Consider the following 71,930-nt stretch of genomic DNA (forward strand, 5'->3'; position numbering starts at 1 on the left):
ACTGTGTGCTCACGATAGGAGAGATCTTCTTGGAGCTCAATGTCCTTGAAGTTGACGGTGCGGTCAGGAGTCTTGAAGCACTTTCGGAGCTGAGAGACATGGAACCCATCATGAACATTTGCAAAGTTTGAAGGAAGCTCGAGTTGATAGGCGAGATCGCCTCTCTTGCTGACAATCTTGAAAGGTCCCACGTATCTAGGGGCAAGCTTCCCTTTGATACCGAAGCGACGAGTATCTTTCATTGGAGAGACGCGGAGGTAAACATGATCTCCGATCTCGAAAGCCAAATCACGGTGCTTACTATCATAGTAGTTGTTCTGGCGGGATTGGGCTACTTTGAGGTTATCTCGAATGACTTTGCACATTTCCTCTGCCTCTGTGATTAAGTCATTACCCAGCAGCTGACGTTCACCGGTTTCGGACCAGTTGAGAGGGGTACGACACTTCCTGCCATACAGAATTTCAAATGGGGCTTTGCCCGAACTTGCTTGAAAACTGTTGTTGTAGGAGAATTCAGCATAAGAAAGACAATCCTCCCACTTCATGCCGAAGGAGATCACACAAGCCCTGAGCATATCTTCAAGAATCTGGTTGACACGCTCGACTTGACCGCTAGTTTGAGGATGGAAAGCTGTGCTGAAGCGGATGTTGGTGCCCATGGCCTTCTGAAAAGAATCCCAAAACTTGGAGGTAAAGATGTTGCCACGATCTGAAGAGATCACTTGTGGAATACCGTGCAGAGAGACAATTCGAGAGGTATAGAGTTCCGCCAATTGAGCTGCAGTGATTGACTCTTTGATAGGCAGAAAGTGAGCCACTTTGGTGAGTTTGTCGATGACAATGAATATAGCATCATTGCCACGCTTGGACTTAGGAAACCCAGTCACGAAGTCCATTTCAATGTGGTCAAACTTCCATTCTGGAATGGCAAGAGGTTGGAGGAGACCAGCTGGCCTTTGGTGTTCTGCCTTCACTCTTCTGCAGACATCACACTCATTTACGAATTGAGCAATCTCGCGCTTCATTCCAGTCCACCAATAAGCCTGCTTGAGGTCCTGATACATCTTCGTGCTCCCAGGGTGGATGGAGAGGAGAGAATTGTGAGCCTCGTTCATGATCACTTTACGAAGTTCACCTTTGGGCACAACAATACGATCCTCGAAGAAGAGAGTGTCCTTGTCATCAAGGCGGTAGCACTTGTACTTGGGTTGACTCTTGGCAATCCCAATCTTCACCTTTTTCACCATAGCATCGAGAAGTTGAGCTTGGCGAATTTGGTCTTCCAAGGTAGGAGAGACTTGAAGGTTGGCGAGGAAACCTTGAGGAACAACTTGCAGATTAAGTTTGCAGAAAGCTTCACAAAGCTCGGGTTGATAAGGCTTGAGAATCAGACTGTTGCAATAAGCCTTCCCGCTCAATGCGTCAGCAATCACATTGGCCTTGCTTGGAGTATACTCGATACTCGGATTATACTCTTGAATCATTTCGACCCATCGAGTTTGCCTGAGGTTGAGATTAGGCTGAGTGAAGATGTACTTGAGACTCTTATGATCAGTGAAAATGTCCACTTTTCTTCCCAATAAGAGATGTCTCCAAGTCAAAAGAGCATGCACAACTGCCGCCAACTTGAGATCATGAGTGGGGTAGTTCTTCTCATTAGGCTTCAACTGGCGAGAGGTATAAGCAACAACTTTCTTCTCTTGCATCAATACTGCGCCAAGACCTTGGAGAGAGGCATCACAAAAGACCTCATACGGTTTGGATTCATCAAGCGGAGTCAGAACTGGAGCAGTGATCAATTTCTCTTTCAAAGTGTTGAAAGCAATGTCACACTCCGGAGACCAAACGTACTTGACGTGCTTTTGGAGAAGATTTGAGAGAGGCTTCGCGATCTTGGAAAAGTTTTCAACGAATCTTCGGCAGTAGCTTGCGAGACCGAGGAAGCTACGGAGTTGCTTCACGTTCTGAGGAGGTTCCCAATTCACAATTGCAGACACCTTCTCAGGATTCACCGCAATGCCCTTGGCAGAGATGATATGACCAAGATAAAGAACCTCATCGAGCCAAAATTCGCACTTGGAGAACTTGGCGTAGAACTTGTGTTCCCTCAGCTTATCGAGTACCAAACGCAAGTGCTTGGCATGATCTTCCTTGTTCTTCGAGAAAACCAGAATGTCGTCGAGATAGACCAAAACAAAGTCATTGGTGTAGGCGTTGAAGATGAAGTTCATCATGCGAGACAACGTCGGAGGAGCGTTGACGAGGCCAAAAGACATGACAGTGTATTCATATGAACCATAGCTTGTCCTGAAAGCCGTCTTGGGAATATCTTGCTCACGGATTCGAATCTGATGATAACCCATACGGAGATCAAGCTTGGAGAATACTTGGGCACCTTTGAGTTGTTCGAACAGCTCATTGATGTTGGGAAGTGGGTATTTGTTCTTGATGGTCTTCTTGTTCAATGGACGGTAATCAACACAAAGTCGGTCCGTTCCATCCTTCTTCTTCACAAAAAGAACACCACAACCCCACAGAGAAGAACTAGGCCGGATGAGACCCATTCTTTCTTGAATATCGAGTTGCTTCTTCAGCTCCTTCAACTCTTCAGGTCCGAGCTTGTAAGGACGCTTGCACACGGGTTCCGTGCCAGGCTTAAGATCGATGACGAATTCAACTGGCCGGTGCGGAGGCATTCCTGGGAGCTCTTCTGGAAAGACGTCTTGATATTCGCAAATGACTGGAATTTGCGAGATAGCATCCAGTTCACCCTTCTCATTGAGAGAAAACAAACGGATAGTATTATCCTGAGCGGCAAAGACAATTACATCCTCAAACTAATGAGTCAATTGAATCTGCCTGGCAGCACAATCAAGATGCGCCTTGTGCTTAGAAAGCCAATCCATTCCAAGAATAAGATCAATATCCGAGTCACCAAGAACCGTTGGAGAAGCCAGAAACTTGTAGTCACCCAAGGTGATAGTAACATCCGGAGCAATGGAGTTAGCATGCATGCGCCTACCGGGAGAGACAACTGCTAATGGACTAGGCAAAATTTGCAAAGCCAAACCATGCTTAGATGAAAACGGTCTCGAAATGAAACAATGCGATGCACCCTTGTCAAAAAGAACTTTTGTAGGAACATCGTTAACAGGAAGGTTACCCATGATGACATCTGACGAATCCTCTGCCTGAGCTGCGTTCATCAAGTTGATCTTGGCGTGCTTGGGGGTTATTCTTGACCACAGCTGTACTTGCCGATCTCACGGGAGGAGGAGGAGGAAGACGCCTCTGATTGAGACACTTGTTGGCATAGTGACCCTTCTGTTGGCACTTGTTGCACGTGACCTCTGAAAGCGGACGGTGGTATGGAGCACTCGATCTTGGAGCTTGAGACGAAGTCTTGTTCTGAAAGCCAGGGTTGGATGGGTGGGAAGATCCACTGCCACCTTTGCTCTTCTGCTGATACGGCTGACGGAACGGAGGAGGAGGAAGCCAATACTTCTGCTGCTTGGCCACTTGAGTAGAGGAAGAAGGAGTAGCATCTCTGACTCGCTTCTTGGAAGCATCACACCTCAGTTGAGCGGCCTCTTGCTTCAGTGCCATGTTGTAGAACTCATCGTACCTCAAGGGCTCAAAGTGAACAAGAGCTAGCTGAATTTCTTCTCTGAGACCACCCATGAACTGGTATATCATGCTCTTCTCATCAGGAACGTCCTGCTTGGCAAAGCGGGTGAGCTTCTGAAACAACTTGTTGTAGTCATAGACAGACAAAGAGCCTTGCTTCAGGTTGCGGAATTCCTCACGCTTGCTTTCAACCACGCTCTGAGGGATATGGTGAGCTCTGAAATCTTGATGGGATTCATCCCAAGCGATCAAACGTCCACCTCTGGAATCTTTGTACTGCTGGAACCATTCTGCAGCTTGATCTTTGAGTTGGAAGGAAGCGAACTTGACAAAGTCCTCAGGCCTGACGTTACTACACTCGAAATGCTTGCACAGACCCACGAGCCAATCGTCAGCATCGGTTGCCTCAACACAATTGCTGAAAGTCTTTGGCCCGTTAGCAAGGAACTGGTTGAGTGTAGCAAAGTGATTCTGCTTGTTGCCTTGGTTCCCTTGGTTGCCTTGATTGCGCTCTTGGAGAATTTGCATGATCAACTGTGTGTTTGCATTGGTTGCGGCCATCACAGCTTGCCATGCCTCCGGAGGAGGTGGAGGTGGTGGCGGATCTTGATTTTGATTCTGATTGGTGCTCTTAGCGGGAGCCATCCTGAAGAGGTTGACCACCGTTAGCACATAGACAGATAAATGAAGTTGAATCCAACGGAATGAAAATTGCAACATAAAGTCTTTCACATCCGAACAAAATGAACGAATGCATTCCTCTTGAAATGGTCACATATCCATAAATTGAGAAGCCACTTAGAATTTAGGTAGAGAAATAAATCAACAAGGTACGGATCAAGAACGAATACTCGGTAAGAAATCCCAATCTCAAACCAAATATCCGTGGAAGAAGAACTAGAGCTACAAGAATTCCCACCTATGAAACTCCCGAACCTTTCCGCTTATGCAATCAGGTGTTGGGGATACATGGTAAGCATAATATCTCACCCCAATCTAGCAAATCCTACATCCAGCTGTATCCGTCCTTCAACACATAACCGAGAAAAACTTCGGAAACCATCTACCTCAACCTTCGAAAAGCATCCGTTATACAAGTTATGGCGATACTCCCGAACTCCCGCCCCAGTACTGGGTGGCGTTGAGGTTATCTCACCAACGAACTGCATAAAAGAGATTTTCGATGTCGGCGTACTAAACTCAGGTATTCCAGAACTGTAACGATAAAATTATGACGACAACACCTCAGAGCTCAACTCCCCGGGACACCTCCACACAACCCCTGACAGGAGGCACCAAGACAATGTTCTCGTCATAAAACCATCGGAATGATTCCAAGATACCTGCGTGATCCTAAAATTTTTTTTAGTGAAATTTGAGAAGAGAAGAGTCAAAACTCTACGTCAGGATGCCTTACCAGAGCGATGAGGAGACTGGGAAGTAAAAAGAATTCCTAACTCTCCGATATATAATTCCTAAATGACTCAAAACATTTTTCTAGACACAACTCGGCCGCTAAAAACGATCAAACAATGGGGCTCCTAAGGTCGGGGAAGGCTCTGATTACCAACTTGTAACACCCTCGATGCGACTATATCTCCCATGTGCCGAGGCACGACTTAGAGGCATAATCGCATTGAAGGCATATGTCACAAGTTAGGCAATCTTCACAACATCCCATGTAATATAAATAATAAAGGGAAGAAAACATAGTTGGCTTACACTCGCCACGTCAATCAAGGACATAAATAACATTACATCATTCAAACACTCATGGCCCGACTACGGCGCCAAAATAAAAGATAACCCAATATGCAACACGGTCCCGATCACCCCCAACTGGGCACCACTACTGATCATCAGGAAAAGAAACATAGTACCGTTGAGAGTCCTCGTCGAACTCCCACTTGAGCTCGAGCGCGTCACTTGGAGCGGAATCATCAGACCCTGCATCTGGTGTAATAGTAATCTGTGAGCCACCGGGACTCAGCAATCTCGCACCCTCGCAATCAAGACTATTTAAGCTTAATAGGTATGGCAAGGTAAATAAGGTGGAGCTGCAGCAAGCGACTAGCGTATATGGTGGCTATCCTGTTCACAAAAGGGGGCGAGAAGAGGAGGCAAAGCGCGAGCGAGAAACTAGAGAGCAACCTGTGCAAGCATTACTCCAACACCGTGTCCACTTCCCGGACTCCGCCGAGAAGAGGCCATCACGGTAACACACTCAGTTGATTCATTTTAATTAAGTTAAGGTTAAAGTTATCTACAACCGGACATTAACAAATTCCCATCTGCCCATAACCGCGGGCACGGCTTTCGAAAGTTCAAATCCCTGCAGGGGAGTCCCAACTTAGCCCATGACAAGCTCTCACGGTCAACAAAGGAATAGACCTTCTCCCGAGACGTTCCGATCAGACTCGGTACCTCGGTTCTTCAAGACACTTCGACAGGTTAAAACTAATCCAGCAACACCGCCCGAATGTGCCAACAAATCCCGATAGGAGCTGCACATATCTCTTTCTCAGGGCACACTCAGATTGTCTTAGGTACGGGTAGGCCAGCCCAGAGTTGCCCCTGATGGCCACCGGCAGCTGACAGGTGGACCAACACTCAGAGGAGCAATGGCCCGGGGGGGTTAAAATAAGATGACCCTCAGGCTCCGGAAACCCAAGGAAAAAAGAGGCTAGGTGGCAAATGGTAAAACCAAGGTTGGGCATTGCTGGAAAAACTTTAATCAAGGCGAACTATCAAGGGGTTCCCATTATAACCCAACCGCGTAAGGAACGCAAAATCCGGGAACATAACACCGATATGACGGAAACTAGGGCGGCAAGAGTGGAACAAAACACTAGGCGAGAGGCCGAGCCTTCCACCCTTTACCAAGTATATAGATGCATTAAGATAACATGGCAATATAATGATATCCCAACAAGTAAATAATGTTCCGACAAGGAACGGTCTCCAATCTTCACCTGCAACTAGAAACGCTATAAGAGGGGCTGAGCAAAGCGGTAACATAGCCAATCAACGGTTTGCTAGGACATGGTGGGTTAGAGGTTTGACATGGCAGTTTGGGAGGCTTGAAAGCAAGTGGTAGGCATCGTAGCATTGGCATAGCAAAAGAGCGAGCATCTAGCAAAGCAAAGATAGTAGTGATTTCGAGGGTATGATCATCTTGCCTGCAAAGTTGTCAGAGTTGACTGGATCCTCGAAAGCAAACTCAACGGGCTCCTCATTAGCGAACTCGTCTCCCGGCTCTACCCAAACAAGACAAACAAGCAACAAGGACACAATCAACCACGTGCAAGGATCAAACAATATGATGCAAACATGGTATGCTATGCGGGATGCGATGCGGGATGCATATGCAAGATTTGACAAGGAACGCATGAAAACCTGACCTCAACTTGGAAATCTAAGTGTGCCACTGGAAAGATGAGATGAAATCGCTTGAAAACGATATAAAGAATGCCGGAATCAGAGTTACGGTTTGGAAATGGCAAGCGATTCAAATATGACATTGGTTTGCGATTTACAGCAAGTAGCCATCTAAATGCAACAAGATGAACATGCTACAACACTCAAACATGGCATCAAAATACATGCCAGGGATGCATTCAAGATGCTTAACAAAAGTCTAGCACTGAGCTACGGCCAATTCATCCATTAACAGGTTCAAACAAGCATGGCAAAAATGCATATGACAAACAGATTTCAGACTTAGTGAAATTAACATTTGTCTGGAATTTCAGATCAGATAGCACTCTTCGGAGCAACAAAGTTACATGCTACAGGACCTGAACATGGTAAAGTAAAGGATGGCATGGAGCTACTCAAAGAGCTTAACAAAAGTCCCGTAATGACCTTGAGCCAAAAGGGATCAGAAAATACAATTGCAAGCATGTGAACATGGCAAAAACATAATCAGTTCTCAGACTTAGTGAAAACTGAAGCATGCTGAAAACAGATATCAAGTAGGCATGTTTACGAGCTCGATGCACTCACTACAGAGCAAGTCATGGCAAGCTAAGCATACACCCATCAAGAATACACAAAATGCAAGCTAGACATGGCAAGAACAATAGCATAGCATGCACGGATCAACTACAACATCCTCAGCAAAATCGCTAACAAATAGACAATTTGCCCAGATTCACGAAGTAGCAAAAATAGAGCTCGATTGACTCAAGTTAGGGTGCTCCATAATTGCAAACAAAGACATGGAGGGATAGAGCACTACAATATTAACAAAACATCCTTATTGATCATCCTCAAAATAGGCACGGATCACTAGGAAACAACATGAACATATGGCATCATGAGAAAAACAGATCAAGGACTTAGCGGAATTGCTAAGTCCCTGAAATCAGCATTACCAAGTATCTCACTTTGCAAGCTTGTGCTAGTCACCACACACATCACAAAAATATATGGGTTGCACCTCTGGAAAGATGGCAAAACCCTTAACAAAACATATGTAGAACTCAGGGGCATATCATGCACACAATAAACATGGCAAAAATGACAAATATCTAAATGAAGCAGCAGATCTGACAATTATCTCAAGTAGCACTCTTCTAACAGCATTTAGGGCATCAAGATGAACTCAAATGAAAATGATGCAATGGAATGAAATGATGTTCTCTCTGAGACGAACAATTTGATATGCTATATGCCCAAAACAGAGGTACGGATGCAAAGTTATAGCACAATGAACAGGGCAACATGAACTAGAGTTTCGGGAGAAAGTCAACCCGAGTTTGAATCTAGATCTGAGATCTGCACGGTTCCCGATGCGGCTCTCCGGAGTACTGTTCACCGGCGGGGAGGAAGCTCGCCGGAGCACGACGGGGAGGCGGGGGCCGGTGTGGGCGCGGCCGACGACGAGGCTGGGGAGGCGCGGCGGCGGCGGTGCGGCTTCGGTGGCGGAGCTCCGCGAGGGCGGCGGTGCGGCTCCGGTGGCGGAGCTCACCGGACGGGAGGCCGGCGCGGCGGCGCGGCGATCCGGCGTCGAAGAAGACTGCCGGCTCGGGCGGGGAAGGGCAGGCGCGGACGGGCTCGGGGGCCGGACGCGAGCTCTCTGGGCCGCGGCGGGTGGCGGCGGCGAGGCGACACGTGGTGCGCAGCTAGTGGACCGGGGCGGCGGCGCGAAGTGTCCGGCCGGATACGGACATGCCCGGCGCGGCGCGAGGCAATTTTTAGGGTTTCGGGGGAAGGAGAAGGAGATTTTCGGGGGTGTCTTTAAATAGGCATAGAGGGAGCTAGGAGAGTCCAAATGAGGTGCAGTTTTCGGTCACGCGATCGTGATCGAACGCTCTAGATGATGGAGAGGGTTTTGGTGGGTTTTGGGCCAAATTGGAGGGGTGTTGGGCTGCAACACACACGAGGCCTTTTCGGTCCCTCGGTTAACCGTTGGAGCATCAAACGAAGTCCAAATGGTACGAAACTTGACAGGCGGTCTACCGGTAGTAAACCAAGGCCGCTTGGCAAGTCTCGGTCCAATCCGGAAATGTTTAATCCCCACACACGAAAGAAAGGTAGAAATGACCACTGGAGGAGAACGAAGCGCCGGAATGCAAAACGGACAACAGGGAAAATGCTCGAATGCATGAGATGAACACGTATGCAAATGCAATGCACATGATGACATGATATGAGATGCATGACAATGATAACAACACATGGAGACAAAGAACCTAAACCCGAGAAAATAAAATAACTTAAGGACGGAAACGGCAAGAGTTGGAGTACATATTGGGAAAGTTACATCCGGGGTGTTACACAAGGAACTGGAGGAAGAACTCAAGGCTACACATGAAGATTATGAAGAAGAAATTGAAGTACTGGTGGATAAGAATGCTGACCTAACAAAGAAGATCGGGATATTTATGGGAGGCCCTACACCAGTAGATGAAGACGAAGAACCCAAGGAGATTCGCCCGGAAGACTACATCATCATCGACGACACCGATTCGGATCCAGACGATAGCGATGATGATTATGTTGATGAAGCTGGAGCAGATATCTTGGAGTCTGCAACCGAAGAATATTTCTAGTAGACCACCTCATCAGTAATAGTAGTCCACCATGTAAATATAGTAGTCCGAGCACTTTTGCGATAGTTAGATCAATTGTATGCCCTTGTTTGATTGAATGAAGTGAATTGTTTGCTTTTGCCTCATGTGCATATGGGTAGTGTTCTCTCTTTAGGCCCCCTCTATTCTTAACTCTCATCTTTTCTAAACCCTCAGATGCCTCCGAGACGTGACCCCAGATTTGCCTTCCCACAGGAACTCACCCAGTTATTCCAGCAGCAGAACACATTGATGCAGTTGCTAGTTCAGAATCAGAATCAGGAGAACAACAACAACAACCCACCACCACCACCACCACCTGTTGATCACTTAGCGCATTTTCTTAGACTGAATCCGCCGATGTTTTCCAGTAGCACCGAGCCGATAGTAGCAGATGATTGGCTCCGCAAGATAGCTAGAGAGTTGACCACAGCAGCATGCATGGATGCGGAGAAGGTGAAGTTTGCCGCACATCAGCTTGAAGGATCCGCAGCATCATGGTGGGAGAATTTCACAGCTACTTTCCCTGTCGACACTGTCACATGGGACCAGTTTCAGCAGGCTTTTCGTACTGCCCATGTTTCAGCAGGAGCTATGGCCATGAAGAAGCGTGAGTTTCGCAACTTGCGCCAAGGAGGACGGACATTTGGCCAGTATGTGGAGGACTTTAGTAAGTTAGCCCGTTATGCCCCAGATGATGTCGCTAGGATGCAGCGAAGCAGGAGAAGTTTCTAGAAGGACTGAATGATGAGTTGAGCATGCAGTTGATGGTAGCAACCTTCAACAACTATCAGGAGTTGGTAGATCGTGCTCTTATGATTGAAGGCAAACAACAGCAAATTGAGAACCGCAAGAGGAAGTATGGACAAAGGAAAACAATTCAGGAGCTCAGCAGAAGCCATGTTTTACCCCTAGACCGGGAGGACATTTTCAGCATACCCATGGAGGAGGTAGCTCGCACAATCACAATGGCACCAGGAATGGTAATGGGAATGGAGGAAGCAACGACCAGAATGGCACCAACCCATCAACCCCAGCCAAGAAAGACCTGAGCCAAGTCACTTGCTTTAAGTGTTCGAAGACCGGACATTATGCCAATGAATGTCCTGAATTACAAAATGGAAATGGCAATGGAAGCTCTGGGAAGAAGCCGAACCCTTTCAACAGGGGACAGGTGAACCACGTTAACGTAGAGGAGGTTGAAGCTCAGTCTGATGCAGTAATAGGTAAGTTTTTGGTTAAGTCATTTACTGCACTCGTTCTTTTTGATACTGGTGCATCGCATTCATACATCTCAAGGGGATTTGTGGATAAGTATAACATGTCAACCCAAGCCCTTAGGTCACCCATGTTAGTAACCTCGCCTGGAGCAGAGTATATGGCTAGTCGATGGTGTGATTGGTTACCATTAAGGATTGGTAACTATGTTTTTCCCTCAGACCTAATAGTATTGGAATCCCAAGGATTGGATGTGATATTAGGCATGGATTGGTTATCAAAGTATGAAGGGAATATTGAATGTGCTAGTAAGTCAATTTTGCTTACCACACCAGAAGGGAGAAGGATCAAGTATGTATCCCAACATGTGCCAAAAAGGACACAAGTAAATTGCTTAACAGGAGTTGTGCAGGAGGAAGTACCAGTGGTAAGGGATTTCCCTAAAGTATTTCCAGAAGAGTTGCCAGACATGCCACCGGATAGAGATATTGAGTTTTTGATTGAGCTATTGCCAGGCACAGGGTCAATATCAAAGAGACCATATAGGATGCCAGCAAAGGATTTGATAGAAATTAAGAAGCAGATTAAGGAGTTACTGGATAAAGGATATATTCGCCCAAGTTCTTCACCTTGGGGATCGCCAGTACTTCTGGTGGAGAAGAAGGATGGATCGTTAAGGATGGTTGTTGATTATTGAGGATTGAATGAAGTTGCGATCAAGAACAAGTACCCACTACCAATGATCAATGATCTGTTTGATCGATTGCAAGGAGCTAAGGTATTTTCCAAGATCGATTTGCGATCGGGATACCACCAGTTGAAGATTCGAGAACAGGATATTCCTAAGACAGCTTTTACCATCAGGTATGGGTTGTACGAGTATACCATTATGTCATTTGGTCTGACTAACGCACCTGCATATTTTATGAACATGATGAACAAAGTGTTTATGGAGTTCTTGGATAAGTTCGTCGTGGTGTTCATTGATGATATCCTGGTTTACTCGAAGAATGAAGAGGAGCATAAGGAGCATTTGCGTTTGGTACTTGGAAAGCTCAGAGAACATCAATTATATGCCAAGTTCAGCAAATGTGAGTTTTGGTTGAAGGAAGTAGGATTCCTCGGACACGTTATATCCGGAGAAGGAATAGCAGTAGATCCCGCTAAAGTTGATACCGTGACCAAATGGGAAGCACCGACCACGGTTGGAGAGATACGGAGTTTTCTTGGACTCGCATGATACTACCGGAGATTTATTGAGAATTTCTCAAAGATTGCGAAGCCTATGACTGAGTTGTTGAAAAAGGATACCAAGTTCAAGTGGACTGAAGAATGTGAGGCTAGTTTCCAGGAGTTGAAGAAACGTTTAGTTACCTCACCAGTGTTGACTTTGCCAGACCAAACCAAGGACTATGAGGTGTATTGCGATGCTTCACATCGAGGACTTGGAGCAGTGCTTATGCAGGAAGGGAGAGTTGTTTCATATGCCTCAAGACAACTGAAACCTCATGAGTTGAATTATGCTATGCATGATTTAGAGTTAGCAGCCGTAGTGCATGCATTGAAAACATGGAGACATTTCCTCATTGGAAATCATTGTGAGGTGTACATGGATCATAAGAGTTTGAAGTACATTTTCACGCAGAAGGAGTTAAACCTCAGACAGAGGAGATGGTTGGAGCTCATCAAGGATTATGATATGAGATTGCATTATCATCCCGGAAAGGCTAATGTAGTAGCCGACGCATTAAGCCGTAAGAGCCATGTCAATACAATAATGACGGGAGAAATACCAAGGGAGTTAGCAGAAAATCTTCGTGAACTATGTTTGGAAATAGTTCCTAGAGGCTATGTAGCAGCATTGGAGATTCAGTCAACCTTGATGAATAGAATCAGAGAAGCTCAGAAAACTGACAAGAAAATTGCCTCTATAAAGGAGAAACTAAGCAAAGGAAAGGCTAAAGGATTTCGTGAGGATGAGCACGACACCCTATGGTTTGAAGACCGTGTTTATGTGCCCAATGACCCGGAGATTAGGAAGTTGATTCTGCAAGAGGCACATGATTCACCATATTCGATTCACCCAGGCAATACCAAGATTTGAAGGATATTTTCTAGTGGACCGGAATGAAGAAGGATATTGCGGAGTATGTAGCAGTCTGTGATGTGTGTCAGAGAGTAAAGGCAGAGCATCAGAAGCCAACATGATTGTTACAACCATTGTCGATACCCGAATGGAAGTGGGATAAGTTAGGCATGGATTTTATCACGGGATTACCCAGGACTCGTTCAGGCTATGAATCGATTTGGGTTATAGTCGATCGGTTGACGAAGGTAGCTCATTTTATCCCGATAAAGACCACTTACACCAGTACTAAGTTGGCAAAGATATACATGACCAGGATCGTATGTTTGCATGGAGTTCCGAGGAGTATCGTATCAGATAGAGGAACCCAATTTACCTCAAAGTTCTGAAAGCAGTTGCATGAAACTTTGGGTACTAGGCTAGAATTCAGTACAACTTTTCATCCACAGACAGATGGACAGACCGAGAGAGTCAATCAGATTTTGGAGGATATGTTGAGAGCTTATGCGCTAGATTATGGATCTAGTTGGGACGACAATTTGCCATATGCAGAGTTCTCTTACAGCAACAGTTATCAAACCAGTTTAAAGATGGCCCCTTTCGAAGCTTTGTACGGAAGGAGATGCAGGACACCGTTGTCGTGGGACGAAGTTGGAGACCGCCAGTTGTTTGGACCTGACTTGATTAAAGAGTCTGATCAGAAGGTGAAGTTGATTCGCGATAGGCTCAAGATAGCCCAGTCCAGACAGAAGAGTTATGCAGATTCTAAACGGAAGGAGACAGTTTACGAAGTTGGAGATAGAGCTTATCTTCGAGTATCTCCACTTCGGGGAACAAAGCGTTTTGGAGTTAAGGGAAAATTAGCGCCACGATTTGTAGGACCATATCGAGTTTTGGAGCGTATGGGAGAAGTGGCCTATAGGTTGAAATTGCCTGAAGGATTGTCAGGAGTTCATGATGTGTTCCACGCTTCCCAGTTGAAGAAGTGTCACGCTGAGATGACTGACATACCCTTGAGAGACACAGTGCCATTGGAAACAATTCAGTTGGATAACGATTTGACCTACGAGAAGAAACCAATTAAGATCCTCGAGTTTGCCAGCCGAGTCACTCGCAGCAAGGTTATCAAGTTTTGCAAAGTTCAGTGGAGCAATCACATGGAAGATGAAGCCACCTGAGAGCGAGAGGAAGATTTGCTCAAGGATCACCCTGACCTATTTTCTAGCCAACCCGAATCTCGAGGGCGAGATTCATCTTAAGGGGGGTAGGTTTGTAACATCCCAAATTTTCAATTTGGAATGTTATACATTAGATCATCATTGCATATCATATTTTATTTGCGTTTGGTTTTGATCCTAAAAATTTTACGCAACTCAAGGACCCACGGAGAGAGTTGGGGATTTCGTTATTTTCATATTTGAGTTTTCTCAAATTTTGAGAATAGGATCATTTGATTTTAATTATTTTATCATCAATTATTTCTATCACAAAAAATATGAGAGAGGGAATAAAATGACTTTCCCAAAATAAAGAAATATTGAGGATTTAATAATAAAATCAAATAAGATTTTATTTCGGAGTTTTTCATTATTTTATTTGAATTTAGGAAAAATGTGCATTTTTCAAAATTGTATTTAGGCCCCAAATAAATGTTCACTTGGTGCGGCTTGATTTTAGAAGTCCGGGAAAATTTATTTCGGGATTTTTGGAGTCCGTTTAGTATTTCTTTTTATTTTTGTTCTACGCGTAATTATTTAAAAAACGAACCGACCTAGGGCCGTGTCCGACTAGGACTCCCGGCCCGTTAGGCTATATAAGTCGGGGTAGAGGACCAGCCGAACCCTAGCCCCGCCCAAAGCCGCCCCAGCCGCCCCAAGTCGTCGCCGCCGCCGGACGCCGCACGCCGCCCGTCGTCCGCCGTCGCCTCGTTTTCCGCGCCGATTTTTTTAATTTTTTTCGAAAAACCGTTCGGTTTTTCCGTCGATTTTTCGTTGGTTTTTTTTAGATTTGGTTTTTTCCCGGTTTATTTAAATAGCGAGCGTTCGTCCGTTCGTTCGTTCTAGCAAACGTTCGTCGTTTTTCTTTTTCTCGGTTTTAATCCGCGATTTTTCTGATCGCGATTCCTGATCCGATTTTCTTTTTAGCATAACTTTTCGCTCGTTTATCGGAATCAGGCGATTCAAGCGCCTAGAGTTTCGTCTCGAAACCCTTTGTCCGTTTAATCAACTTAAAGAAGTTTTTGCTACTGTAAAATTTGCCCTAGATCCAAATTAGTAGAACGAAGTTGTTTTCTTTCGCCGTTTGACTTCCGTTGCTTCGTTCGATTTGATTCTTTTTGCAAACCGGAGTTCTTAAGTTGAACCTTCTGGTTAGATCTCTTATTTGAGTTTTACCCGTGCATTAGATAAGTACTTATTGTATGCTTGTTTGTTGTTTGCGATAGAGTACCTGGAGTGCGTCGCTTGTTACTTTGAATCGCTAGGTTTCCCGGATCATCAGCAAGGCAAGTAACACTTTGATCATACCTTTCCTACTACCCGGTTTTATTGCATTAGATCAATCCTCACACATTGCATGATTAGGATCTAATAAAATTGTGGGATGGGAAGTAGTTGAGGTAGTACCTATTACCTGTTTGTTATCAAACCTTTGGGAGTTACTTCTACGTTTGCTTATTATGACATGCTATGCTAGTAGACGTGGATTGGGTAAGTGATATCCATGACAGATGTGAGTTTGTTAATTAATGGTTTATCTAAGGTGGCAACTTAAACACACATCTGGGTGGATTGAGGCACCTGGGTATTCCGGGACTTGCCTGTTTTCTTTTGGACCACCACCCAGGCTCAAAGGGATCATGAGACTATTCATACTAGAAACTTCCGTGTGCAGCCACAAGCTATTATGGGCTCTAGCATAGTTGACTAAGTCGTGCGAACTCTTACGGTGGTAGACTAGCAGATGTAGGGGATGTAGGTGGTACGGTCTACCCGATCGTAAGGTGCTAGCGCTTCTGAAAGACTATGTCTCGGTCATCCGTCTTCTCAAACACCATGTAGTGCGAGAAACCAAACGGAGGCGATCGAGTCTTGTGGGGAAAAGTGCGCAAACCTCTACAAAGTGTAATAAACTAATCATGGTTAGCCATGTCCCCGGTTATGGACATCTTGAGTATCTAGTACCTGGATTATCATGTGAATCTCAAGATGTTACCCTAAATTAATTTTGTTGGGCTTGTTTAATGATGATGTTTAATTGGGATTGAGAATGTTGTCAACCATTCTCAATGTTTAACAACCCCCATGATAGTAATTAAATTTATTCCTTTGTAGTAGGGAAAAATTGGCTTTACACAAAACTGTAACCATAGAGCTTTCCACCAGCCAAATATGCATATAGTATAGCTGTTTCATTCCATTATTCTCTATGTGTTATCTTGCCAGCATATTCCATGTGCTGACCCGTTTCGGGCTGCAACATTAATGTTGCAGACTTTTCAGATGACGATTAAGAAGTTTTTAGGTCATGGTTCTATACTCAGTGATGTTGTTGGAGTTGATGGACTCACTTATCTTCCAAGCCTTCCGCTGTTATCGTTATTAGATGGCCTTAAGCCATATTTATTGTAATAAGTTCTCTATGGAGACACTCGATGTAATAAGTGTGTGATTGCTACTCTATTATAAATCCTCCGAGTACTGTGTGGTGTCAGCATTACTGATCCAGGGATGATACCGGAGCACAGAGATTAGACTGTTTGAGGTCTGGTCGCTACACCTAGCCCATGCCGGCGACCGATCAAATTTTAGACGATAATTGGTTTGATGCCAACATTTGACATTGCCAATATTTGGCAAGCCAACATTTGACAATATCAAAAGTTGCCAAAAATTTGACAACTTCTTGTGAGGTTGACAAGTAAACATGGTAACCAACCAATCACTAGCCAATATTTGGCATTTGCCAAATGTTGGCATGCCAATTTTTGGCATCAAACCAATCATGCTCGAGTCCCGAAGGTTGCATGTGTGATTCAAAGTCCTCAAGGATCACTGCGTGTTTGCTGATGTGCCATGGGGATCCCTCCCAGATTCAATCCCGGTCTCTCTTAGATTCAAACTCCACTATGAACATGTTCTCCCCCAATGGACGAAAAACCAAGCCCCTAGGGTTACTCCATGCTGGATGTAGGGCGTTGGAAATAGTCTGGATGTGGAATAGATTTCTGTACAGGACCTTGCCCGCCAGTAGCCACTTGGGTGCTGCACCGTTGTCCGTGTCATCGATCACCAGAGGAGTCGCCTCCTCTTTAGAGATGTCGAGCTTGCCGAGCGCTGGTTCCATCTGCGCCCGATCCGAGCGCGGTGAGAGAGCGCCGCTTCCTTGCTTCCCCTTGCCCGCACCTGATGTCGCCATCGTCGCCGGAACATGTGCGCGCCCCGCCGATGAGATCTGCGAGCGCTGTCAGAGTCGCCTAGACCTAGTCGCCGCAAGGGTTTTAGGGTTTCGGGTGTGTACACGGTACTAGGACAATATAGCCGTCACACTAAGCTAATCAGTTAATTACTTCCTGAACTTAATTCAGTCTATATAATTATAATAACCAAGCCTATGTACAAAGCTTAAATTACATCAAATCAGACACCTTGAAAGAATGATATACATACATCTTGTGATATTCAGAAGACCATCTACCTCGTTCAGAACCACATAAAGTCCTCACTACGCATACACAACGTATCCCTGTTAATTTATACTCCGTGGATGCGTAGCTTGCTACCGCTAAGCTAAGTCATCAATATCTTCGAATGTAGCGGTCGTGTCGCCGCCGAGGTGCCGCTTGAGCCGGTCCAGCTCGTTGGCGGCGTCCAGCATAGACGGCCGCGTGGACGCGGTCTCCTGGGTGCAGAGAATGCCGAGCTCCAGCAGCTCGCCGATGGCCGCGTCCGACATCCTCCTCACCTCAGGCGTCTGGTCCAGAACCATCCTGGCCAGCGCCTGGTCGACCACCGCGTCGGCCCGGCCGTGGTAGTGGCTCTTCACCCACTTGTGCAGGCTCAGCCCACCCTCGAACATGTCGTCGGTCGGCTTCTTCCTCGTTACCATCTCCATCACCAGAACGCCGAAGCTGTACACATCACCCATCGTCGTTGGGTTCGAGCCGTAGCCATACTCTTCAGACCATCGACCAAAAACCACTCAGAAGTCAGAACTCAGAGCATGTGAACTCATCACGAGGATAGCTTGTGATTTAACTTTTGGCAGTGTGTGGTTTACCTGGAGGAATGTATCCGATGGAACCGCACAGCATGTTGGCGGTGGAGGCACCGACGTCGGCCGGGTTGGCCACACCACCAACGCTCATGACCAGCCGGGAAATGCCAAAGTCAGACACGAGCGCGGTCATGTCGTCGTTGATGAGGACGTTGCTTGGCTTAAGGTCACAGTGGATGACCTTGACTGGTGAGTGGTGGTGCAGGTAGGCCACCCCCTCGGCGATGTCGCTGCAGATGTTGACACGGTGCACCAGGCTGAGCTCGGCCGGAGGCCCAGCATAGAGGCACCGCTCGAGGCTACCCTTCGCCATGAAGGGCAGGACCAGCGCCTTGAAGTCCGCCAGGCTGCATACCGTGATGATCCGCATGAGGTTCCGGTGGCGGATGCGCTTCAGGACCTGGCACTCCTGGCTGAAGCTCTTGATCGAGTTCCCTGACTGGAGCTGCAGCACCTTCACGGCAACCATGGTGCCGTCCCGCAGCGTGCCGCGGTACACGCGGCTGTAGCTGCCTGCTCCGACCAGCCGGTCTGCACTAAACTCCTGTGTCGCCTCAACCAACTCTTGGTACGTGATCCGCGGGTACTTATACTTCATGACCAGCGACAAGCCTCCGCTGCGTCGGCCCCTGAACATGTCTTCCTGCACAGCAGCTAACCAATCCTGGATCTTCCAGGCACCAACCGCGCAGAGGATTGTCAGCACGGCGGCGCAGACGCACATCACGACCAAATACTTCCGGGACTGATACCATGGGCGGTGCCTTTGGCAGTTGCGCCTCACCACCGAGCCGCAGAGCCGTGGGTTGCCAATGTAGGACAGGAAGGTGAAGTCTGCAAAGACGCCGATGGTGGGCACATGGCCGACGAAGTCGTTGTACGACAGGTTGAAATGTTTCAGGCTGGTGCATTTTGTCAGGTTTGCAGGGATCTCTCCGTTCAGGGAGTTGTGGGATACGTCCAGGTTTTTCAGGTCGTTGAGGAGGTCGAAGGACGATGGTAGGACGCCGGTGAGCGAATTGTGCGACAGGTCGAGGACCTCCAGCTCGCGGCAGAGTCCAAGCTGTGGAGAGATCGTGCCTGTGAAGTTGTTCCAGGACAGGTCAATCGCTTGCACCTGTTGCATGTCACCGAGCCCCCGCGGCAGCTCACCTCTGATCTGGTTGTGTGACAGGTTGAGAAATATAATGTTGGTGCCAGAGACCATGTATGGTACCTCTCCGGTCAAGCTGTTGTTTGAGAGGTCAAGGTGGAGCAAGCGCATGCATTCGGCAAGGCGGTTTACCGGTATCTCCCCGGAAAGCTGGTTGTTCTGCAGGTAGAGGTTGACAAGCCCGGTCCCGATGCCGCTCAGGATGCTCCCCGACAGCGCATTGCCTGACAGATCCAGCTCGCCGAGGCTTGTCGCGTTGCCTATGCACGCCGGGATCATGCCCGTCAGGCCGTTGTTGGACAGGGAGAGGCGCTCGAGCTTCGGCAACGCGCAGATGGATGCCAGGACTGTCCCGTTCAGCTGGTTGCTTGAGAGGTTCATCAGCATGATGTTTATCATTTCGCCGATGTCTGCCGGGATCGGCCCCTGGATCTCGTTGAGCTCCAGGTTGAGGTGTGACATGTTTGGTGGGAGCAACGAGCCAAGCCAGCTTGGCAGCCGACCGCCCATCCCCACCGCGCCGGCCTCGATCTCCAGTATTTGGGAGCAGTTCGATACTGCGGCGAAGAAGGGCTCCAGGTTGGTGTTGCCGTCGTGGCTCGAGAACCGGTAGTTGTTGGACAAATGCAGGTACTTGAGCTGCTGCTTGCCCGCTATGATGCCGGAGGGGAGCTCGTCGGCGAGCGAGTTGTCCTCCACATCCAGCAAGTATAGATACGTGCAGTTAGCGAGCCACCATGGTAGTTTTCCGGTTAGCCTGTTGGAGTAGAGGTTGAGAAAAAAAATGTTCTCCGAGGCTTCCAGGGGAATCTCGCCGGATAGATCGTTGTTGCCGAAGTCGACCACACTTAGAATGGTGCAGTTCTTGAAGAGAACGGCCGGGATAGGGCCTGAGAGCTGATTATCCTTGAGGAAGAGGAAACCCAAGCTTACCAGCTCAGAGAGGGACAGCGGTATGCCGCCGCTGAGCTGGTTGTGGCCGAGGTCGAGGACTTCGAGGCCGCGGAGGTTGGAGAGCTCGGCCGGGATCTGCCCTGCGAGGAAATTGCGAGACATGTCAAGGCTTTTGAGGCGCGTGAGGTTACCCATGACCGGCGGCACGGGGCCAGAGATGTTCATGTCGCCTAGGGAGAGGCCGGTGACGTGCTGCCGCCTCCAGTCGCAGGCGACGCCGGTGAGGCCGCAGACATCGTCATTGGACTCGTTCCAGTCGGCCAGAGCCGACGGCGACGGCAAGGTGAGCGATCGTTTCAATGCCAGGAGCGTGGCCTTCTCCTGTAGCAGCACTTGCCACCGACGCTGCTGCCGGACGATCGTCCCAGCCCGCCGCTCACCCATCGCAACGGCCATGGCATGGAAGCGTGTGAGGTGGAGGAGGAGGAGAATGGCCGCGAGCTTGACGGCCATGGGAGCCCTCATGCTTTACTGGGAAGGCATGCAGCCAGTGATGGACTATGGGAGGTAGCTTGGACCTCGGAGCTAGCTAAGTGTTCTACATGGCGGTAGCATCTCCGGTGACTTCTCTATAGGCTCGACCTCGATGTACTAGAGATGGATCAGAAAGGATGCAGCAGCAGGTTGCAGAAAATATGGACTGGGGACGAGGATAGACGGATGGAGAATGAGGTGACAGCGACCGGCGAAAAACAAATGCTTGCAACGCAAAGGCTGTGCCACCTGCAATCGAAGAGGAAATCCATTAAAGGTCGAGCCGGCGAAATCAACTTGATCGCCCGTCCCTTCTGGCTGGCCGGCCAGCGCTTAAATATCGTATGTCATTGAATTAAGGATCGGTTGGTTAAATCAGAGACGACCGACTCACTGACTGACAGCGAATGCAGGGTCATTTTGTCGAATTTCCAAAAGGATTGCAAGACTTTTGTCTTAGTCCTGACGTAACCTTCGTATACACGACCGAGGTTGATTAGATTAGTATAGGATGGTGGGCTGGAAGAATCCGTTGATTGATGACCGACCGAGTGGAGCAAGAATGAGATCCCGACCGGCGACCGGGACGTCGCGGATTCGGCTTCGGAACCCGCCAGCCCGCCGGGGAGCAACAATCAGCGACCCAGCGGTTCTAGCTAGCCAACAACACTTATTCTCCGGCTTTGAATTTCCTAGCCATTTCATTTCTTGCGTTCAGTACGTACAGTACAAGGTAGGTAGAATAACCAAAGAGAACAAAGACGACCTTGTAGCACACCACTCGGTCGGTCGTCAATCAACGGATTCTTCCAGCCCACCAGCCTATACTAATCTAATCAACCTCGGTCGTGTATATGAAGGTTACGTCAGGACTAAAACAAAAGTCTTGCGATCCTTTTGGAAATTCAACAAAATGACCCTGCATTCGCTGTCAGTCAGTGAGTCGGTGGTCTCTGATTTAACCAACCGATCCGTCCAGCAGGCCTGGCCAGTAGTAGTAATTCAATGACGTCAGAAGGGACGGGCGATCAAGTCGATTAGGCCCAGCTCGACCTGTAATGGATTTCTTCTTCGATTGCAGGTTGCACAGCCTTTGCGTTGCAAGCATTTGTTTTTCTCCTTTTTCCCCTAACTGATTTGTTTGTGCGTCGGCTATGATTGCCCAGTGCACGATAAGTGGGTGCAGGCAGTGGGAAAGCCACCGGAGACGGCTCGGCACTTCAACTTCGGCAGCGCGCACTCGCGCCAGTAGCCCAATATGGCTGGGGTTATCTGTCTCGGGAAATACTGTACTGTTGTGGTGCTTTGCCAAGAGGATCCCCTTGCGTACCGACCGAGTTATTAGTTAATCTGAACACTACTTTAGGAGCGTGTGTACACAGATCTGCAGTAAGTTGAGCATGATAAAGCTAGAGTGAGCCAACCTGGTTATGTATTGACTGTGTGCACCAATCCATGCCTCCATGCAGAAGCCGGGCGCCACCATCCAAAAAAGCCAAGCTCTGTAAAAAAATTACTATCTGGTTAGTTTAAACCTGAACCAATTCATGCCGAGCAGCTCCACATATGTGCAGTTATAGATGTCAAATTTTGCATGTGTGTAACAAACAGAAGCACAAACAGAAATTCTACTCACTTAACCACACAAAGCTGGGTCATCTCAACTATCTGGTTTCAGGCTAACATCCACCAGAGAGGAGCAGAGTAGCGGGGCATCTATCGTGCACACGCCATCTCTGTTCAGAGAAAAGCCACATTTTTCGCAACCCAGGCATGTGATTCATGAACAAACTTTTCAACAGTCTGGCCCCATCATGCAATATTGCAATTGCAGATTTTTAGTACTACTACTAGTAAAGTTCAACCTACAAGTGTGACCTATGCTGTTATGCACGAGCTAGGGGTGGGCCAGAAAGCTTAACCTATGAGACCTTGTTTATACATAGGTAGCCCAAAAACAATGTCTAAGGCTGTTATTAAATGAGTAGTTAGGTGCATCATGACTGCCCTTTCAACCAAAATCAAGTGGGGCACTCTTGAGGTGTTTCATTTGCTCCATGATGCTTACTTCCCTCTGGAACAAACAAGATGTTCAGTTTGTAGATGTCTGGCACTGTTCCATCTTCCCTGATATGCAGGATACCAAGCAGATTGTGTTAGTTGTTTGCACTGCTAGTTTTTTCAGATAAACTGTTTGTCCTGCTAGTTTCACACCATTCCCATGTAAAGTAGAAGGACAAGATAAGTAGCAGAGATAGATAGAGGCTTCTGTATTGCTCTATGTGCATGCCAAACTGTAAATAAGTACAGCGGGGCACTTTTTTTCCTAACACTCGAATCACTTGAGACTGAGGATATGCAGTGAAGCCTCTAGAGCCGAGCACTAGCAATAGCTCACGAAACTAAACTATTGCCAGTTGAGATGATCCGTTGATCTTTTTAGCAATGCCTAGAGAAAATGCCATGCCACCATCTATCATAATTCTGACCTTTTTAATTGAAGTTATCCATAGCCGGCACCGGGTGAATGGGCTTCGGTCTGCTGTCGCCTTCTTCAGAAGGAGCACACGACCTCTGTATTTCCTGCCTCAAAATGTAATTGATCAGACAAGGTTCCCGAGATAATGGAAAACATTGTACACGGCCTACCTCATGCGAGGAGGAGGTGCATCAGGCATGCTCGCAGTCGCCGCCCCTACCCTTTGAATCATCTAGCGCAAGCCTCAGCCTGATTTGCGCAATAATGCCAATCCTCTGGGGCCAGGTTAGCATCTCTGGTTTTCAGAAAGTTGTCTCCACAAACAACGCTGCACATGATCCTAGTAGGCAAGCATCCGGAGGTAGCCGGCATCGGGATCAGCAGGCGGTGCAAGTGCTGGGCTGTGCCGCGCATTTGCACGAGCAGGTGGTGGGCGCGCGGGTGCCCAGCCGGTGGCAGACAAGACAACCAGGAGATCACAGGCTGTACAGCTACAAATCCATGAAGAGGGCCTCCGATCGCGCCACAGTTGGCCCGCGCCGATGGTGCCGCCCGGCGCGGCCGTCGTGCTCCCCACCGTCGTCGGGTTTGAGTGGGATTTTCCCCTCTCATTTTTTTCTAATGGCGTGGGGTTTGAGTGGGAACGGAAATTGCAGTACGACGGCTGGAGAGCGGGCGACAGGGAAGTTCGGTCGGTGGAGACGTAAGAGTTTCTATTGGGTCCATAACCCATTGGGCCTTATATTTGTTTTCCCTTTTTAGGAGTACATAAGTTCAGAATTGGGCCTTATATTTGTTTTCCCTTTTTAGGAGTACATTTGTTCAGAATTGGGCCTTATGTTCAGAATTTCATCAGCAAAATGTTTCAAAAAAAAAGGGTCGTCAGCAAAATGATACGTACTCCACTAGAAAAATCGAAATCACCAGTTAAGGGTCGTCAGCAAAATGACACACCTTCTCAAATGCTGACAAGTGTGTGTGTCATTTGTCGCAACTTGTGAGTTTTTTTTTCTTGTAAATTCGTTTATTCAAAATATTTTATCTATTGAACCGTGCGTCCAAATCCTGAATAGTTTTCATCGTTGATTTTTTGCCTGAGATTTTCGAAAGTAGATCCCATGTTAATAAGTTCTGATAAACATTTTTTCACAAAAAAGAGGAAAATCCATATACTGGAAAAAAGGGAGACAAAAAATCAAAAAAGAAAAGAAAAACAAAATCCAAAAAAATGAAAACAAAAAAATGGATACGAAAAAAGGGAAGAAAAATCAGAGCCCGGAAGCATGGTTGCAGTTTTTCACTTTTTCGAGAACACAACTTTGCTTCTCGGGTAAGCAAATATGTGCTTCTCGTGAAAGCACTTTTTTTTGCGAGAAAGACAGTCATGGAAACAAATGTGTGCTTCCATGAAAAGCAAACATGTGCTTCTTGTGAAAGTACAATTTCTTTACTTTTCGAGAAGCACAATTCATGGTAAATTGTGCATCTCATGAAAGCTCCACAAGAAGCAAGAAGCACATTTTTTTCCCAAGAAGCAAAGCACAAATGTTTTTTTCCTCAAGAAACACAATTGTGCTTCGCAAAAAAAAATCTCAAAAAACCTCGGAAAATTCAGGCGAGAATCGAAAACCCCCGTGTAGCTCCCGAAAACACATACAAAAAAATAAAAAAATAAAATTCAAAGAGAGCACCTAACACACGACACATGGTGGCGACTGGACGCACCACTTGGTGCGCTCACAGGTCACAGAAGTGATCCATGCGGCTTTTATTAGGGGTAACCTGTAGATAGTTGCTCTGAAAAAAGTTAGCAAAATGATACTTTTTTTTCTGAAAAATTAGACCTTGATTGCTACAGAAAGTTACTTATTTTTGAAAGCATGCCATATGTCAATCCCAGTATAAGCTAAAAAAGGTTATCCCAGATCTGTTTTGAATACATGAAGCATGTCCATCATGTCAAAGCTGGGTGCCTCAACCTGGCACGACATGTCAAATTGTTAATGATGTAATACTTGACACGGTCCAGGACTGACACATTTTATTCCCATGTCAAGATCAGCGGCGACATGATAAAGAGAAGTCTGAGTGGCGCTCCAATGACAGTATCCTGCGTTGCCTTCCATCTTCCATCCCTGGCTGTCACGGAACCCCGGCTATCCATAACCGGCCAGCCTTCATTCAGGTCACGATCGACTGCACGAGCGCAGCCTCCGGCCGATCGGGGTAAGTAGCCAGAGCTGATGATTGGAATTTTTGAAGTTTGAGGTGATGACTGATGAAGCGGCGGACGCACTCGTGCATCCATCCTGCACCGGCTGGCATGCACGTCTGCGGCATTATGGCCGGACCGGCGCTCATCATGGTTGCTTGCCGCCTTTGATTGTTTGCTTTGCACGTACGTTTGTGCTACAGCTATGGTACTATAGCGGTACGTATAGTTGCGGAATAGCTGCGTCAATTAAGAGGCCATATGTACGTACTAATCGTAGCGTTATGCACGCACGTTGCTTATTCTTAAACTCTGACGATCTATTGCTCAGCCGTTACGCATTAGTATCGGGATGTACGGCTGTACCCAGGCCGTGCAACCAGCAGGACGCACGCCCACGCGGCACCCACCCTTGTTTGGCCCTGCAAACATCTCTAACCGTTCATACCATTTTCTCTTTGAGAAGCTTATCTTTTTTTTATCTTGACGAATACACCTGAAGCTCTCTTTCTTGAGAATACACCTGAAGCTCTCATCCGGTCCCGGCATACAGTGGAGAGACGGGGCTGCCGGTGAAAATCGTGCTATGACTCGGGTCATGGCGGGCGATGGCGGTGTTTTTGCGTCGTTATCTTATTGAAGACCAGTGGCGGAGCTACACTTGAAAAGCTGGGTGGGCCAAACTGAAGGGAATTCTAACTAGTTTACTCTTACAGCCCATTTTCATCTCATATCCTAGGGAATTACCACTGAGCTGGGCGGGCCATGGCATAGTTTTGCTTGGCTGGCGGAGCCAGGAATTTGCTGTTGGGTATTCTTTTAATTTTTTTTATGCCAAAGCAATACAATAGACCAATAAATGTACAGCAAGATGATAATATTAATGACTAAATGACCATATATCGATAATAGTAGCAAAATATCATTGTCGCAATATCTCTAACAATTAAGAAAAATTACAAATAGCAAAGGAAATTACAATATAACTTTACGATCCCCTTTCTGGAAGAGATTAATGACATCCTTATCTTTCACTTGCCTGAAGAATTCTCTCTCAACGAATGTAACCAAGCAATTGTTCAAATATTCATCACCCATTTTGTTTCTTAGTGAATTCTTCACGTATTTCATCGAGGAAAATACCCTCTCAACGCTAGCAGTGGCAACCGGAAGAATGAGAACCAACTTAAGAAGCTTGTAAACAATATAATATTGTTCATTCTTTCTTGTCTCAACCATCAAAACTGAAAGGTCACATAGATTCTTCAACTTGCTAAACCTTTTATCCTTACGCACATGAGAAATGAACATGCTTAATTGCCATGGAAGTCTTGACAATTCATCATTTGTGAAATCCTTGGCATAAAACTTTCTAGCAAGCCTAACCAACTTCTCTTTATCATAAGCAGCAAATGAATCACGTGGACTGAATGCTGCCATGCAAGTAAGTAGTTCAGTGTTTACCTCATCAAATCTTGCATTCAGCTCTTGAAGTTGCCTATCAATGACACCCACAAACATTTCAACCTTGAAGCGTTGGTAATTCTTTGCGCCATTGAAGAACCCTCTTCTTGGTCTCCCAGCAGGATAGTAAGGAGCCTCCATGTCAACAACTTTGATCTTGTGCTTTACACAAAAAGAAGTGACATTCTGAAGAAAATCATTCCACCCTTCATCTTCTCGCAAGCATTGCAAGTGTAGCTTTGTGAGATCAACAATCTCCATAGCATTAACAATATCTTGATCTTTCTTTTGCAAAGCTCTACTCAAGTCATCGGTGTATTCAAATATTTCTTGCATCAAGTGTGCCATGAAAACAAATTCAAATGTCTGAAATGATGTCAACATAGTCATTGCTGCTACTGCCTCTGTGCCATTATACTCTTTTGCAATCCTTATGAGAACACGCCTTATTGCCGGATACATAGAGATAACATGGTTGACAGTCTTGTAGTGAGAGCCCCAACGAGTATCACATGGCCTTCCAATACCCATTTCTTGATTCAAACCCGTCCCGGTTTCTACTTCTTCCAACTCTAATGCAGCAATAAGTTCCTCAGCTTGAGCTATTCGAAGCATTCTCATCTTTTTACAAGAATAGCCTAGAACATTTAGCAAACATGCCAGCTGTTGAAAGAACCAATTACAATCACCACTCTCCTTTGCAACAGCAACAAGAGTTAATTGTAGTTGATGGGCAAAGCAATGGACATAATAGGCATAAGGAGACTCATCCATAATTAGTTTCTTCAGGCCATTAGCATTACCTTTCATATTGCTAGCCCCATCATATCCTTGCCCACGGACCATTGCAAAGCTCAGATTGTATGTCATAAGCATGTCCTCAATTGCATTTTTAAGTGTCAAAGAGGAAGTGTCTTCAACATGGGCAAGACCAAGAAATCTCACAACTATCCTTCCTTTCTTATCCACATAACGCAAGCAAACAGCTAGTTGTTCATTTTGGTACATATCACTAGACTCATCTGCAAGTACTGCAAAATGTCCACCATCAAGATCTTCAATGACTAGTTTAGTAGTCAGCTTGGCACAACATTTGATCAACTCTTGTTGTATATCATGGCAAGTCATCTTACAATTTTGTGGAGCATTCTTTAGAACCACCCTATCAACCTCTTCAAAGTTTCCTGCTAGCCAATTTAAAAGCTCAAGGAAATTTCCTTTATTTAGTGAGTCATCACTTTCATCATGTCCTCTAAATGCCAAACCTTGGTGCAATAGGAATCTTAAACACTTGAGTGTCCATGTCACACGGAGCTTATATAGAACCTTGTATTGTGTGGTGTTTGAAGCAATGGACTCCCTAATTGATGTTGTAGGTGTAGTGAACATATCATACTTTTCTTGAGCTTCAGCGTGAGCACTACTAACAGCACCAATATGCCTCTTCAATCGAGCTTTCAAGTTCCAATTATTAAACCCACCGTTCACAAATGCATCTCCTCCGGGACTTTTTGTTTTATCCTTGAACAAGTAGCAAACAAAGCAGAAAGCAGCCTCTTCTTGCACACTATACTCAAGCCACTTGTGATCCTTAAACCAAGTAGGGCAAAAGCGACGGGGATGTCCACTAAAATCTCTGATCTCAAACTTATGATCCTTTGGTTGACAAGCACCCAAGTCAATGTATCTCCTTCTAACTCTATCTTGGTCATTGGCATGATACGAAGATATGGGAAGTCGCTTGCCGGGGTCACGTTCCAGAGCTGCCAAATCTGCTTCAAATTGGGGCATTGATTCATCATCTTCATCGACCGCTTCATCATCTTCTACAATTGGGGTTGTCTCCCTCTCCGGTTGCGGAGCTTCGTCATGTCTTTGCACTAGTGCTAGCTGCAGATTGCTCTCAACCTCAACAGAAAGAGAAGTTGGTGTGGATGTAGAAGTTATTTTCCTTGTCTTTGAAGATTTGTCCCACATTTCAAATATGCTAACATTCTTCTTCTTCATCTGCATGACAATCACATAAGCAGAATAAAAATCAGTGGCAGTGACAATCAAATATGCAGCAAATGAATCAAGTAGCAATCATGTATGATCATATGCAGCAAATGGATCAGAATTCAATTTAAATTTACAAGCACTTACTGAACTATCTACAGATTTGTTAGAAACAGAGGGAAAGAAACAGAGGAAGTGAGGAACCGAGGCCGGACCTGCTGCCTGCTGCTGCTGGACGGCGCTGTCACCGGACCTGCTGCCTGTTTCTGCTGGACGGCGCTGAAGCGAGCACCGAGGCCGGTAGCCGCCGCCGCGCTGGGGAACAGGGGAAGCTGGAGGCGGACTGGCGGCCTCGCGCCTGGCGGAGCCGCGGAGGAGAGGGTCGGACGGAGGGGAGGGGAGCTGGGGTCTGGGGAGGGAGATGGCCGGTGTGGAGGGGAGGAACTGAGGAAGAGGCGAGAGGAGAAGGCCGGCCGCTGGACCAGAATCGCTCGCCGCTGCCGGACAGCCGGAGCCTCAGCTAGCGCTAGGTTAGGGAAAGGGGATTCGAGAAAGAACGTGCTCGCTGCTCGGTCGGTCTGCTACTCGCGCGCGAGACCAGACGTCCGCTCACTCCTGTCTGGCGCCCCGCGTCGCTGGCTCGCTACGTCGCTGTGTTTGGGCTGGGCCAAGTCAGTCTACGTATATTGATATATGTAGTAATTTTTTTTTGCACACAATTCTTTGGTATTCCAGGGAATACCCAAGAATACCCCCAGCTCCGCCACTGGCCGTAGCTCCGCCAGTGTTGAAGACATCGCCTCTGCAGATTCTGTCGACTTGCTTGCGCTGCTCTGGATGAAAACCTTGATCCGGAGTTTCCGGATCGGACAATGGTGGTGCTTTTGGGGCGTCGTTTTCCCTCATGGGGGCATCATTTTTTGAGCAGCAGCTGGATGCAGGATCAGAGGACGGATTCTTTGGTGGAGCGGTGCGAGATCTCACTCATTGATGGCGGCGGGTCTCGGCGGCATGGCGATGTGGTGACTCTGCGTCCGATGCGCGGAGATGGACTCGCGCAGGAGGGTGACGCGGTCTGGCGTCGTGGTGGCGTCGACGACAGCTAGACCGAGCAACGTAGATGCAGCAGTACAGCTCTGAAGATGGATTGGTGGCAGGTGGCTGCGGCGGCCTCAAACCCGGCAGGCGTCCTGGTTGAGGAGTGCGCCGGACTAGTAGGTGACCCATACCCGACAGGCGTCCTGGATGAGACCTCAGGTCTTAGATGTTAGGTTTGGCTGCGAGGTCTGTTTGGTACTAGGTCAGACTATCAGCATCCCTTCATCTCTTAGATAGGAATAGCGACACTTTTATTGTCTAGACGGTTGCTTCAATCTTACTATTGTATGACTTTGTAAGGTCTTATGTGAATAATTAATAAAGTGGCTGCATGCATCATCCAGATGCAAAGGCCGGGGGTCTTCCTACATTAAAAAAAAACACCTGAAGCTCCATGCCGGATAGTTTCGAAAACTAATCGAACGGAAAGGATTTGACGATCTCCCACAAACCAAGTAAAGGATCGATAATAATAATTAGCATAAAAATGGCCCAAACAATTATAAAGTCTACAAAAATCATCACTTTTATATAGTACAAGTTTCCAGAAGAAAAGTGTACTACTGAAAATACCACTGGTACAGCACCGCACCGTAGCCGCCGCTACAGTCCACGCACTTCATGCTCCTGCGCCTGCCGGCGAATCTGTCCGTATCTGAAGCCACTTCCCCGCTCCATACGTGCGCCGCTCGACGCCACGCCGCTTGGAAGGCCGGACCCGGACCACGAGCTAGCTCGTGCAGAGTGACCAGACCCCGACAGGACCGCCGCGTCGACGTCCGCGCCCACAGGCCATGTGCGCGCTCCGGCGCACGGGCCGGCAGGGCGCGCCCCGCGCGGGGCGCCCTGTCGAAACGGCCAACGTGACGGTAGCCGGTAGGCGAGACGCCGCGGTCTCGCTCGCCCGCGCCCGACGTGGCCACGACCAACGATGGCAACCGCTTCTGAATCTTCCGCCGCGGTTGTGGCGGGAGAGAGGCGCGCGCGTAAAGCTTGGTGGAGGAGTACGAATGGAGTACTGCCCAAAAGCAAGAGGGACACGTACGAGTACGAAGGATGGTAGCGCTCCACTCTCCACCGGTCGATGTACGCCTAGCGAAGCAAACGTACGAGTAGGAAGGATAGTAGCGCTCCACTATCCACCGGTCGATGTGCGCCTAGCGAAGGACACGTACGATTTGATCTCGGATTTTAATCACACATCCATATTTCAAACTGTAACTTGGATTGGAAAAACTAAAACATTTTCAAACTTTTTTTTAATAGTCGGATTGCTTTTTTTTAAAAAAAAAACTTTCAATCTATTCATCAATTGTCCAAGTAGTACTCCCTCTATTCACTTTTGTAAGACGTTTAAGACAGCTAATTAAATTGTTTTAGGTGTTGTCTTAAATGTCTAAAACGTCTTACAAAAGTGAACGGAGGGAATACAAAGAACACCAAAAGTAAAAATTACATCCAGATTCTTAGACCACCTAGCGATAATAATGGTCCAACTCGAAGTGAGCCGCCGTCGACAATAATGGTCCCCAACCCGTGATAGTCCTGGGGCGCCTTTGCAGCCCCGAGGCACGGTGGGTCATGGCGGACTGTCGCCCACGCAGCCGGCGAGCGGTGCCATCCGGGGTTGATCTTGCCTGTCGTGACCAGTTGTCCCAGTGGGTGCGGCATCGGTTCGGCAGCCATCATCTTAGGGGCTTGGAACATCCAATCTGGCAGCAATGGTGATGTCTGCCGAAGTCAAATCGATCTAGATCTACAGCAGGTGGTGCGGAGCTTTCGATGGTTCCCTTGTGGACTGGCAATTCCGTGGTCATTCATGTCTCAGATGATCCGTTCACTGCGTAGATGCATGACGTATTTGTGTCCTTCCCTCGGTATGATTTGTTGTTGCGAATGAGGATGACGGAGATGGTGGCGGCGTGCGGTGGTGTTGTCTAGTTCTGATTAGCCATTGGCCGCTACTTGTGAGGACGGTGCGGGTACTCTGGATTGTCCCGAACATGGGATTTTGGCAGTGCCAGCGACCATCCTTCCTCATCGTTGACTTCGTTGTGTGGTGGTGAGCAATTTTGCCGTGGCTTGACCATCTGCTCGCCCTGCATGGCCATCACTCGGACTATGCGCGTAAGCAGCAGCTAGGATTGTGGCAAGTGGATGTGGCATCATATAATGACTTCGGTTGGGTGGTACTTCTCAAGTACCCGATCTCGAGCTCTGGGGTGAAAACCCTAAGTCTGACCCTTGTTGGTTATACTTGGCAATGGCGGCGTCTTTTGCGTCGTTACCTTGATGTAAGCATTGCCTGGAGTTGACCGTGATCTTTAGGGTGAAAACCCACGATCTGACCTTTGTTGGTTGGATCAGGCGACGACGGCATTTGCGTGTCGTTTCCTTCATGGAGGCGTCGTCTTTGAAGAACCTTTCTCGTAGCCTATGTGTTGTCAAAAGTTGGTTGGTACAGATGGTTGCTGAGGTGCATCATTGATCGTTGTTTTGATCACTTCAAGATATTTTTTCCTTTCTTCTTTTTCTTTATGCGTCTAGGCATTAGCTTCAGTCTTGTCTGACTTCACTATTTGTTGGCGTGATTTTGTGTGTGCGCGCGTGTCGATTGTGTGCATCTTAGCTATGCAGAGGTCGGGTGTATACTTCTGATGATTGTATCCCTCGATGCTACATTATGAGTCAATAAAAAACACCCTTTATCGAAAAAGACCACCTAGCGATGACTACAAGCACTGTAGCGAGCCGAAGGCACGCCGCCGTCATCGCCCCTTCATCACCGGAGTTGGGCAAACCTTATTGTAGTAGACAGTCGAGAAGTGGCGTGCTAAGACCCCATGGGACCAACGCCACCAGAACAACAATCATCGCCGATCAAGAGAAGAATAGATCGGAAGGATCCAATCTCCACGTTCTGCACACGTTCAGCTCGATGACGTCCCTCGCCTTCTTGATCCAACAAGTTATCGAGGTAGTAGATGAGTTCCGTCAGCACGACGGCGTGGTGATGGTGATGGTGAAGTGATCCTCGCAAGTGATGGTGACGGTGATAAATTTTTTGGCAAATGAGATAATGTTACAGAAATGCCGACGCCATTTTGACACGTCTCGCAGTAGCACCGCCATCGTTGTTTCAGAAGCTCGTCTCAGCAGCAACGTTGAGGGAGTCCTGGATTAGGGGGTGTTCGGATAGCCGGACTATACCTTCAGCCGGACTCCTGGACTATGAAGATACAAGATTGAAGACTTCATCCCGTGTCCGGAAGGGACTTTCCTTGGCGTGGAAGGCAAGCTTGGCGATATGGATATGCAGATATCCTACCATTGTAACTGACTTTGTGTAACCCTAACCTTCTCCGGTGTCTATATAAACCGGAGGGTTTTAGTTCGTAGGACAAGATACTCAACAACAATCATACCATAGGCTAGCTTCTAGGGTTTAGCCTCTCCGATCTCGTGGTAGATCTACTCTTGTACTACCCATATAATCAATATTAATCAAGCAGGACGTAGGGTTTTACCTCCATCGAGAGAGCCCGAATCCCTTGCCTCTTGTTACCATCCGGCCTAGACGCATAGTTCGGGACCCCCTACCCGAGATCCGCCGGTTTTGACACCACATTGGTGCTTTCATTGAGAGTTCCTCTGTGTCGTCGCCGTCAGGCTCGATGGCTCCTACGATCATCAATAGCGATGCAGTCCAGGGTGAGACCTTCCTCCCCGGACAAATCTTCGTCTTCGGCGGCTTCGCACTGCGGGCCAATTCACTTGGCCATCTGGAGCAGATCGAAAGCTATGCCCCTGACCGTCAGGTCAGATTTGGAAGCTTAAACTACACGGCCGACATCCGCGGGGACTTGATCTTTGACGGATTCGAGCCACTGCCGAGCGTGCCGCACTGTCACAACGAGCATGATCTAGCTCTGCCGCCGAACAGTCCCCTGGAGGCCGCGCCCGCATCGGCTTTGACCCTTAATTTGAAGCCAACTGCGCCGACCGAGGATGGGCGGTTGGACGCCGCCTCGGGGGCTGCGATCCCAACGGCGATCGAGCCGAACACCAGCCCCGCACTCCGCGAGACTCGTGACTCCAAACCATTCGCGCCCCTGCCAATCGAATCCGATTGGGCGCCGATCATGGAGTTTACTGCTGCAGACATCTTTCAGCACTCGCCCTTCGGCGATATTATGAAATCACTAAAGTCTCTCTCTTTATCAGGAGAGCCCTGGCCAGACTACGGTCAGCGAGATTGGGATACGGACGATGAAGAAATTCAAAGCCCACCCACCACCCACTTTGTAGCCACTGTCGACGATTTAACCGACATGCTCGACTTCGACTCTGAAGACATCGACGGTATGGACGCCGATGAAGGAGACGATGAAGAACCAGCGCCTATTGGGCCCTGGAACGCCACCTCGTCATATGACGTATACATGGTGGACACGCCAAAAGATGACGACGAGGAGCGGGAGGACGAACCGAAGGCTTGTTCCCTCGAAAAGCAGTCAAAGCGGCGACGCAAGCGCCACCCCAAATCCCGCCTCAGCAGAAATAGCGATCACACAGACCCAGCACTGGAGCAGGGCGAACCGCTGCCGGACAACGACAATCCGGATAATCAAACCAAACAAACAAATCCTATCAAAGATAATGGTCCGGACGACATAACGCCGGACAGGCACCCGGAGCAGCAGACTGCCCGTAAAAGGCTTGTTGCCACCGCGAGGAGTCTGAAAAAGCAGAAGCAAAGGCTCAAGGCTGCGCAAGACACACTCCACATCAGATGGAGTAAAATACTCAACACAGCAGCGATGTACGGCGACAATCGCCCCTCCAAGAGCTACCCAAAGCGGAAGCTGCTACCTGAATTCGATGAGGAGGCCTCAGACCCCCCACAACCAAATATCAAAGCAGCCACCTGGTCGGATAGACGACCCCTCTACCAACACAGAGCGGCATACAACACCGCTCACAATACAATACACGACCCATGCGAGGGCTCGCACCCAAAGGACGGCGCAACAAGATCCATCTACGGACCACGCAAGCGCGCCCCAGCATACAATGCAACACAACAAACATCCGAACAACGCGGTACACCCAGCTACAGGGGTGCCGCACACCCCCTATGTTTCACCGATGAGGTGTTGGACTATGAATTTCCAGAGGGATTCAAGCCCGTAAACATAGAGGCATACGACGGAACAACAGACCCTGGGGTCTGGATTGAGGACTACATCCTTCACATCCATATGGCTCAAGGAGATGATCTCCACGCCATCAAGTACTTACCCCTCAAGCTCAAAGGGCCAGCTCGTCACTGGCTCAAAGGCCTCCCCGAAAGCTCCATTGGAAGTTGGGAAGAGCTCGAAGACGCCTTTCGGGCAAATTTTCAAGGGACTTATGTTCGACCTCCGGATGCGGACAATTTGAGTCATATAACTCAACAGCCCAGAGAGTCAGCCCGAAAGCTTTGGAACAGGTTTCTTACTAAAAAGAACCAGATTGTCGACTGTCCGGACGCCGAAGCCTTGGCAGCTTTCAAGCATAGCGTCCGTGACGAATGGCTCGCCAGACACCTCGGCCAAAATAAGCCGAGAACGATGGCCACATTAACAAACCTCATGACCCGCTTTTGCATGGGTGAGGACAGCTGGCTAGCCAGATGCAGCACCAGCGACCCCAGTACATCTGAAGTTAGAGATGGAAACGGGAAATCATGGCGCAACAGCAATAACAAACGCCGGAATAAAGAAGACAGCACGAAGGGCGCGACAGTAAATGCCGGATTCAAAAGCTCTCGGCCAGGTCAAAAGCCGCCCCCTAAAGGAACCAGGGATGAACTGTCCAGCCTCAACAAAATTCTGGACCAAGTATGTTAGATCCATAGTACCCCTGGTAAACCTGCTAATCATACCCACAGAGAATGCTGGGTCTTCAAGCAGTCCGGCAAGCTCAACGCCGTACACAAGGGGGAGGATACACCAAGTGAAGACGAGGACGAGCCCCCCAAGCAAGACACGGGGAAACAAAAGAAATTTTCACCAGAAGTCAAAACAGTAAACGTGTTACACGTGATCAAGGGAAAAAACAACGCGGCACTCCCAGGAAAATATACCCAAGTGCCTGTCACCGCGAAGTCCTACCACTGGTCGTCTCAACCGATCACTTTTGACCATCGCGATTACTCAGCAAGTATCCGACACGCAGGATGGGCTGCCCTGGTATTAGACCCAGTAATTGGCGGATATCACTTCACAAGAGTCTTGATGGACGGCGGCAGTAGCCTAAACCTAATATATCAGGATACAATCCGCGGGATGGGGTTAGACCCAACACAAATTTGCCATAGCAATACTACCTTTAAAGGTGTAACGCCAGGCCCAGGGGCTCGTTGTACGGGCTCCCTCCCACTACAAGTTATATTCGGCTCCCCCGATAACTTCCGTCACGAGCATTTAACTTTCCACATCGCTCCGTTTCAAAGTGGCTATCAAGCACTGCTCGGACGCGAGGTTTTCGCTCGCTTTAATGCAATACCACACTACGCCTCCCTCACACTCAAGATGCCCGGTCCACGTGGCATGATTTCAGTGCACGGAAATATCAAGCGATCTCTGCGCGCCGAAGAGAGTGAGGCTGCCTTGGCAGCCGCACACTAAAGGCGCCCGGACGAGCGAAAGCATCCAATAGGTCGTCAAGACCTCAGACATAACTAATCGAGTCCGGCGCCGCTACTTATACCGAATAAATAGTCACACCCCTATTTGTCAATACAAGGGGCTCAACTCGCGCAGACAAGTGACGATCATCGTGCTACACCCGTCCAGGATACGGCACAACGGAGACACAGGCGCAGACGTGCCGCAGGGACCCGCTCCAAGGATTCTTTTTAGATTAAGACCCTACGTAAACCTTTTTTACTGTCTCTTGTTGATACATATCCACCGTTGATAAGGATGTTGATGTCTTGGCATGTGGCCACGCCAGAACAATGCACGTACCTGGACACAAGGGGCTTCTTACTAAGGCCATTATTTGGGCCCGGTTTATACCATAAAGACCGAATACCTTAGGGAGTGTTCGGCGTCGCGAGTTTGGCCCTATATGCATCAGCTCCGAATCATTATCTTTGGTCAAATGTTGGGTTTGCCCGGCTCCTGTGTTTTGGTGCCTTACATTCCGCTTTACCGACTAAGGTAGCACCAGGAGAACTACTGCGATTGTGCCATGGTTCATCCGGACGAGCACCTCAGTAGAGAAAGCTGAAAACTGACTGTCATGATATAGCGTGAGACTGGTCAACCACTCGATGACCTGTGGGAATGTTAGAATTCCTCCGCCTTAATGAAGGGCCATTTTCCGGCCAGGCATGTACGCACCCCGGGATCGGGAGAGTGCGGAGCCACTAGGGGCTATCTAGTAGCCCCACTGTCAAACTCCTATGGCTAAGTGAAAGTGTTAAAGCATTATAGTCCGGTTGCCTCTATCGCTCCGCTATCACCTCCTTAATAGGACCAAGACGTTGGGTTAAGTGTGAATGCGTGTTTTTGCGAGCACCTCCGCATTATATGCGTGGGGGTTGAAGCCGACGACTGCAATCTTTCAGGTTATACACATGTATACATAAACGGCCGCCCAGGAGGCATCATATTACTTTCAGGCAAAAGTATAAAAATAGCCTTATAAAAATTTATAAAAGCATTTCGCTTACAATGAGATTACATATCACTCAGACATAATATTTTTGAGCACTGGGTCTCTATCAAACGAGCACCCTCAAGAACTTCTTCAAAGTAGTGCTCAGCAGCCCTTCGACCTATGGCCGAATCCCGCGCTACAACAGTGGTAGCATCCATCTCCGCCCAGTATGCTTTAACACGGGCAAAGGCCATCCGTGCGCCCTCTATGCACGCCGACCTCTTCATCGCATTAATGCGCGGCACCATGTCAAGGAACTGTTGCACCAAGCTGAAATAGCTGTTCGGTTTTGACCTTTCCGGCCATAGCTGATCCACAACAGACCTCACGGAGAGTCCGGACAACCTATTTAGTTCGGCCCATTCGGCTAATTGGTCAGTCAATGAAAGCGGACGCTCGGGAGAATGGAATTGTCTCCAAAACAGCCGGTCTACTTCACGGTCCGTCTGACCCTGGAAGTACTTGGCCGCATCGGCAGCGCTCGCCGCCAAATCCATATACACATCCTCCGAACTCCACAGCCGATCCAGAGGGGCATACCGTGGATCTCTGAACTTCCTCCGCAACATAAAGGATTTCCCAGCTACAATATCCCCGGCTTCCCGCAGCTCCTCCTTCTTCGCCCTCATAGCAGAGCGGAGGTCTTTTCTCGTCGCAGCAGCCTTCTCAAGGTCTGATGCCTTCGCTTGATTTTCCTTTTCAAGAACCCGGCAACGGTCGGCGGCGGCTTTTAATTCTATGGCCATCTTGGCCATCTTGTCTCGGCTCTCGCCATGCGCGGCCTTCTCGGCTTGCAACTCTTCGGCCGCCTTCAAAGCAGCCGCATTACCCAACCTCGCTTGTTCCTTGGCTCGGGCAAGTTCTGCCCGCAAGGCTTCAATACTGACAGCCCCATTTGTAGTCACAACATATTAAAGATACTGGCATCATGCTGCTCTTCCTATGTGGTGTTTACCAGATAATGACACTTACGCTATGCCTCGTCAAGCCTTTTGTTAACAAGCTCGATGTCGGTGTTCGCCGCATCCAACTGCCGTTCTAAATGGGCAAACTCGCTAGTCCGGCTAGCCACCGAAGCTTCCATCACCTGCACATAGAGGCAGTATGGTTATTACCTGGGAATATGATCCTCTGTTCGTCATCGTTTCCGATGACAACCAGAGTCTCAGGGGCTACTATCTACACAGGGCACACCTAGCATGTGCAGGACTATCATACATTCTTTTATGTACCTCAAAGCCTGTCAGTAGACTCATAAAAGCTTCATGCAATCCGCTTTCGGCGGACGAGATTCTCTCCATCACCGTATTCATCAGCACACGGTGTTCGTCTGAGATGGCCGCTCGCCCTACTAACTCCCTCAGAACATCCGATCGCACACTAGACGGTGCCGGACTCTTTTGTCTGCTCTCTTCGGGAGCCGGACACTGGGAGCTTCGGGGGTCAATGGGATTATCTTCTGGCCTCACCGGACTCGGAGAGGCCCTCCGCGACGACACTTCAGGGTCGCCCGCTTCTGGAGTGGAGGAGTCTGGAGGAGGCGTTTCGCTCTCCATCATCTCTAGAAGAAGATCCCCCGAAGACGAGCTCATTTGAGAGGGGCTAAGGCCCGAACTGCAAAGATATATGCGGTGGTTATTTTCTCAGAAGAAAAAGATGGCATATCTGTACTATTAAAGTATTTCGGGTCACTTACGACTCGCGGGAGAATTGATCCCCCCGCGGACTTTGCGCGGCAACAGTGCCCCCCAAGGTAGGACCCTCTGTGGGAGACTTCTTCTCCCGTTTTGAAGCTTCGGCTTCCGAATCCCCGGACGCAGTACTTTTCCTCTTCTGATCGTCTTCTTCATGAAGACGCTCGCTCCCTCGGTTAGAATGGGCAACGTTGGGGGCCCGCGTCCGCTCGTATTATCCTCCACAGTATCTTCCTTCAAGGGCTCCGGGCAAGGTGCGACCTGGAGCATCTTTTCCAATACCGGATTTTCCAAACCCTCACGGAGGGGGGCCGAACACCGAATCAACTTCGCCTTTGTTAGCCAGTCCTGGTCAAAAAGCAAACTCTCAGAAATAACTTCGTAACAAAGGAGAGATAGTATGTTCGGCCGGAAGATGCCTTACCTGTTCGGCGGCGCGGTTACTACCCAGGCCCACATCCTCGGTGATTTCCGGACACTCCACCTGAGGTCCGAAGAATAACTTGTACATCTCCTCATGCGTCAGGCTGAGAAAATTTTGAATGACATGCGGTCCCTCGGGATTGAACTCCCACAGGCGAAGAGGCCGGAGTTTGCAAGGCTGGACTTGACGAACCAGCATAACTTGTATTACCGCAACCAAACTGAAATCTTCATTGAAGAGATCACGAATGCGGCTTTGCAGTATAGGCACGTCCTTGGCTGGACCCCAGCTCAAACCTCTGCTGATCCATGACATCAGTTGTGGTGGAGGGCCCGAGCAAAAAACAGGGGCGGCCGCCCACTTGGCACTTCTAGGAGCCGTGATGTAGAACCACTCCTGTTGCCACAATTCAGACACCTCTGGGATGGAACCTTTGGGCCATGGAGCTCTCGTCATCTTGCGTATTGAGGCACCTCCACATGCTGCATGTTGCCCCTCGATCATCTTCGGCTTTACTTCAAAGGTCTTGAGCCATAGGCCAAAGTGAGGGGTAACCCGGAGGAAGGCCTCGCAGACGACAATAAATGTCGTGATATGAAGAAAGGAGTCCGGAGCTAGATCATGGAAGTCTAGCCCGTAATAAAACATCAAACCCCTGACCAAAGGATCCAGAGCAAGGCCTAGACCTCGGAGGAAGTGGGAAATGAACACGACATTCTCGTTGGGTTCGGGGGTGGGGACGGCCTGCCCTCGAGGAGGCAGCCGATGCAAAATCTCGGCGGTTAGATACCTGGCCTCCCTCAACTTTTTGATGTCTTCTTCCGTGACAGAGGAAGGCACCCATCGGCCTTGAAGGCTGGATCCAGACATGACTGAAGGTTCGGAGCACCTGACCTGAACTTTGGGCGTTTGAGCTTGAGGTGGGGGAAGGATTCGATTGAGCACGGGAGGGGAAAATAAAAGCCTTGTCCCTTTATAAAGAGGGTGAATATCAAGCGTCCTCTCCGTGTCCGTTTGGACTTGCCTATAATCTAGGAGTCCTAGAAGCGGTTGGGTTACCCACGCCCATATTGATGAGAATCCCGGAATAAGGGGACACGGTCTCTGCTCTAACAAGACGTGCCAAGGAAACCGCCTCGCATGACGCGCTGAGGTGGGATAATAAAACGACTCGGATAAAGGCTTGGCCGTGGCGTGTCACTCTACGAAATACGTCAGCAGATTAGATTTGTGTAAAAATTATTCTCTCTATGGCAATATGTGGAAACTTATTTTGTAGAGCCGGACACTATCTTTGTGTTCAAAATCTTCTATGAAGTACTTGGAGGAGGAACCCGCCTTGCAATGCCGAAGACAATCTGCGAGCCGGACTCGTCGTCATTGAAGCCTGGTTCAGGGGCTACTAAGGGAGTCCTGGATTAGGGGGTGTTCGGATAGCCGGACTATACCTTCAGCCGGACTCTTGGACTATGAAGATACAAGATTGAAGACTTTGTCCCATGTCCGGAAGGGACTTTCCTTGGCGTGGAAGGCAAGCTTGGCGATACGGATATGCAGATCTCCTACCATTGTAACCGACTTTGTGTAACCCTAACCCTCTCTGGTGTCTATATAAACCGGAGGGTTTTAGTCCGTAGGACAAGATACTCAACAACAATCATACCATAGGCTAGTTTCTAGGGTTTAGCCTCTCTGATCTCGTGGTAGATCTACTCTTGTACTACCCATATAATCAATATTAATCAAGCAGGGCGTAGGGTTTTACCTCCATCGAGAGGGCCCAAACCTGGGTAATACTTCGTGTCCCTTGCCTCCTATTACCATCCGACCTAGACGCATAGTTCGGGACCCCCTACCCGAGATCCGCCGGTTTTGACACCGACAAACGTCCCATGGCCCTAGTCGCGCCCGTCGTCTCTCCTCTTCCTCCGCCATTGCAGCAACGACGCATCGGCTCACCGGCAACTAGTCCTGGCCATGGGCAGCCCAGCCCGAACAGCCCGACCTTGCCCATGGGCCGGGCCTGGGCCTAGATTTTAAGCCCGATGGCCGGGCCGAGCCCAGGCCCATGATATTTGCCGTTTAAGGAAAAGGCCCAGCGTGATGGGTCGGGCTCGGACCCGGTTTTTAGGCCCGACGACCGGGCCATGCCGGGCTCGGGCCTGAGTTTTTTGCATCGGGCTTTCATAGGCCCGACCCGAAGCCCGGCCCGGTTCGATAGATGGCTAGGTATACGGGCAACCTTGCAACAATGGTTGCCATCGCTTTGTCACGTTCACTTGGGCATTGCCATGGATTGATGCAAAATGGGGAGAGGAGTAACCACTCCTACTTGCTTTGCTACTGGGGAGGAGGGAAAATTGTGTGGCAATGTCTTACTGCATGGAGCGCCACGCCGGGGAATAAAAGGAGGTAGGCGGCGGCGTGCTTTATAGAGAGAAATAAGAGTTTGTTTCTAGATGTTTTTGGTGGGAAGGGATAAGTTTGTTTCTGATGGAAAAAGAGAAGATTTGAGGATATGACACATGTGGGGGGCGTGGTCGGTTTACCGAAGACCCTTTGTTTTTTTCCAACTGGGCGCACACCCCTTTCCATTAATTGCTTAACGGAAATATAACAGTAGCAGTCTGAGTATATTGGACTAAAACCACACCAAATGGCTACTAGAGTTAACGCAACAGGAGGCAGAAAGGGGGTAGCGAGTTGGAGCACCAGCAGGAAACCCACTGTGAGCACTTCTAAAATGAAGTACCCACCATGGGGCAAAAACCTGCTGACACTAACCATCAAGCACCAAAATAGTATCCGAGAGACGGACCAAAATAAGGCAGCTACTAACACCACCCACCAGGAGACAATTTAACCTCAGTGGGCATCAAACCCCAATGAGTATCTAACAGACCAAACAGCTAGCACACACTTCCAGCTCAAACTTTTTCAGCTCCCTTGCTCTAGCGCGAGTCTGCCACGTGAAGTAGATCGATCAGCAAGAGATGTCGCCACTCGAACCATCTTCTGCACCCTAGCCTGGAATTTCTCCTTGTCATCTCCTTTCATCAGACCTGACCAATACATCATGAAAGAGCACACAGTGAAAACAGTCTCTAGGGGTGTACGAACAGCGCGTTTCTCAAACATGATCTTGTTGCGAGTACACCAGATCCCCCAACAAACAGCAGGTATGAATTCCATGTAATACTTCCTCCCACTAGGGAGGAATTTATACAGCCACACCCAACTTTGCCAAAGAGATTTGGGGCAACTTGATGCCCCCAAGGCCAAGCCAAAAGTTCCCCACACCAAACGAGCAAAAGCACAACCAAAAAATAGGTGTCCAGCAGTTTTAATGTCATGACAAAACAAACAAGAAGGATTACCAGGCCAGTTTCTTTTACGCATATTTTCTCTAGTAAGGACATCATTTTGAAACAATTGCCAGATGAAGATTTTAATCTTCAGGGGAATCTTTGCTTTCCAAACCCACATATAGTTAGGTCCGGCCAGGTCTTTCTCCAGCCACTCATATACTGATTTGGTGGTAAATATGTTCTTAGGAGTAAACTTCCAGCCTACAGCATCCGGAAGGTTATTAAACGGGAAATTTCTAGCTCTCTCCACAATATCAGACCACTGCTCGGCCAAATCACTAAAGAGAGTGTGTCTGAAATGCATTATAAAGTTGTTAGTAGCAAAAGATGCAACAATACAATCTTGTTCAGAGCAGACATCAAACAGAACAGGAAACTGCCATTTTAAAGGTGTTTCATATAGCTAGGGGTCATGCCAAACCCTAGTCAGGTCACCCCTATTCGTCTTAATTTCTCTCCCAGCCATATAAACATCTTTGACTTTCATAAGTGCTTTCCAACAGGGTGAATCAGAAAAACGAGCTTGCACATTGGCAACCGTTTTCCTTTTGAAGTATCAAGCACGGACAATACGTTGCCATAAGCCATCCCCAGATTCAAGTTTCCACCACCATTTCACAAGGAGACTGATATTTTGCTTATGGAGATCCTTAATACCCAGACCTCCAATATTCCTAGAGCGACAGATAATATCCCACCTGACCATATGATAAGCCCATTGTTTCCTCCCCTTCTTCCAAAAGAACCGGCGACGATGAACATTCATTTTTTCAATAACAGTTTTACTAAGGAGAAACATGGACATAAAGTAGGAGGGAATACCATCCAAGCTAGTGTTTACCAAGATCGCTCTAGCCCCAGAGGAAGCAGCATAACCCATCCATGGCGCTAGCCTTTTAATCAGCTTAGCATCCAAGAAATCCCAATCTACCGTTTTGAGCGAGGAGTAGGTTACTGGGACCCCCAAATACTTCATAGGGAGCTTGCCAACTTGACAACGAAACATCTCAGCATACAGCTGATCAATGTTGTTGTCCCCTCCGATCGTAAACACCTCGCTTTTATCAAAGTTGATTTTCAGGCCTGACATGAGTTCAAACAGGTAGAGGAGTAACTTAACATTTTTGGCTTTTTCCACACCATGAGAAATGCACAGGACCGTATCGTCGGCATACTGCAGAATGCCCAAGCCCCCATCAATGAGATCGGAAGCCAGGCCTTGAAACAGATTATTTTTTTGAGCAGCCAACACCATCTTAGTGAGGCACTCAACCGCCAAGTTGAATAAGAAAGGGGAGAAAGGATCCCCCTATCGGACACCTTTAGCACTCTGGATATACGGACCCGTCTCATCATTAATCTTGACACTAACCGTACCATTACGAAGAATTTGAGAAACCCAACCACACCATTTGTCATTAAACCCTCGTTTAACATGACAGTCGAGAAGGAAATACCAGTTAACTTTGTCGTACGCTTTCTCAAAGTCAAGCTTAAGGATAACCCCGACCTGTTTTTTGATGTGAGCATAATGCATAATTTCATGGAGGGAAAGGACACCATCCATAATATTTATTTCTTTTATAAAGGCATTTTGCTGGATACTAAACAACTTAGGAGCATAGACACTCACCCTCCTATCCATCACCTTAGTGATCAGTTTATAGGGACATCGCAGCAAACAAATGGGTCTATATTGCTGGATTCTCTTGGCTTCAGAGGATTTAGGCAACAGGGTAATTATGCCATAATTCAGTCTCTGTACATCCAATTTACCTTCGTAAAACCATTTGAATAAACGATACAAGTCTGCATTAACCACCTCCCAACAATGTTGATAAAATTCGGCCGGGATACTATCGGGGCCAGGGGCACGATTAGGTTCCATCGCAAAAAGAGCTGCTTTAATTTCCTCGAGGGAAAAAGGTCTCGTAAGGTCCTCATTATCACTAGCATTTAGAATTTCCTCCTCGGGCCACAAAGAGGCATCGATTTTGCAAATGTTACCAGGAGCAGGCCCAAACAATTCCTTATAGAAATCTGTAGCATGGGACAAAAGGTTCTTAGTCCCCTCAATGAATATGGAACCACACTCAAGGGAATGCATAGTATTTTTCCTCCGTCTCCCGTTAGCCACTTTATGGAAGAAATCCGTATTACGATTGAGGGAGTCCTGGATTAGGGGGTGTTCGGGTAGCCGGACTATACCTTCAGCCGGACTCCAGGATACAAGATTGAAGACTTCGTCCCGTGTCCGGATGGGACTTTCCTTGGCGTGGAAGGCAAGCTTGGCGATGCGGATATTCAAGATCTCCTACCATTGTAACCGACTCTGTGTAACCCTAACCCTATCCGGTGTCTATATAAACCGGAGGGTTGTAGTCCGTAGGACATCAACTCCATATACAACAATCATACCATAGGCTAGCTTCTAGGGTTTAGCCTCCTTGATCTCGTGGTAGATCTACTCTTGTACTACCCATATCATCAATATTAATCAAGCAGGAGTAGGGTATTACCTCCATCGAGAGGGCTCGAACCTGGGTAAAAACATCATGTCCCTTGTCTCCTGTTACCATCCGGCCTTGATGCACAGTTCGGGACCCCCTACCCGAGATCCGCCGGTTTTGACACTGACATTGGTGCTTTCATTGAGAGTTCCTCTGTGTCGTCGCCTTTAGGCCCGATGGCTCCTTTGATCATCAACAACGACGCGGTCCAGGGTGAGACTTTTCTCCCCGGACAAATCTTCGTCTTCGGCGGCTTCGCACTACGGGCCAATTCGCTTGGCCATCTGGAGCAGATCGAAAGCTACGCCCCTGGCCATCAAGTCAGGTTTGGAAGCCTAAATTACATGGCAGACATCCGCGGAGATTTGATCTTCGACGGATTCGAGCCACAACCAAGTGTGCCGCACTGTTTCGCGGGGCATGATCTAGCTCTGTCACCGAACAGTATCCCGGAGGCCGCAAACGCACCAGCTCTGACCCTTAATTCGGAGCCAGTTGTGTCAGTCGAGGATGAGCGGTTGCACGTCACCTCGGGGGCTGCGATCTCAAAGGCGATCGAGCCGAACGCCGGACCCACACTCCGCGTGACTCACGACTCCGAGGATCCGGACTCCTCTCCGGACTCCGAACCCCCCGCGCCCCTGCCGATCGAATTCGATTGGGCGCCAATAATGGAGTTCACCGCCGCGGACATCTTTCAGCACTCGCCTTTTGGCGACATCCTGAATTCTCTCAAGTCTCTCTCTTTATCAGGAGAGCCCTGGCCGGATTACGGTCAGCGAGGATGGGATACGGACGATGAAGAAGTTCAAAGCCCACCCACCACCCACTTTGGAGCCACTGTCGATGATTTAACCGACATGCTTGACTTCGGCTCCGAAGACATCGATGGTATGGACAACGATGTAGGAGACGAATAGGAACCAGCACCTGTAGGGCGCTGGAAGGCCACCTCGTCATATGACATATATATGGTGGATACTCCGAAAGATGGAGATGGCGATGGAATAGCGGGGGATGACACCTCCAAGAAACAGCCAAAGCGCCGGCGTCAGCGGCGCCACTCTAAATCCCGCCAAAGAAAAAACGGTGATTCCGGCACGGGAGATAATACTACCCCGGATAGCGTCGAAGAATACCCACCACAGCAAGATTCGGCACAGGAAGATGGAGAAGCCAGCCCTCATGAGAGAGCGGCAGACCGAGAGGTCGAGGATGATAACTATATGCCTCCCTCCGAAGACGAGGCAAGCCTCGATGACGACGAATTCATCGTACCATCAGACCCCGCCGAACAAGAGCGTTTCAAACACAGGCTTTTAGCCACGGCAAGAAGCCTCAAGAAAAAGCAGCAATAGCTTAGAGCTGACCAAGATTTGCTAGCTGACAGATGGACTGAGGTCCTTGCAGCCGAAGAGTATGAACTCGAATGCCCCTCCAAGAGTTACCCAAAGTGCAGGCCACTACCCCGATCAGAGGAGGAAGCACCTACATTACCAACGCACGACATGGTAGACCGGCCACCTCGCGGCCGCGACAGAGAGGCCTTTCGGCCCTCAACAGAAGCCATGCCCCGACGCCGCTCAACTAAGGCACGGGAAAATGCGCCAGACCTGCGAGACGTACTGGAGGATAAGGCAAGACAAACAAGATCGATCTACGGATCATGCAGGCACCCTACGGCACGTGACGATGATCTTCACTCCGGATACAACAAATCCGGCCAGGCCGAACACAACAGACATAGCTCTTCCGAGCTGCGTCGTGACATAGCCCAGTACAGAGGCGCCGCACACCCGCTATGCTTCACGGATGAAGTAATGGATCATAAAATCCCAGAGGGTTTCAAACCCGTAAACATCGAATCATACGATGGCACAACAGATCCGGTGGTATGGATCGAGGATTATCTCCTTCACATCCACATGGCACGCGGCGATGATCTACACGCCATCAAATACCTCCCGCTCAAACTTAAAGGACCGGCCCGGCATTGGCTTAACAACTTGCCAGCAGACTCAATCGGTTCTTAGGAGGACCTGGAAGCCGCATTCCTCGACAACTTCCAGGGCACTTACGTGCGACCACCAGATGCCGACGACTTAAGCCACATAATTCAGCAGCCAGAGGAATCGGCCAGGCAATTCTGGACACGGTTCCTAACAAAGAAAAACCAGATAGTCGACTGTCCGGACGCAGAGGCCCTAGCAGCCTTCAAGCATAACATCCGCGATGAGTGGCTTGCCCGGCACCTGGGACAGGAAAAGCCGAAATCTATGGCAGCCCTCACGACACTCATGACCCGCTTTTGCGCGGGAGAAGACAACTGGCTAGCTCGCAGTAACAACTTATCAAAGAACCCTGGTAATTCAGATACCAAGGACAAAAGTGGCAGGACACGTCGGAATAAGCAAAAACACCGCGTTAGCAGCGACAGCAATGAAGACACGGCAGTCAATGCCAGATTCAGAGGCTATAAATCCGGTCAGCGGAAAAAGCCATCCAAAAAGAATACTCAGGGCCCGTCCAGTTTGGACCGAATACTCGACCGCTTGTGCCAGATACATGGCACCCCCGAAAGGCCAGCCAATCACACTAACAGGGATTGTTGGGTGTTCAAGCAGGCAGGCAAGTTAAGAACCGAAAACAAAGACAAGGGGCTGCACAGCGACGACGAGGAGGAGCCCAGGCCGCCGAACAACAATGGACAGAAGGGCTTTCCCCCCCAAGTGCGGACGGTGAACATGATATACGCAGCCCACATTCCCAAGAGGGAGCGGAAGCGTGCGCTACGGGACGCATACGCGATGGAGCCAGTCGCCCCAAAGTTCAACCCATGGTCCTCCTGCCCGATCACTTTTGATCGAAGGGACCATCCCACTAGCATCCATCATGGCGGCTTCGCCTCATTGGTTCTCGACCCAATCATCGACGGATTTTATCTCACAAGAGTCCTCATGGACGGCGACAGTAGCCTGAACCTGCTTTACCAGGATACAGTGCGGAAAATGGGCATAGATCCCTCAAGGATTAGGCCCACAAAAACGACCTTTAAAGGCGTTATACCAGGTGTAGAAGCCAACTGTATAGGCTCAGTAACACTTGACGTGGTCTTCGGATCCCTGGACGATTTCCAAAGTGAAGAGTTAATCTTCGATATAGTCTCGTTTCGCAGTGGCTATCACGCCCTGCTCGGACGAACCGCATTCGCAAAGTTCAAGGCGGTGCCACACTACGCATATCTCAAGCTCAAGATGCCAGGCCCTCGAGGAGTAATCACGGTCAATGAAAACACCGAAAGCTCCCTCCGTACGGAGGAGCACACGGCGGCTCTCGCAGTGGAAGTACAAAGTAGCCTTCTTAGGTAATTCTCCAGTCCGGCCGTTAAAAAGCCAGACACCGCCAAGCGCGCCCGGAGTAACCCACAGCAGGACCGCCTGGCACGTTCTGAGCAAGCGTAGCAATGCGGCCCCAACCCCAGCTCTCGCGACATAGCGAAACCAGTGCCTCGCGTACATAACTACGCCCTTGAAATACCATGGGCACAGGGGAAGGGGCACAATAACGACACGCCCAAAATACGGCTTAAAACATACTAGGGGCTGCCGGATTCTTTTTTTAATTTTTTCTTACTTTCAGGACTCCATACTTCGGATGACCTGTTCGGCAATTCGACTGCCGCACAAACGATGCAAGATCCAGGGAGGCAGACAAGCCATGCCGCATTATGGAACTCCCAGGTGGTCTCTGTTACGAGCGGTATACCTGTTTCGAATACAACTCCGCGGCCTGCCCCTGGTCAGGACATGTTAAATAGTCCAATATCTTTTTGCTTATCGCACTATTTGTATCGTTCGGCTTTGATAAATAGCCTCTCTATAAACAATGCATAGCTTTTTGTCTATTTTTCGCATTATCCTCTTTTCACATATATGTTTATTAAATGACATGATTGCACCCATACACCATGGTATGGCAAACACGCCAGGGGCTTCAGTACCCCTCATTATGGTGTGAGAAGTCCGTACACTTTCACAAGTGCGGCACCCCGAACTTATAGCACTATATGCATCGGCTCCGAATCATGATTTGGGTCAATAGTTGTGTTTGCCCGGCTCCTATGTTTTGGTGCCTTACGTTCCGCTATATCGGCTAAGGTAGCACTAGGAGAACCACTGCGATTGTGCCCCGGTTCAGCTGGATTAAGCACCTCAGTGGAGAAAGCTAAAACTGACTGTCATGATGAGGCGAGAGACCGGTCGCTGTTCGAGAGGTTTTTCGAGTCCTAAAGACTTATGCCGCTTCGAGAGAGGAGCTGGCTTTGTCCGGCCAAGGCGTGGATAGCGCCTCGAACTCGGTCTTCCGAACTAGGGGCTTCGCCGAAATTTAAAATTATAGAGTTCTATGACTAAGTGAGAGTGTTCAAGCATTATAGTCTGATTGCCTGGTTTGTTATGCTGAGCGCCTCCCTCGAAGGACCCAACTATGGGAAAAAGAGCGCTCAGGTTTATCCCGAACACCCCAGCACTAGTGGCATGGGGGCAGAAGCCGACGACTGGCCATCTCTCAATTTTTTGATAAACGGCCGCACAGAAAGTAATATTTTAAATTCAATAAGCATTGCTTAGCGCATATGAACAAGTTTTCAGCGCACAGGATAAACACGAGCGAGTTCATTCAAAAATCACATCCTTGGTACATTCATCCGCCACAAGGCGGGCACCTGCAAGAACATCCTTGTAGTAGTTCTCAGGCTTGCGATGCTCCTTCCCCGGCGGCGGCCCGTCCTTCACAAGCTTCTCACCGTCCAGCTTACCCCAGTGCACCTTTGCATGGGCAAGGGCCCGACGGGCACCTTCGATGCAGACGGAGTGCTTGATGACCTCGAGCCTCGGACAGGCCTCCACCAGCCGCCGCACCAGCCCGAAATAGCTCCCAGGCAGGGCCTCTCCGGGCCACAGCCGAACTATGAAGCCCTTCATGGCCTGTTCGGCCGCCTTGTGGAGCTCGACCAGCTATTTTTAGCTGGTCGCTCAAAGGCACAGGGTGTCTGGCCTCAAAATACTGAGACCAGAACACCTTCTCCGTCGAGCTGCCCTCTTCAGCTCGGTAGAATGCGGCGGCGTCGGATACGCTGCGGGGAAGATCTGCGAATGCCCCTGGAGAGCTCCGGATTCGGGTAAGTAACTAGTAGTTTACTTTTATATTTCTGCTTTGCATAAAGAATGCCTTACCCGCTGCTATCTTCCTCATCTCCTCCAACTCTTGGAGGGCCTTTTGGGCTTCGGCCTTGGCAGACTTGGCAGTCTCAAGGGCCGTCGCGAGCTCGGATGCTTGCGCCTTTGACTCAAGCTCCAATCTCTCATGTTTTTTCATGAGAGCCTGAAGCTCTTGCTGCACCTCGCCGACCTGAGCCCCAAATCTGTCTCGCTCGGTGCGCTCCGCGGCCGTTTTCTTTTCGGCCTCAGACAGCGCCTGCTTAAGGGTCGCCACCTCAGTCGTGGCCCCTACAATAAGCAGTACAATCCTGTTATTTTTTTGCAATCACGCCTTTTTATAGGCACTTTTTCTGTAAGGTATTTCTTACCTTCTCTCTCCTCGAGCCGCCGCTTGGCAAGGCCGAGCTATTGCTCGATCCGCTCGAGGTCCTGCTTCAGGACACCCACCTCCGCAGTCAGTGCGGCGGTGGATAGCAGCGAAGCCTGCATAGGCATATTGACTCTTTTTTGTTAGACTCCTGCGATATTTAATAGATCCTCTATTCGGCTTTTCTTTCCGAACGCTAAACAGAGCATCAGGGGCTACTGTCTATGCGGTAATATTTTTACATATTTTTACTTACCTCGAAGCCTGTTAGAAGGCTAGTGCAAGCTTCAGTCAGTCCGCTCTTGGCGGACTGAACCTTCTGGATCACCGTACTCATAATAGTACGGTGCCCCTCATCGAGTGATTTGGATCACGATGAGTACGACTCCATCAACCCCATTCACTTGAACGCTTCCGCTTAGCGATTGATAACCCACAAGTATAGGGGATCGCAACAGTTTTCGAGGGTAGAGTATTCAACCCAAATTTGTTGATTCGACACAAGGGGAGCCAAAGAATATTCTCAAGTATTAGCAGCTGAGTTGTCAATTCAACCACACCTGGAAACTTAGTATCTGCAGCAAAGTGTTTAGTAGCAAGGTAATATGATAGTGGTGGTAACGGTAACAAAGTAAAGACAGCAAAAGTAATGTTTTTGGTATTTTTGTAGTGATTGTAACAGTAGCAACGGAAAAGTAAATAAGTGTAAACCAGTATATGGAAAACTCGTAGGCACCGGATCAATGATGGATAATTATGCCGGATGTGGTTCGTCATGTAACAGTCATAACATAGGGTGACACAGAACTAGCTCCAGTTCATCAATATAATGTAGGCATGTATTCCGTAAATAGTCATACGTGCTTATGGAAAAGAACTTGCATGACATCTTTTGTCCTACCCTCCCGTGGCAGCGGGGTCCTATTGGAAACTAAGGGATATTAAGGCCTCCTTTTAATAGAGAACCGGAACAAAGCATTAACACATAGTGAATACATGAACTCCTCAAACTATGGTCATCACCGGGAGTGGTCCCGATTACTGTCACTTCAGGGTTGCCGGATCATAACACATAGTAGGTGACTATAGACTTGCAAGATAGGATCTAGAACTCACATATATTCATGAAAACATAATAGGTTCAGATCTGAAATCATGGCACTCGGGCCCTAGTGACAAGCATTAAGCATAGCAAAGTCATAACAACATCAATCTCAGAACATAGTGGATACTAGGGATCAAACCCTAACAAAACTAACTCGATTACATGATAAATCTCATCCAACCCATCACCGTCCAGCAAGCCTACGATGCAATTACTCACGCACGGCGGTGAGCATCATGAAATTGGTGATGGAGGATGGTTGATGATGACGACGGCGACGAATCCCCCTCTCCGGAGCCCCGAACAGACTCCAGATCAGCCCTCCCAAGAGAGATTAGGGCTTGGCGGCGGCTCCGTATCGTAAAACGCGATGAAACTTTCTCTCTGATTTGTTCTCCTTGAAAGCCAATATATGGAGTTGGAGTTGGGTCGGAGGGCCACCAGGGGGCCCACGAGGTAGGGGGCGCGCCCAGGGGGGAGGGGCGCCCCCCACCCTCGTGGACAGGGTGTGGGCCCCCTGGTATTCATCTTTGGCGAGGATTTTTTATTATTTATTCTAAGATATTTCGTGGAGTTTCAGGTCATTCCGAGAACTTTTGTTTTCTGCACATAAAACAGCACCATGGCAATTCTGCTGAAAACAGCGTCAGTTCGGGTTAGTTCCATTCAAATCATACAAGTTAGAGTCCAAAACAAGGGCAAAAGTGTTTGGAAAAGTAGATACGACGGAGACGTATCAACTCCCCCAAGCTTAAACCCTTGCTTGTCCTCAAGCAATTCAGTTGACAAACTGAAAGAGAAAAAGAAAAACTTTTACAAACTCTGTTTGCTCTTGTTGTTGTAAACATGAAAAGCCAGCATTCAAGTTTCAGCAATTATTATGAACTAACCATACTCACAATAACACGTAGGTCTCACAATTACTCATATCGATAGCATAATCAGCTAGCGAGCCATAATAATAAAACTCGGATGACAACACTTTCTCAAAATAATCATAACATGATATAACAAAATGGTATCTTGCTAGCCCTTTCTGAGACCGCAAAACATAAATGCAGAGCACCTTTAAAGATCAAGGACTGACTAAACATTATAATTCATGGTAAAAGAGATCCAGTCAAGTCATACCCAATATAAACCAATCATAATGAATGCAAACGACAGCGTGCTCTCCAGCGGGTGCTTTTTAATAAGAAGGGTGATGACTCAACATAAAAGTAAATAGATAGGCCCTTCACAGAGGGAAAGCAGGGATTGGTAGAGGTGCCAGAGCTCGATTTTTGAAATAGAGATAAATAATATTTTGAGCGGCATACTTTCACTGTCAACGCAACAACTATGAGATGGCTGTATCTTCCATACTACATGCATTATAGGCAGTTCCCAAACAGAATGATAAAGGTTTATACTCCCCCTCATCCACAAGCATCAATCCATGGCTTGCTCGAAACAACGAGTGCCTCCAACATTCAACGGGTCCCAGGGGGAGTTTTGTTTAATTATTTTGATTTGCTTTGATCTTTTTGGATCATGGGACTGGGCATCCAGGTTACCGACCCTTTCTCGTGAATGAGGAGCGGAGTCCACTCCTCTTGAGAATAACCCACCTAGCATGGAAGATATAGGCAGCCATAGTTGCACATGAGCTGCTCGAGCATACAAAACAGAATTTCATTTGAAGGTTTGGAGTTTGGCACATACAAATTTACTTGGAACGGCAGGTAGATACCGCATATAGGAAGGTATAGTGGACTCATATGGAACAACTTTAGGGTTTAAGGAGTTTGGATGCACAAGCAGTATTCTCGCTTAGTACAGGTGAAGGCTAGCAAAAGACTGGGAAGCGACCAACTGAGAGAGCGGCAACAGTCGTAAACATGCATTAAAATTAATTCACACCGAATATAAGCATGAGTAGGATATAATCCACCATGAACATAAATATCATGAAGGCTATGTTGATTTGATTCAACTGCATGCGTGAACATGTGCCAAGTCGAGTCACTCAATTCATTTAAAGGAGGATACCATCCTATCATACCACATCATAATCATCTCAATAGCATGTTGGCACGCAAGGTTAACCATTATAACTCATAGCTAATCAAGCATGGCACAAGCAACTATAATATCTAAATGTCATTGCAAATATGTTTACTTCATAATAGCTGAATCAGGAACGATGAATCATCATATTTACAAAAACAAGAGAGGTCGAGTTCATACCAGCTTTTCTCATCCCAATGAGTCCATCATATATCATCATTATAGCCTTTCAATTGCACGACCGAACGGTGTGTATAATAATAAGAATGCACGTGCATTGGACTAAGCTGGAATCTGCAAGCATTCAACTCAAGAGAGAAGACAAGTAATATGGGCTCTAAGTTAAATAAACAATCTTGCATATAAGAGCCACTAAGCATTTTCAATATAGTCTTCTCGACCCCCAAAGAAAGGAAAAGAAAAAATAAAAACTATTTACACGGGAAAGCTCCCAACAAGCAAAAGAAGGACGGGAAATATTTTTGGGTTTTCTTTTTAATTCTACTACAAGCATGGAAAGTAGACTAACACTTTTTTTTTGTTTTTCTTAAGGTTTATTAAACACACAAGAAGAAAGCAGGAAAAAGGAAAATAAACTAGCATGGATATTACAACGAAAGAGTATGAGCACCGACATCTAGCAATGAGTGTGAACATGAATGTAATGTCGGTGGGAAATACGTACTCCCCCAAGTTTAGGCTTTTGGCCTAAGTTGGTCTATTGCCAGGGATAACCTGGCTGATATCCGTAGGTGAAGCTGGGGTCGTACTGTGATGCAGCGGCTACCGCTTGCTGAGCCGCAGCATGGCGTCGGGCTGCTTCCACTCCCCTCTCGTACTCATCTGCCTCCTCTCTGGTAATAATATATCTTCCTCTCGCCTGAAAATCAAAGAAGGTAGGAGCAGGAAGAGCAACACGGACCACACGCCGTCTGTCAAAGATTAGTCGATACTGGTAAGGTGGTCCAGTCTTCTCAATGAACTGGTGGGAAAACATAGGATCAAGATCTAAATAAGAAGTGGGCAACTCCACATCACCCTCACGAATGTCTACATCAAGAAAATTAGCTAAGCGGGTTGCATAAATTCCTCCAAAGAAATCTTCGTTACGTCTATTAAGATGCAACCTACGAGTTACAATGGCTCCCATATGATAAGCTTGGTCCCCTAACAAAGCACTTCTGAGAATGCTGAGATTAGGGGCACACATGTGACATGCTTCATCCTTACCAGTTATACATCTACCAATGAAGAGAGCAAAATAATGTATAGCAGGAAAGTGAATGCTCCCTATAGTGGCCTGTGCTATATCTCTAGATTCCCCCACAGTTATTCTAGCAAGAAAATCTCTATATTCAGATTTAGGGGGATCCCTGATACTACCCCAAGATGGAAGTTTGCATGCACGAGTGAAATCCTCTAAGTCCATGGTATAAGACTTGTCATAAAGGTCAAACATGACTGAAGGAGAATTACGCGAAGATGAATAATCAAACCTCCCCACAAATGAACTTGTGAGATAATGATACTGGGGGCATTTATCAGCTTCAAAGTCCTCAAGACCGGCATTACGCACATATGCGTAAAATTCTTCTTTAATTCCCACTTGATTCATAAAATTTGCCGAAGGCCATTCACAGGGCCTCACGAGAGCGTCTCTTGATGGTTCCTCGTCACCATCACGCATTGCAAGTCTGGGACCTTGCTTCCTTGAAGAACCACCTTGGAACATCCTCCTAAGCATATTGTTTTCTCTGAAAATAATTCTGAAATTTTTAGTAACTTCAAAGAAAAGTGAACCAACTTCAATAAGATTAATAGCAACTACTCATACAAGTGCCTAGAGCATATATCAAGCATTAGAACTACTTGGAACCATATATATTTGACATGCAAGTTCAAGAACATGGTCACCTATGCAGCACAAATTTGCAATGAATAAAGCACTAGAACAAAAACTAATTGGACCAATGGAGGAGTCACATACCAAGGAACAATCTCCCCAAGCAGTTTTGCGAGAGGTGCTTTGAGCAAGGAGATTGAAAATCGCAGCAAAAGTTGCTGGAACACGAGCTTGAGTTGGTTTTTCGGGTTTGTGCGAGACAGAGGAAGAAGATGGGTGCAGGAATAAGTGGAGGAGGGCCACCGCGGGCCCACGAGGCAGGGGGCGCGCCCAGGGGGTAGGGCGCGCCCTCCACCCTCGTGACCAGGTGGCAGCTCCCCCCGCGGTAATTTTTGCACTAAAAATCCTTAAATATTCCCAAAAAAATCATATTAAATTGGCATGGCATTCTGAGAACTTTTATTTTTGGGATATTTTTATATTGCACGGATAAGTCACGAAACAGACAGAAAAATACTATTTTACTTTATTTCTACTAAAGAACAGAAAATATAAAGAGGGTACAGAAGGTTGTGCTTCTAGTTTCATCCATCTCATGCTCATCAAAAAGAATCCACTAACAAGGTTGATCAAGTCTTGTTAACAAACTCATTCCGATAATCATGGAATCGGAGAAATTTCGAATAACACTATGTTACCTCAACGGGGATATGGACATCCCCAACAATAAGTATATCATATTTCTTTTTGACAGTAGGAAGAGGAAATTCAAAACCTCCAAATATAATCGATGGAATTTTTCCAATAGAGTTGACACTATAAACTTGAGGTTGTTTCCTCGGAAAGTGCACCGTATGCTCATTACCATTAACATGAAAAGTGACATTACCTTTGTTGCAATCAATAACAGCCCCTGCAGTATTAAGGAAAGGTCTTCCAAGAATAAAAGACATACTATCATCCTCGGGAATATCAAGAATAACAAAGTCCGTTAAAATAGTAACGTTTGCAACCACAACAGGTACATCCTCACAAATACCGACAGGTATAGCAGTTGACTTATCAGCCATTTGCAAAGATATTTCAGTAGGTGTCAACTTATTCAAGTCAATTCTATGATATAAAGAGAGAGGCATAACACTAACACCGGCTCCAAGATCACATAAAGCAGTTTTAACATAATTTCTTTTAATGGAGCATGGTATAGTAGGTACTCCTGGATCTCCTAGTTTCTTTGGTATTCCACCCTTAAAAGTGTAATTAGCAAGCATGGTGGAAATTTCAGCCTCCAGTATCTTTCTTTTATTAGTAATGATATCCTTCATATACTTAGCATAAGGATTTGTTTTGAGCACATCAGTCAATCGCATACACAAAAAGATAGGTCTAATCATTTCAGCAAAGCGCTCAAAATCCTCATCATCCTTTTTCTTGGATGGTTTCGAAGGAAAAGGCATGGGTTTCTGAACCCATGGTTCTCTTTCTTTACCATGTTTCCTAGCAACGAAGTCTCTTTTATCATAATGTTGATTCTTTGATTGTGGGTTATCAAGATCAACAGCAGGTTCAACTTCTACATCATTATCATTACTAGGTTGAGCATCATCATGAACATCATCATTAACATTTTCACTAAGTTCATGTTCATTACCAGATTGTGTTTCAGCATCAGACATAGAGATATCATTTGGATTATCAGGTGGTTCAGCAATAGGTTCACTAGAAGTTTGCATAGTTCTATCATTTTTCTTTTTCTTCCTTTTAGAAGAGCTAGGTGCATCAATATTATTTCTTTGAGAATCATGCTCGATTCTCTTAGGGTGGCCTTCAGGATACAAAGGTTCCTGAGTCATTCTACCAGTTCTAGTAGCCACTCTAACAGCATAATCATTTTTCTTACTATTCATTTCATCAAGCATTTCTTTCTGAGCTTTAAGTACTTGTTCTACTTGAGTGGTAACCATAGAAGCATGTTTGCTAACAAGTTTAAGTTCACCTCTAATATTATCCATATAATCACTCAAGTGTTTAATCATAAAGGTATTCTGCTTTAATTGTCTACCAAAATAAGCATTAAAGTCATCTTGCTTAAACATAAAGTCATCAAAATCATCCAAGCACTGACTAGCAATTTTAGTAGGAGGAACTTCAACTTTATCATATCTATAGAGAGAATTTACCTTTACTACCTGTGTCGGGATATCGGGAGGTTCTTCAGTAAATAAGTAATTGAGATCATATACTTCTTCAACAGGCGGTAAATTAAGACCATGTATTTCTTTAATAGGAGGTAAATTCTTAACATCTTCAGCTTTAATACCTTTTTCTTTCATAGATTTCTTTGCCTCTTGCATATCTTCGGGACTGAAAAATAGAACACCTCTCTTCTTCGGAGTTGGTTTAGGAATAGGCTCAGTAATTGGCTCAGGAGTTGGCTCGGGAGGTGGCTCGGGAGGTGCCCAATTATTTTCATTTGCCAACATATTATTCAATAAAATTTCAGCGTCATCCGGTGTTCTTTCCCTGAAAAGAGAACCAGCACAACTATCCAGGTAATCTCTGGAAGCATCAGTTAGTCCATTATAAAAGATATCAAATATTTTAGGTTTCTTAAGAGGATGATCAGGCAAAGCATTAAGTAACTTGAGAAGCCTCCCCCAAGCTTGTGGGAGACTCTCTTCTTCAATTTGCACAAAATTGTATATTTCCCTCAAAGCAGCTTGTTTCTTATGAGCAGGGAAATATTTAGCAGAGAAGTAATAAATCATATCCTGGGGACTTTGCACACAGGCAGGATCAAGAGAATTAAACCATTTCTTAGCATCACCCTTTAATGAGAACGGAAATATTTTGAGTATATAAAAGTGGCGCGATCTCAGATTATTAGTAAACAGGGCAGCTATTTCATCTAACTTACGAAGATGTGCCACAACAGTTTCAGATTCATAGCCATAAAAAGGATCAGATTCAACCAAAGTAATTATATCTGGATCAATAGTAATATCATAATAATCCTGATCAGGAACACAGATAGGTGAAGTAGCAAAAGCAGGGTCGGGTCTCATCCTACCTCTAAAAGATTCCTTACTCCACTTAATTAGTAACCTCTTACGTTCAGGTTTATCCGGACAAGCAAGAATAGTTTCATAAGATTTATTATTAAAAAGATAACCCTCAGGAATAACAGGCATAGGTTCATCATCACTAACATCATCGTGTTCAGGTTCACTAATTTCTCTTTCTCTAGACTTAGAAATTTGCTCATCTAGAAATTCACCAAGTGGAACAGTAGTATCAAGCATAGAAGTAGTTTCATCATAAGTATCATGCATAGCAGAAGTGGCATCATCAATAACATGCGACATATCAGAATTCATAGCAGTAGTAGGTTTAGGTGTCGCTAGCTTACTCATAACAGAAGATGAATCAAGTGCAGAGCTAGATGGCAGTTCCTTACCTCCCCTCGTAGTTGAGGGATAAATTTTTGTCTTAGCGTCTTTCAAGTTCTTCATAGTGTCCAGCAGATATAAATCCCAAGTGACTCAAAGAATAGAGCTATGCTCCCCGGGAACGGCGCCAGAAAAAGGTCTTGATAACCCACAAGTATAGGGGATCGCAACAGTTTTCGAGGGTAGAGTATTCAACCCAAATTTGTTGATTCGACACAAGGGGAGCCAAAGAATATTCTCAAGTATTAGCAGCTGAGTTGTCAATTCAACCACACCTGGAAACTTAGTATCTGCAGCAAAGTGTTTAGTAGCAAGGTAATATGATAGTGGTGGTAACGGTAACAAAGTAAAGACATCAAAAGTAATGTTTTTGGTATTTTTGTAGTGATTGTAACAGTAGCAACGGAAAAGTAAATAAGCGTAAACCAGTATATGGAAAACTCGTAGGCACCGGATCAATGATGGATAATTATGCTGGATGTGGTTCATCATGTAAAAGTCATAACATAGGGTGACACAGAACTAGCTCCAGTTCATCAATATAATGTAGGCATGTATTCCGTAAATAGTCATACGTGCTTATGGAAAAGAACTTGCATGACATCTTTTGTCCTACCCTCCCGTGGCAACGGGGTCCTATTGGAAACTAAGGGATATTAAGGCCTCCTTTTAATAGAGAACCGGAACAAAGCATTAACACATAGTGAATACATGAACTCCTCAAACTATGGTCATCACCGGGAGTGGTCCCGATTATTATCACTTCGGGGTTGCCGGATCATAACACATAGTAGGTGACTATAGACTTGCAAGATAGGATCTAGAACTCACATATATTCATGAAAATATAATAGGTTCAGATCTGAAATCATGGCACTCGGGCCCTAGTGACAAGCATTAAGCATAGCAAAGTCATAACAACATCAATCTCAGAACATAGTGGATACTAGGGATCAAATCCTAACAAAACTAACTCGATTACATGATAAATCTCATCCAACCCATCACCGTCCAGCAAGCCTACAATGCAATTACTCACACACGGCGGTGAGCATCATGAAATTGGTGATGGAGGATGGTTGATGATGACGATGGCGACGAATCCCCCTCTCCGGAGCCCCGAACGGACTCCAGATCAGCCCTCCCGAAAGAGATTAGGGCTTGGCGGCGGCTCCGTATTGTAAAACGCGATGAAACTTTCTCTGTGATTTTTTTCTCCTTGAAAGCCAATATATGGAGTTGGAGTTGGGTCGGAGGGCCACCAGGGGGCCCACGAGGTAGGGGGGCGCGCCCAGGGGGGAGGGGCGCGCCCCCCACCCTCGTGGATAGGGTGTGGGCCCCCTGGTCTTCATCTTTGGCGAGGATTTTTTATTATTTATTCTAAGATATTCCGTGGAGTTTCAGGTCATTCCGAGAACTTTTGTTTTCTGCACATAAAACAACACCATGGCAATTCTGCTGAAAACAGCGTCAGTCCGGGTTAGTTCCATTCAAATCATACAAGTTAGAGTCTAAAACAAGGGCAAAAGTGTTTGGAAAAGTAGATACGACGGAGACGTATCAGCGATCTACAAGGGTATGTAGATGCACTCTCCTTCCCCTCGTTGCTAGATTACTCCATAGATTGATCTTGGTGATGCGTAGAAAATTTTGAATTTCCGCTACGTTCCCCAACACATGTGCAGCTCCATAAACGACCAGTAGAGCCCACTTGCACTTCTTAATTTTGTCAAAAAGGTTAATTTGCAAAATGTACTTGCCACAAACAGTGTCAATAACATCAAACTTCTCTACTCTCACACCACATAGGATTCCTCCAGATTTCCCAATTGAAGGGATCCATTCCCAGTGGAAATTAGCCATAGGGTCAAGCTTCCTAAAAAAGAAGGTTTTATAATTTTTCTTCATGGTCTCTTGAAGACCAATGAAATCAACACCATTGGCACTAATGATATCTGTGAGACAGGAAGACATGCCTTTCTTTCCTGCCCCCCTACAGTTCCAAAAGATACCTATCATTTATATCGACTAGGTTTATCCCTCACCCTGATAGGTCAGCCAGGTTCCGAGACAGACCTATCCTCAATTTTTTCCTTTGTCTTCTAGTAAGAGCCCTAGAAGAGGAAATAGGGGATGAGAGAGCCACTTTGACCTCACTAGACTTTTCTTTTTTCTTTTTTCGAGACTGAACTTTGATGAAAATATCATCATCCCCACTCTCCTGATCACTCCAGGTCAATGAGAGAGGAGTAGAGTTACCACAACAGTCATTAATGGTAATTTTAGCAGGAACATAATTTTTCTCCTGAAGCATTTGCCTAGATGACTCTAATTCCCGAAGAACATCAATCGTAGCAAAATTATCATCAGGAATTTCAACCCCCATGAGGGAGGCACGCAACATAATAGCAGTATTGGACAGAATAGAGAACTAATTATCAGTAGGAGGGGTGCCATTACCTTCCAAGTTGCGCTTCCTCATTCTTCAAGAGGCTATCTCCTCCACCCTAGCAAGCTTCCGGTACTGATTGCGAGTAGAAAGCCCGGTTGGCTCAGGAGGCACGTTTTCATGCATAGGAGATCCATTGGCCGACTCCATAGTGTACACACTATGAACCCCACCACCCTCCACCGAGCCCTCCTCAAGTTCCACCACACGTGGCAGAGCCGGCCACACCACATAGTCTGATAGTTTAGTCAAGTTACCAAAGTGACCAAAATTATCCAAAAAAACAGGCGAAGGAGGAATAGGTGTAACAGCCCAGGCACCTGTTTTCATAGGCTCAACTGGGACCGGAGAGGCACACGAGGCGACAACAACTCCCTGATCTTGACTAAGCCCCTCAGAACTCATATTAACAGTTGGCAAACTCAGCTCAGGAGACTCCATAGCTGCATGTTCTTTTGCCATAGAGTGAATGAGTAATTCAGTATGGTCCCCATCGTCACTCTCCTCCTCCTCCTCATTTTAAGATAGAGTGGGCAACCGAGAACACACGGTATAGTTCTGAGAAGATGAATTCCCCACCACAGAATCACTTGTGCCCCTGGTCAGTAGAAGACTCATGCTAAAAATCAAACTTAGCTTTTTTGGCAACAGAGCAAGATACGCCATTGTCAACACGAACAGAAGACTGATTTTTATCAGGGGCCCCCACCACAATTCTTTCCACTTCATAAAAGAAATCATAGAACTTCCCTTCAAGCATACCCTTAGCCGAGGGAGGAATTTTTTCAACTTCCCTACAACCCAGCAGAATACGAGCATACTCAGGTTTATGTAAGGTAGCTGGATCAACTTCCAAAGTAACCCCAACTAAACCACCAGCATATGACACATATTCGGTATAACGTTTCTCCAAGGGGACATTGCGCACACGAACCCAGGCTTTCTGAAGACCAGCCTTAGCCCCTATCGACGCTGACCAGGAGGAGATACAAACAATCATAGAGCCATCCAGGATCGGGAGGCGTTTACCATAACAGCATGCCCTTTCAACCTCACGAGCATTAGGGAATCTCATAACAAACTGAGTAGGACTGATTTGGCGAGCAGTACAACGCCACTTTTTAGGTTTCTGAGAGAAAAAACCATTGAATTCAGTCTCTATTTCTTTAACAGAAGCATCTCTCTCTAGAACAGTAATCACAACAGTATTGGTTTTTTCACTGGATTGCTTACTATAGGCACAATCAGGGATGAAGAAAAAACCCTGGCCAGGGGACTGAAATCCACACATCATAGAATGCATTCCCAGGGGCGAGGAGATTGGCATAGTTGTGCCATGTGCCCAAGTTTACTGCTTCTCTCACATCTAATAGTGGGGCAACGAGGAGCAAAATAACCTGGTAAATTGCAGTTGTGGCAGAGCTTGCCTGTGCCTTTGTTGTCTTGACGAGTAGGAACAGCGGGAGGAACAGGAGCTCCCCCTTTCGATGCCGTCTTGGAACTTGGGTCAGGCCACTGCACCCTCGCACCGCTGCCTTGGGATTTCGCCGCCGCCTCCCATCAGTCCCCCGCGCCCGCACCCACAGATCCGCTGCCAGGCGGGGGAGGTGAATCCGTGCGTTGCCACACCAGATTCCGCCCCTGGCTCGACGGCGCCTGCGTCCGACCTCCTCTGAAACTGCCGTGACATGCGCCCTCCTGTCGTCCCCCGAGCCTGCCTGCTCCACGATCCGCCATCGGAGGAGTCGGCGCGCGCGACGTCTCCCCGACGACCTGAGCAAACGAGCGCTCGTCGCCGCTAACCTTCCCCGGCCACCACTGGAAGGAATCAGATGAGGGAGGAGGGGGGGCCTTGGATCTGGTCCAGAAATGGCCGAAGAGCCGCTCAAGGTGTGTATCGGCAGTCCCCGCACTGGAATGGGATGTGGTAGGTGCGAGATCCCCTCCCGAAACCCTAAAATGCCCCCGCTCAGCTGCTGCAATGGGGTCCTCATGGCGGTGAGCCATCCGTGGCCCCAAGCCCCGCATCCCCGCAGTAGCGCCAGGTGGAACGCATCGAGTGGCTGCATGCGGCCATGGCCCATCTCCAGACGTGCTCGACCCAGGCGCACCGTCCGTCTTACATGGCGGCGGTAACCAAAAAGCTACCGCCGGTCCGAAGGATTGCAACAAGGGCCAACTTGCAAAACAGGGCGATGAGTAGAGGTTGCTGCGGGGGGATCTATCAAAAAATCAAATCCGATAGTGAAGAAGGTGACAGACGGCGCGAGAAACCAGCCGGTCGATTGGAAGCATTTTTGTCTTTTTTTATTGACTAGCAAGATGTATTTTTTTACAAAACACATGTTGTGATTTACCATGCGGCAGTAATCCCATGTGTAAGAACTAATGATATCTTGAGAAAGAGGAGAGATAAGGTGAGGAGGAGTGGGGCGTGGTGGTGATTGGTGGTTGGACTGAGCGGAGGCATGGGGATGGACAACGCCGACAGCGGCCACGATGACGGATTGTTCTTGAGGTTTTCTTTTTTAATTGCTCAACCATGAAGTTATGGAAGATAAGGATGAACGAGGGAAGGCCTTGTCTGCAAATGTGGAGAGAGGTGCGGGTATCTTTTTGCAAAATTGTCGTAGTTTACTTTCTGTCCGTAGATATAGATCAGACGGTCTATATTGCAAGATGGTAGGCACACCATTATTACCAGCTCGATTTTTTTTATAAGAGTAGATATTAATTGAAACCTTTTTTAGAAAACATGTTTTACAATTTCAAATTTAATGATACATAGTTCTTGTTGATCACCAGGAATAAACATGTATTTATGTATGAGCTAGAAGTTTATTACTTTGAACTAAAAGATCTTTTTCTTCGCTTTGATAAGTTGGTTTCTTTACATAGCTTACCACATATGACATGTGGTGAACTAAAAGAGTTGAGAACGTTAATCTAAACTATGGTTTCAATTTCGCTAGATTGCCTCGTATCCATCGTCTTAACTACAATTGATTTAGTCTCCGGGAAAAAAGAACTGCAACCTCTTGGGGCTGGAAGCGTTCAGCCGATGTTATACAAAACCGAAGCAGTCGCGATAAGAAAAGTAAGAAAGCATGCGTTTTTCCAATGGGATTGGTCAACCAACGAGGCGCATCGGCGGCATTGACGTAGCTCTTGCGTGTTGCTTTTGGTCCAAAGAGATGAGCTACCTGGGGAACTCCAGCTTCCTCCCTTTCCCCCGGATTGTTGCTTCCGTTTCTTTTCATTCCACTTTCTGCAAAAGAAGAAGAAACCAGAGGCCGGTCGATTAATAAAGCGACAAGGACGTCCCATGTTTCCACCTCACCTCTATCAACTAGTCGCGCCCGACAACATCATCTCTGCACGCACTGTACTGCCATGCTCATAAATCGCAATGTTCGCTCAAATCCGTCCACCGAATTCCTGTCCACCACACGCACGTCCAAAACCATTTCACAAAATTCGGCAACATAATAATAATAATAATAATAATAATAATAATAATAATAATAATAATAATAATAATAATAATAATAATAATAATAATCCGTACCAATTCTCTCGGCCATTTTACCACAAACGAAATCGGCAAGTACGTGCGAACTGCGAGCTTTGATGATTGCGTTTTGCGCCCACCCGTTGCGTGTGCACGCAGGGAAGAGGGGTGCGAGCGGGATGGACATGGACCATGGCGCCCGACCCGTAGATAAGGTCCATCATCATCATCGCCAATCACCGTATGGATACTGTACGTATGGACGGGCTGCACGATCGGCCAGCGCACGGCCGGAACGTTTGCCGTGATTAATAAAGGGGAGGAGCCGTTTGGTCTGGCCTTCCTTAACTACGCACTCCCCCTTAATCCCGCCCCCGCCGCGCGAATCCATCTACTCCCCCCGTAACCTCCCTCCCTCCCTCTGCCCTGCCCTGCCCTCTCTCCCACGCTGCGGGCTGCGCGCCCCCTCCCACCTCCACCTCCTCCCCCCTCTGCTCTGTTCCTGCGGAAGCAAAACCCCACGCCGAACCAGGCGTGGCGAATCCGCGAGCGCCCGCCGTCTGGTGCCCGCTCTACCCGGAGCTGCCCCGAGGAGGAGGGGCAGCAGGAGGAAGAGGAGGAGCAGGCGGCCTTTGGTCTCCGAGCTGTCGCCGCCGGTGCTCTCGAGGTGAGCCTCCTCCCTGGCGCCTGCATGGTCGGTTTCGGAGCTGGGAGTCTAGGGTTCGTTGTTCGGAGGCCCTGGCTGCGGCCTGTCTGCTGGGGAGATAGTTTTTCGGCTTTGTGTTTTGCTGCTGTTCAATTTGAGGAGGGCGAGGTGCTCCTCCCTAGCCAGGCGCGCACCAGGTGTTTGTTTGTTTGTTAGTTATTGTAGGAGAGGACGAGAGGTAGTGCTGGGCTGTGCGATCGAGAGCTGGGTTCAGTCTGTCAATGGAGACGACGGACGATGTTTGCGAGACTGCACAGCTCGGATGATCTGGAGTTCTGGACGCGCCCCCAATCGGGTTGTACGGAGAGAGCATCGGCGACGCCGCTATGCTTGTCTTGGGCTCGTCGACGTTCTCGAATGAGTGCTCATGCCAGTGCGCGGGTTGGGTTGGGTTCCCCGCTGCGGATTCCGTGGGCGTGAGCGGTGAGCCCTGAGAAATTTGTGTCTTCCGTTTGTTTCCCTTGGTCCTCGTTCTAGCACGGCTGGGGAAATTAATTTGTTATTAAGGCTACGTAGTACTCTCAATTCTAGACTCTTTGGTGATTTCGATGCTTGATTAGTACCCGCTGCAATTTTTTACTGCCCTTAATTAATCGTGTTAGGTGACTAGACACACTTGTCTCCTAGTAGCAGCAATCCAGCCACACTTAACTCCTGCAGTGAGCCAAAGAAAATGTGCTCATGCAATTTGTGCTTGATTCACTTTCGGTGGGTGAATTCTTCGAGCAAGCCCTCAAGAATTATCCAATGTAGATGCAGCAATGAAAGCAACGTGTCATACTTCTTACAACGCTTCATCGGTCAGTCGATTCAGTCGAGGAAAATTCCCGGCAATTTCAAGTGAATCCCATTGGTTCTATAGGCATGTGCCCTGTCCTGCGGCTTTCTTTTTCTGTTGTTTGCATCGAAGATTACAAAATCTCGATGCATGTTCCTGGTTCATAAGTGGCACCTTAATAAAAGGTCTCTTGTTTCCAATGCCGCTTCTGATGGGAGATTGTTAATCTGCTAGGCAAAGAGATTCGCCTCACATGCTTGTGATGATGTGGATTTCCTTGTCTGTCCCAAAACCCCTCAGAATCTCCGCAAATAGTTTTGTTTATTGGCTTCGTCCTTGCTCGAATGCCTCATGTTACATGGCAACAGCAATTTGCACAAAACATCTTCTATTTTATATTTTTGTTAGTGTATGAGCAGTGCATCTATAAATGCCACCTTCCTCCCTCCCTTGCTTAGGAGCCTCCATTATATAACTTCTCCCTCCCTGGTCCAACCATGGCATCTCTGTGAGAGGGTTGAGGGAGCAGCTGCCGCAAGTTTTGTACTGGAAGTGGGTATGTTATTCATTTACCTGCAGTTTCAGGATCGCTTTGGTACATTGCTTAAACATGTTGACTCTGTATTTTTCTTGGTTTTTGTGTGTCTGGATAGTTTGTCTTGCTTGTTTCAAGTGAATCTAGTTGAATGAATTTCTTCATTTGGCCTAGTCTGATTGTTTGATGTCTGTATGTGGACCTTCTGCAGATCTGGGCCACTGAAGCATTGCAGTAGAGCCTGCAGGGAGCTAATTTCATGAGAGACGTGTTGATGTGGTTGGTTCTAGAAATTACTATTCTTCATGGATGTTCATAAGAGCACTGTGCAGAAAGCTGCTCTTGTTGAAGAAACTCGAAGACCGCCGCTTGTTCCATCTGAGAAGCATAATGCTTCTTCTTTAAGCCGAGTGAGAGATGTTGCATCCAGGTACAAGACTGGTCAGGGTGCTACTGCGACAAGGCGATGTACATCTCCTAGTCTTGGCCGGACCTCAACAACTAATGGTACACCAGTGCCCAATAGGGCGCAATCTGCAGACAGAAGAAGACCCTCAACACCTTCAACCCCTTCTTCTAAGGTGTCAACACCCTCCACCCCAACATCAAGGTCCATAACACCAGTCCGTGATACTGTCAAAGAGGTAAATAAGAGTTCTAGGTGTATAGCAAATGAAAGGTCCCCACATGGCTTGTGGCCAGCAATGCGGAACCTGTCTCCCTCCTACCAGTTGGAGTCTGCGGCTGCCCCTGGTAATAAAAAAGATAAGGTGGTCTCTAGCCCATCTTTAGATCATATCAAGGGACAGGCGAGTGTTCTAACTGAGAGGAAGAGGAGTCCTCTGAGAAGGAAAAAAATTACTGAACAATGTGAGAATTCTCGACCTTCAGAAGATCTACCTAAGAAGGCAACTGAGCAAAACCGTTGGCCAGCCATGACAAGTGGGCGTGGGCCTGCCAATCTTATGCCGAATACTGAACTTTCTGACAAATCTAGCAAACCAGTCCCTTTGTCAAATACTTCTAGAGGGCTTTCACCAAGGAAGATTTCTGCTTCTGAAGACGCAGGTAAAAGGTTGAATCAATCACTGGATGACGTGGCAAGGAGACTAGCTATTCATGCAAAAAGAAGAGATGAACAGTTAGATTCTGGCAGTGATGTTTCTTCACAGACAACGGAAAGATCTAAATATGTGAGCCGTCCAAGCAGGACAACCACTTTGCCTGTTCCTGTTCTTCATCGCTCATCGTCACCAAACAAGGTCTTGTCAGCTGCATCCTCTGCTTCTAGGGCTTTTCAGAGTCCATCGAGGACAAGACCTTCAACACCTTGCCGGTCACAAAGTGCTGGAAGTATTCAATCAGGTGGTATAGCTCCTGTTGTTAGCTACATGGTTGATCCAAGAAAGGGAAAGAAAAATGCCAGCCAAATTGAAAATATCCATCAACTGCGTTTGCTGCATAATAGATACTTGCAATTGCGTCTTGTAAATGCTCGTTCGGAAGATGTTCTATCTTTCCAAAAGGCCACTGCTGAGGTAAAATTAGCATATTTTATTTATTTAAAATTGTTTCAAGTTAGTTTGGATCATTATAATGCAACTGTTTCAGACTTTATAATGCGCCTCATAAAATTAACATACTTCATAATGCAGCTGTTTAAGACTCAGTTTAGTGATGATTACTGTTTGGCACAGTTGACAGCATTTTTTGCATTATAAAGTTTGCCCACATAGTCGTCTATGTGTTTAGAAGCCTCTGATCAACTTTTTGTTGACATTAATACGTTTTGTACTTTTCTTGTGAGCTTTGTTACTTTTTTTGTTTAGTGATGTTCAGTTGATGAAACAGTTCCCATGTTCTCATTTAAAACAGAATACCATATATAATGTTTGGAGGAATACTTCAGACTTGAGGGATGCTGTTAATTTGCGAAGAATCATGGTGCAGCGCCATCGACAAGAGTTGAAGCTGTATGGCATTCTGCAAGAGCAGGTAAGCTCCACCTGATGCATTCATGGCTTTGGTTCTATAATAATCTCCCAAGCATATTGCGGAACCCATGTTCTTTTCCATTTGAGTATAATTCCAATTTTGGCCAAGTTGACACAAACTTTCTACGATGTTCCTAGTGACACCAATTGAAGCATAGCCATGTTTCTTTTTAGAAGTACTCTTTGAAAGAATAGGAGCTAATTGCAATGTGATAGGACTGTTCTCATTCTTACATGGCAAATTCGAACACAATATATAAGTACATAGTTGTCATAACACACTTTCTTCTCCAAAAGAGGTGATATAAAATCTGGAAATTAGGGATATGAAAGAATGAATATGATGGGTCATGACTATACTACATGGATTATGACTGTAAATGCATACATTGCATTTTTTAATCTGCTGTTATTGTGGTTCAGATTGCTTGCCTTGAACAATGGCCAGCACTTGAAGACGAGAATAACCTTTCCTTTTCTCGGGCAACTGAGGCTCTAAAAGCAAGTACACTGCGCCTTCCAGTCACTTCAGGAGCAAGGGTATGCTGTGAAAAAAATGCATTTAAATAAACTCAAACTATTTTGTTGTTGCACTTCTACTTGTGAACATATATTACTTTTGTGATTGTGACTAATTGTATTGCCTGTTTTTTTTAACAGGTGGATGCAGTTAGTCTTAAGAATGCTGTAAGCTCAGCTGTTGATGTCATGCAAGGTTTGGGATCGTCAGTTTATTCTATGCTTTCTAAGGTAAACAGCAGTATGACTTAGAATTTTACTTTCCATATTTCCTTGTCTCATAATAATAAAATCAACTGTCCAACCATAGAGGAAGCTCTTTTACTTGTGACATGGTTTACTACACCCATTCATCACAAGAATTGCACGCAAGTATGATTCAGACTTTAAGAAAAGCTGTTCCCTCGCAAAATGGTGATGTTCTGCATCAGTCATTTTTCGTAGGAACCGTCAGCTATCGGTCTGCTTTGAAAGGCTTGTTTCCATTTTTAAAACCGATGAAATATATCGACTCTTCAGTCACAAACAAACTATGAATAAAGCCCCACTAAAAATTGGGTCCATGTGTCAGTAACTGGACCCTTTTGTGCACACCCTTGATTGCATTGTTAAGTTTGACCCTCAGTAAAGCTTAAGATATTGCATGGAGTCGAGTACAAAAGTTTAATAACCACGAAAGGCCATCCCACACTGTTATGGCAAATTCTTGTCAGTGACTGTTTTAACTGACTTGGAGCATCTTTGTTGCCAGGTTGAAGACAGGACATATTTGATCTCGGAGCTTTCAGTCGTAGCAGCACAAGAAAAGGTCATGCTTGATGAATGCAGAGAACTCTTAGCTATGGCCGCAGAACTGGAGGTACTTACATTCCATTCCCAAGACATTCCTTCTAAGAAGTGACCATAGTGCTCTGAATTTCGAATTAAAAAAATGTGTTTCTCTGACTGGTGTTGAACTGGTGCTTAATTTTATCTCATGACGAGAGCAGTTGTACACAGTACCTTACTAGTGCTATTGTATCTTTAATCAGGTACAGGAGTCTAGCCTGCGGACACATCTTATGCAAGTAAAGGACTTGCCCAGATGAATTAACAACCTGGGCAAAGCTATACGATACCAATCTTCTTGAATAGGTACTCCTGTGCAAGTTGAGCCTGTGACTATAAGAACATACTGTGCAAACAGACAAGGAATCCGTAGAGAAGAAATAACAAAATGGAAGAGTATTAAACATCCCCTGCTGATCAAGGTGTGATGCTGTGCAGATAACAACTCACAGTTCTTAGATATGATAGATTGTAGGTCTCCTCGTGTGTAAATGGCTTTTACCGTATAGTGCATTTCTAGCCCCTTCTCCCCCTTCTTTTAGTTTCTTTTTAAGGGTAGACCCCTATTCTTTTCCACTGTATTCTTTTGATATCCGGAAAGAGAATATAGAAATGAAATTTTAAGGGAAAAGATACTGAAAGGTATGGATTCTCCCTTTTGTGTGCAACAAGTGCTGCCCGATTTTGTAGCTGTGCTCTCTTGTCACCCTAACCAACCCCATTGTTTGGTGATTACGGACATCTCAATCGTACCAATATTC

At 47.1% G+C, this 71,930-nt stretch overlaps 2 protein-coding genes and 1 long non-coding RNA gene across 4 annotated transcripts in view; 1 reads left to right on the plus strand and 2 right to left on the minus strand.

Annotated features, from left to right (window-relative positions):
- Nucleotides 1–17,656: 17,656 nt before the first annotated feature.
- On the minus strand, nucleotides 17,657–21,179 carry LOC119301683 (putative leucine-rich repeat receptor-like serine/threonine-protein kinase At2g24130). Its single transcript, XM_037578673.1, has 2 exons — nucleotides 18,283–21,179; nucleotides 17,657–18,179 (listed from the first exon to the last, which is right to left on the minus strand). The coding sequence occupies exons 1-2, from the start codon at nucleotides 20,849–20,851 to the stop codon at nucleotides 17,788–17,790; spliced, it is 2,961 nt and encodes a 986-aa protein (XP_037434570.1). The 5' UTR covers nucleotides 20,852–21,179; the 3' UTR covers nucleotides 17,657–17,787.
- Nucleotides 21,180–21,711: 532 nt separating this feature from the next.
- Nucleotides 21,712–23,912, minus strand: LOC119297388. Its single transcript, XR_005145644.1, has 3 exons — nucleotides 23,510–23,912; nucleotides 23,350–23,443; nucleotides 21,712–22,362 (listed from the first exon to the last, which is right to left on the minus strand). It is a non-coding gene; the product is annotated as an uncharacterized LOC119297388 (long non-coding RNA).
- Nucleotides 23,913–66,201: 42,289 nt separating this feature from the next.
- LOC119301685 (AUGMIN subunit 8-like) overlaps nucleotides 66,202–71,930 on the plus strand; it is a 5,739-nt gene continuing 10 nt past the window's right edge. Inside the window, exons 1-8 of one of the 2 annotated variants that reach the window (XM_037578675.1) lie at nucleotides 66,202–66,476; nucleotides 67,752–67,849; nucleotides 68,040–69,366; nucleotides 69,704–69,823; nucleotides 70,246–70,362; nucleotides 70,483–70,572; nucleotides 71,093–71,200; nucleotides 71,373–71,930. The exon at nucleotides 71,373–71,930 is cut by the window's right edge and continues 10 nt beyond it. In XM_037578675.1, coding sequence (XP_037434572.1) covers nucleotides 68,134–69,366; nucleotides 69,704–69,823; nucleotides 70,246–70,362; nucleotides 70,483–70,572; nucleotides 71,093–71,200; nucleotides 71,373–71,429 — 1,725 coding nt within the window. In that variant the 5' untranslated portion in view covers nucleotides 66,202–66,476; nucleotides 67,752–67,849; nucleotides 68,040–68,133 and the 3' untranslated portion in view covers nucleotides 71,430–71,930. The remainder of the gene's footprint in view (nucleotides 66,477–67,751; nucleotides 67,850–68,039; nucleotides 69,367–69,703; nucleotides 69,824–70,245; nucleotides 70,363–70,482; nucleotides 70,573–71,092; nucleotides 71,201–71,372) is intronic. The other variant, XM_037578674.1, reaches the window with a different exon arrangement.

The sequence above is a fragment of the Triticum dicoccoides genome, chromosome 5A, assembly GCF_002162155.2.
Source record: "Triticum dicoccoides isolate Atlit2015 ecotype Zavitan chromosome 5A, WEW_v2.0, whole genome shotgun sequence".
In the NCBI taxonomy this organism is placed as follows: domain Eukaryota; kingdom Viridiplantae; phylum Streptophyta; class Magnoliopsida; order Poales; family Poaceae; genus Triticum; species Triticum dicoccoides.

Excerpts from the sequence above, each read along its gene's own strand:
- LOC119301683 (XM_037578673.1), bottom strand. The coding sequence starts at position 20,851 with ATGAGGGCTCCCATGGCCGTCAAGCTCGCGGCCATTCTCCTCCTCCTC. Across the intron at positions 18,180-18,282 it reads CATCGGATACATTCCTCCAG|AGTATGGCTACGGCTCGAAC; the intron begins GTAAACCACACA and ends GATGGTCTGAAG.